Raw genomic sequence first — 60,522 nt, 5'->3', positions numbered from 1 at the left:
GGAGAACCTTCCTGGAGGGGTCAGGAACAAGGAAGGAAAAAAAAAGTACTAAACCAAGAGATCTGAGTCAGTCCTAATTGCTAACAGAAGATACTAAGGAATAAACAAACCCTGAATAAATTGCAGTATTAGGCAGATAAGGATAAAATAAGCATTCAAAAAAAATTTCTACTAATGTGTCTCTTGTCCCACTTGTTATGCTGCAATAACACTAAACTGAGTGCATCGCTGCACCTGAGAAGAATTTACTCATTTCTACTCTATGGTCATACACTGAATAATGATTGAGGTAAAGTAATACTGAATTATTTCATGCACTCTCTGCAGCATACTCTCCTCTTTCTATGCTTTCTAGAGTAGATGAAGTAGACGACTAGAAAAAGTAGTCTGGATATCTGTAATTAAAATTGCATAATAATTTCATGGAGAGGTCCAAATTAAGGGGTCTGAATTCTGTAAGCAAACCTAATTCTGGAATCTCTTAACTTTTTATTTGTTTTGCAATTATGCAAATGTCAAGTCAGATTTATGGAAAAAAGAAGTAAAATAGTGTAATTAAAAATATTCATGTCACAGTCTTGAGTGTTTACCGTGTAATTATTGAAAACATTGATTTTGTAAATAATTGGTAGACTGTCCATTTATTCTATGTTCTTATGCTAGAAACCCATACATTAAGTCTTAGCATACGAATGAAGAAATAACTCTTGGCTTTCAGTTAATGTAAGCAAATTTGAAACTAATAATGACAGCGGTTTTTTTTATAGCTTGTAGTGATAATAATATGGTCTGGTTTGAGTTTTATACTTAAATACCAGCAGGTCCATTAGGGCACCTTCCCTCAACAGCTGTTAGGAAGTTATCTTCCACACACCTCCAAGACTGCTCCCTCTCTGCTGTCATTTATTTCCAGCAGACCTCAGGGAAGCTGAAGTCCCCCCTAACAAGAACAAGGGCTAGTGATCATGAGACTTCTCCCAGATGCCTAAAGAGTATTTTATATGTCTCTTCTTCTTGGTTGGCTGGTTTATAACAGACTCATACCACGATATCTACCTTACTAGCCTTCTCCCTGACTTTGACCCATAAACACTCCACCCTATCATCGTCTTCGAGCTCCAGACAATCAAAACTCTACCTGACATACATGGACACCCCACAACTTCTCCTTCCTTACCTATGCCTTCTGAAGAGTTTGTAGCCATAGATCGCTGCGCTCCAGCCATGTGAAATGTCCCACCACGTTTCTGTGATAGCCACTGTACCATAGTTTTCCTGATACACAATGGCTTCCAGCTCCTCCTGTTTGTTTGCCATGCTGTATGCATTGATGCAGGTGCACTTCAGTTGGTCTAATTGTACTGCCACCTTTTTGCAGGGATAAGATCTAATTCCTACTTGACTGGTTTTAGGTGCTCCTAATCAGTAATAGCCCTTGTGTCTTTGCTGCCACATAGGCCTCTCTTCTCTACCTCTACCATTGATACAGCAGACCAAAAAAAAAACCTCACTAGCACACCCTCCTTCAAAAATCAGTGTGCTGCCCTTGGGCCTATTTCTGGCAATCCCAGTTTTGTACTTATGCCTCTCAAATCTAGTCTAAAGCTCTTGCCATGAGACCTGCTAGCTTCCACGGAAGGATGCTTTTTCTCCTTTGCGACAGGTGTATTCCAGCTCTTGCCGGCAGTCCTGTAAATCAACCCATGATTAAAGAACCTAAGGTTCTGCCAGTGGCACCATGCTTGTAGCCAGGCATTGATCTTCTGGCTCTTCCTGTTTATTTCCTCATCACGCCCTGCAGACAAAGTAGTAGAGTAGAACACTACTTTTGCTCCTGAACCCTTAAACAATTGTCACAAGGCCCTGAAAGTTTCTCTTCATTGCCCTTGGACTTCCCATTGTTATTTCATCAGTGCCTGCCTAAAAGATCAACAGTGAATAGTAATCTGAGGGCTGTACTAAGGAATGAGGCTTTTTTCTCCTTGCACTTATTAAACTCCCCCATCTTAGCTGTATGGACTAAGCTGCATGAACTTAAGTCAGATACGGAATCTTCATCAAACATTTCCCAAGAACACAACATGCTTCACGGAATCCTAGATACATTGCATGAACAACTTTTTCCCTGGGAGGTCTTCCTTTTCTATTCTGTGAAAACTCCCTTTGTTAAGTTTGGGGAAAACCAATCCCCTCGGTTTCCAAAATTCTTACCAGAAAATTCAAGCTTTGATTTTACAAGGAATCACAAGCCTTGTTAACTGTAACAGCCAGAGAAGAGTGAAGGTGAGTATTGGCTAGCAACAGAAAACAGCACATTTGGAAATAAATTCAGCTGTAGAGAACCTGCAGGTTACATGAATTGAGTGAAATGAATTGGAGGCCCTGGAGAAAAGAAAGAAATAAGGGGCATTCATAGAAAGCTGAAATAGGATTGGGAAGGTGAATTCAGAACCAGAGCAATGGTGAGAGGAAGAGAAGAGTGAGAAAATGGCTTTCCTTACTTCACTCCAGGGTAGGTTGACAAAAATGTACACTGAAGAACACTGAGGGTGAAGTTGGGGGGTGGGAAGTTCTGGTGGGAAAAGCAGGGGCATTCAGTACCAGACTGGCTTGGATACTTCAGGTATTAATAGAATTCAACAGAACTCAGGTTTTAACAGGTCAGAGAGACTGGCAGTTCTTTGGGGCTCCATCTCCTCAACTGGGTTGTCACCCAAGAAATATGCACTCACTTAACTCCAACAAAGTGTAGCCAGGTACCCCATGCACAGCTGTTAAGCTGCCATCCTTCCAGCAAGGCTCTCCTTTCTTGTTGGTGGATATATGGTACGTCTAACTACACAGCCATGGCAATGCTCAGCTCTCACAAGTAGTTAAGCCAATTTGCTCAACTTTAGGATTCGTATTTTTGTCAGGAAATTCTAATCAGAAAACTATTTTCTAGGGATTTAGTCAGCATATTTTCACTGGCATTCGTTTACACCCTTCACATAAAAAGTCACTACATTGTACTCAAAAGTTTGCAAATCAATCCTACGATGGAGCTGGTGCAGCTGGGTTAATTTTCTCAGCAAGAATGTGCTGTGGTTTGTCAAACAAATCCGGTCCATGGACTATCTCTTGCAGGCTTCTTTACCAGAGGCCCTTCAAATTTTGCCCATGATTGACTTGTGCAATGGATCAGTTGTTCCATCAGTCTCTATCCTGTTGTCCTTTTCTCAAAGGATCTTTTAAGGCCATGTGGCAGGAGGCAGACTGATCAGTATCTTCTTTATATTGCCATGTTAACACATAAGTAAGCTGCTAAGAGGAGCATTAACGTTTAGGAGGATAAGATAAAAGCCACTACTGCCTGCCTGATAGGTGCAAGAAGTTATCTTCTACCTTTGTTCCACAGAGAGGTCCAGGTACACAGCAACTTCTATATAAGGCCATGTTAATTGCTATGTCCAAAGGCCACTTGCTACAGAAAGATTAAGTAGTTCACTTAGGTAAGAAAGTAGCTACCTCACATATAATTCATGTAAATTACTGCAGACAGTGACATGGCTACCTCTCACAGCTTACAGCTGGAGCAAGTATGGTAATGAATCAACCTTGAACTAATTAGTGTAGGTTTACAGTTAGGTCTTGAGTCTTCACCAAACTTAGAATAATGAAGTTCTAGAGTAAACTGAAAATTACTCTTGACCAGGACTTGCCAGGTAAAATAAAACCCCTCTTAATTTTTTTCTACAATCTCTGTCACATAGCCTATGAACAAATAATATAACTTAAAAAAAAATTCTGCTGGTATATTTTAAGTGGGAATTATATTGATATAAATTAAAAGCCTAATCGTGAGCTTTAGAGTGTAAAATGAAGTATACAACTTCTACAATAGGTTTATGAAGATACTACAAATAGTTTAAAAAAACCCCAGAATTATTTTGTTCGGTCTAGAAACCATTACTTTTCAATCGGATAATAGCTATTTTTACTTTTTAATGCAAATTAACAATAATCATTAAATGTAATTATTTATCCCAAAGCAATTTTTAACTTGTTTTGAAAATAAATAAATAAATTTTTTAAAAAAGGAAAAAAAAAAGAAAAAAGATAGTTACCAATAAACTGGTAAACGAAGGGTTTGGAAAATCCATGCTATAAACATTATTTGTTTTAGTATTGGCCATATCCAAAGGAAGATCTTTCACTGACCCCATACAGTGTGAGAGGATGGGTGGACAAGAATGTGCTCCCCATTACTCAGTTGATCTCAGCTTCTATCTTACGAAGAATAACTGACTACAGAGAAAAATGAAAACTATTAGAAAACAAATAATGAATTTCGTGAACCTCCTTTCTGCACCTAGTATTGTCTCACACATAACTGTCTCTTAGCTACTGCTTTGGAGTGTTTCACAAATAAAAACTTCAGAGTAAGGGTTTGAAAACAAAGCTTAAATTTCAATAGGACCATATTGTTAAGAACAAGGAGGTAAAAGTCACAGCACTACATGTCTGTACCAACACAGCTCAGTAAACGAGCCATGATCAGGACCAGTGAATGACTCATACCATGGGTTGCCTACTTTAAGTCTTTACTACTCTTTAATAGAAGCAAGAGAATGTCTGCATTTCTGTAACAACTAGAGGACCTTATTTCAGCCATAGTACCTAAAAACAAGCCAGGATTTAATTAATTTGCTGTTCAAACAAAACTTTATCATGGAGAAACTTGTAATAAAATGTGTCATCAGGAATAAAAGCTGTATGAGGATGATCTCCTTTAGAGTATTCCATCTTGCCCATCTTCCTAAGTAATGGTGAGGTAATTTCCTACCAATAAAAGCTGCTGCCACTGAACACAACATGAAGAGTAACACTGGAGATTTAAACAGCTCCTTGAAAAGCACTGCTACTTGAAAAGCATTGCTACTTGAGTACTTCACTGGGACTTCACACTCTAAGTAGGAACCCTACACTTTCAGGGCTGTGAGGGTGACAACAGACAATCCATCTGTTGCTGACAAAACATCATACAGGGAAAAACACATCTGAGCTCCAAAAAGAAGGAAGACAGGTGTCATAGATATTCATCCTAGGTATGGAGCCTGTGCTCTAGATTGCCATGCTGTCCGTGTCTCCAAGGGCAGTTGGGGCACAATCCTTTTTAGGAGCATCATGTTTCTGCAGAAACTGACAGCCTTTTGTGGTTGGTGCTTGATTTCTCTGCAAGGCCTCTTTCTCAGCAACAGTGAAAAGCTCTCAGAAATCAGCTGAGTGCTGCTTAGGCACCAGGATGTCTGCACTGAAAATGAAAATGGGGGAAGTGGGGAAAACAATGATGCTGAGCCAGTAAATAATGATGCTAATACGGCAGCTGATGAACTAATGGTAACCAGTCAAATCATGCATTTCTCTGTTCTAAAACTCGTAGCAGAGATGCACTTTTTAATGTGCTTTCTCAGAGCAACCAACAATCTATTCTTTTTAGGTAGTACTGGGAATGGTAGACTAGAAATACATAAAGGGATTAAGGTGGAAATCTTATGGCTTCCATGCATGGCATAGGAAACATCTGAATTTTTATCAACATCCATACAAGTTCTCTTGAAGTCAGCAGAATTCTTACTTCTCAAAACCTCTTACAGACAGGCAGTGTTACCATCTGATGGATGCTTTGGAATTGGACACATTCCATCAAGACTTTTCATTACAAATGAACAAAAGGATCAAATCTGCACGCATGGAAAACGATTTACGAATGGCTTATTTGCAGAGAATATGGTATTCTCTTAAATAGCAGGATACACTGCAACAGTCACTCATAAGGAGTGGAGGCTAACCTCTATCATCAAACTTTATACCTAACACTTAATTGAAACCAGAAGGGAAAAATTTAAACTGTTGAAAATTTGGTTTGTAAAGATGCAAATATGACCAAGCAAAATTTAACACAGCCTAAGGAGGCTAGTTCCCAAAGATCCTAATCAGCACAGCAACCACATCAGTATTTTGTGCTACTTTTTGAGACCTGAGATAGCTTTGACAATAACAATGCAGACTAACCATGTCACATTGGACATGCTCAGCCACGGTACTGAAACGGTACTGATGGCGAACCAGGCTTAGTGGGACTGTTGTATGTATGGATCAGTGCACTATCCAAACAGTAAGAACCAGCTTCTTGGAGATGCTCCAACTTCTGGATTTACACCAGTGGAAGCAGAAAATGCATGGCACACCTTATTCAGACACCACTCCACTGCCTCCATCTCATCAATTTAAGTCAAAAGCAGAACAATTCAAACCCCTCCAGTATCCTGGGAAGGTGAAGAGTTAAGAAATAAAACAGTATTAAATTAACCAGTCCCAGCCTACATTAAACAAACTTAAAACTCAATGTGCATCAACTGTGCCTTCAGCGAGATCCCAACAGATACTTGGATTTTAGTTTTATACTAATGCTGCCATATAAACCTATTTAAATGGGGGAAAAAATGATCAAAATTACAAGAGTAGAGAAATTTTGGAGCAAGAGATATAGTTCCGACCACATGATGCCAGGCTTCTTCCCTTATTATCACATTGCATATTAAAATTTAGTACATTAATTGAGTTTAATTTTTTTAATGGGTAAACCTAAAGTAACTCTGCAGAGAACACAGCAGAAAACTACAAGAGCCCATGTATCCTTTTAGTTTAAATTTAATTTGTCAGATAGAAGTTATCTATGTACAATCAGTGTGCATTGTAACAATTCTGTCAATAAAGTCATTCAAATCTTCTAAAATATTAACTGGCTGCATAGCACATTTGACATTATTGCCCATGTCAAAGAGGGAACACAAATGGATTTACAACAAATTTTGGCTGATTTGGATTCTGGTGTTCAGACGACTTAACACTCATTTAAACCAATGCACCTGAAAAGCTTCCCAGAGCACAATTTTATCTGGATATCTCTTACCATTTCATTACAATCACATTGACAATTCATTAGGAAAATAAAGACAACTCACAAAGAAAAAACAAAACTAATATCCCCAAAATATAACTAAAGTATCCAATACAAAAGGAGCACTGAATGGAATAAAATGTTTCCTTTCCCCATTTGTACATTCTGAGCAGTGATTTCATCAAGGTGTTTTAATAAAACATGTAAGTACACTGATTTTGTTTCATACTTGTCATAAGAAGGCCTGAGTTGGTGGAGGAAGGAAAAGTCAAAAAAAGCCTGAGAGGGATAAAAGCTCATTTAATTAATTTACAATAATTTACAGCCATTTGTTTGTATTCTAGTTTGAGTGTGTGTTTGTGGCGTGTTTTTTTTCTTTTTTTTTTTTTTTTTTTTTTTAGTTATTTGTATGTTTTGTAAAAAGGCATTATAACTGATCACAAACAGGAGAAATCCTGGCCATTTTACAGTTAACAGGTACAGAATTTAAATATTCAAGCTTGTGATGAAAAGCGGCAAGGTGGTCGCAGTGTACAATGTAAACAAGTAGCTTTGGAAAGCGAACAAAGTCCTTGAGAGTTCTTTACTAAGAAACAAAGAAAATAAACTCCTTATTCCTTCCTGAAATGTGAGCACAGGTCAGTGTTTAAAAATGCATTTACAAACATAATTTAAAACATGTTCATCCCAAAATCACTTTGACATGAAGAGTTTTATAGTAAGATCCAGTCTGAAAGGGGCAGTGTTGAGGTCCCTGTAAAAGTAAACATCTTCCATTTCTTAAAAAAAAGTGCCACAGCATGTGCAGCACAGTGCAGCATAAACTTTAAATACAAAAATATTTTTCTTCTGTTGGAATAGACCTTGCATCCCAGAAAGAAGTAACAATACTGCTACTGATAGAATATCCAGTCCATATCTTTCAAGTCATGTAAGGCAATTACTGTGTTAGTTTACTGTATATGGCTAAAAGAAGGTCCCGAAAACATCAGTCTTTGTTATGTTTTCCGGCTACTCCACGTATGTTCAGGTGTACTTTTGTGATCTGATGAGTGTTCAAATGGAGATCTGTGTCCTAAGGGAGATCTTGAACCATAAGGAGACCTCTGATCTAATGGCGACCTTGGGCCACTACTTGAAGCTCTGTGGTCCATTTGCCAGTCTGAGTGGTACCTATAATCTCTCGAAGATTTATGGTGGCTGTACTCTGAAGTGGAACGGTGATCAGAATGTATCCTGTGGTCTGAATGAGAACGGTGATCAGAATGAGCTCGGCTGTCTTTCAAATTTCCTTCCAGGTTAGACCGGTGGTCTCTACTCCTGTAGTCATCTAACTTTCTATGTTTACTATCAGTGTAGTATCTAAAAAACAGAAGTTATTTGCGTTAGTGTTACTCAACATGTTAACAGCCACAATTATGTAAGATCAACAAAAGTGCATTAGAGAGGTACCACTGTTCCAGTTTGGCATTATTTAGAAAAAGATGTTTTGGTGCTTGCTACAAGCACACTACAAAAACAGGAAGGGAATTCAGAATTGACATTAAAACTCCTGAAGAAACTTGCCTGCTGTCTTGTTTGTAGTGATCCCAGTCTCTGTGATCTTTTCCATTGCTGAAAGATGAATAGGGCCTTTTCCTAGAGTCACTTTTCTTGTAAGTATCTCCTTGATGCTTATCTTTGTGATGATCGTGGTATTGTGACAAATATTTGTCACAAGAGTAACTGTCCCTGCTGCTGTCATCATGGTTTGTATTCTCCTTCAATCTTTCCACATCTGTTTAATGAAGCAGAGATTAAAAAGAAGTCTGTGTCTTCTTCGCCTAATTCAAACAGCACTTCTACCTATCAGATGTAAAGCAGTATGAGAGTGACATTATAATTTCACAGAAACAAGATCGAAATAGATGACAGACAAATGCACTAATGTGAGTGAAATGAAAAACACCAGAAGTACCTTGATGGGAAGCAAACTAGAATATAGATGTACAGGACTCAGAAACTGGATTTTTTAACCTCTTCATTCAGTCCATAAAGCTAAGTGTGATCCAAATGAGCAACGCTAGTGAAGCCATTTTAGACAAAGGCAGCACCTTCCTCTCTAAGAAGGGATGGCCTTTGCATGAGTAAGAGTTTTAAAGGTACATCTTACTAATGAAAGACTTACAGTGGCATTCCAAAAATACATTATGTTGGTTTTAAGCATTATGCAGCATGATAAAAATAAGTATTACTTAGAAGGCAGGTATGGAAGCACAGGAAAAAAGGGTGTTATTTTCAATAGTAAGAGATGCTGGCCCTTGTGATTCGTTGTAAACAGTTTTCAAGGAGTAACTCGCATTCTTATGCAGTAGTGACATTACAACAGCCATAAATAGGCACAGAACTTCCAAGGTTTTCAGTAGACCTCTCTCCCTCCCCCAAACTAAACACAAAACCCTCCCAAACCTCTTTCCAACATTTTAGAAATGTAATTAACTTGCTAATTAACTTGCTACTGAAACCAGCAAGTACCAGATTCAGCGTGCACTCTGATGGATCAGCAAACTAGCAAAGGTCTACTAATCAGCCTATCACTATGATATTTAGCAGTGTGGGAGACAGAGCTAGGAGACATGCAAAATGAAATAAACATGAGAACTATGATATCTAACACAAGAATATACTTAAGGTTGCTTACCTGGATTTCTAATTACATGTGTATTCACACTGCTGCCAATGTGCTGGTCATTGTGTTGCTAGAAGAGAGGTACAAAAATGCATTGCTAAATCTCAAAGTTCATCCAAATTTGTTAGAAAAATAAAGAGACTACTTTACTACAAATACAAACACCACTTGTAGTGTTTTTCTGTGACCCGTATAATCTTTTCCATCTAATAAAAGAGTTTTAACACTTAAAATATACATTTGTGTATTTAGAAGGGTCCGAAAATACTACCTGAGACTCTTGGCGTTTTTTGATTGCATGTTTATAAAGCTTGTGCAGCTTTCTGGCATCAAATTCTGTAAACTTAGAGACGAAAATCCACAGATTTCTGAGGAGTAAGAGAAGAGAAGTTGTAATTATTCTATACATTTGTTTTTCTTGTATAACTCCACAGAACATGAATTTATCTGAAATTATTTGAACACTGCCCAGCAAATATTACCTAGCTGTATCTCAAACATTGGAAATATTAATTCCTTTAACAGTTTGTCACTTTGTAATATTTATTGTAAGTACTTCACAGTACAAAATGCATGGGAATTTATACCAATAACAAATGTATTAATAAAATGATTTGTTAAACTGCTTAAAAATGTAGCTACCAGTTTGTCTTTGTCTTCTGATTTGCTTGAAATTTGAGTATTTAGCCGTAAATAAAAATTTAAGCAAGTAGAACACAAATAAAAATTATTCCAGTGCTCAAAAGAATGAAAGAACAAATTAAGTCTTTTGCTGTAAAATCCTGACAGCTTCTATAATCACAGAGTAGCTTTACTATACTTCTTATCAAAGACAGCTGAATTTTATTAATATAGAAATCAATTCTAGCATTATTATGAACAACAGCTCTAGTACAAGTTTTCATGTCAAGAAATGTAACATTTACCAACACTAAGACATGGATCTTTGTTCTGTATTTCTGATCACCTTAATATTTTGAGGTAAAACAATTAAAACCAATAGAAGCATTCTATACTAACAGAAGCTGTCAAGAAAACGGAACACTTAGACTTTTGTATAATGAAGTTCAGTATACAAACTGAAGTTTACATTCTAACAAAATTAATTCAAATTGCATTAAGAACAATTGAATAGAAAATGTTTACAAACAAACTTTTTTTTTTTAAATCATCACCTCATAAAGATGGAAACCCTTCATTTTTGTAATACGTCTGAGTATGTTATGATAGTCTTCTCAAACCATGGCTAGCATGTACTATAAATAACTTCAGAAAAAAGAATAAAGAATTCTGCAATTCTAAAGCATACAAAAGTAAAACAAAATTTTCGAATTCACTATTTTTAGCAGGAATCAAAACCAAACCAAACCCAAAAACCCCCAAACAACAGCAAACCGTCCCCCTTACTCCCTCCCTCCAAAACCCACCCACATGGTCAAAGTTAAAAAATTGTGACTTTCAAGGGTAAAAATGCTTTTCTAGTAAATACAGTCAAAGTAACAAGTTGCCTTTCCTTGGATTTCAGTTAAAATAAGCGAGGCAATTCCACCTATTGGAGAAAATGCCTCACTGTACAGTATGAAAAAGTGAATCTGTTCAAAGTCGGGACCACCTATAACCACCTTTTAATAGATTCCTATTTAAAACAACAGAAAGATACAAGAAAGGCAGAATAATAAAAGAAATAATTAAAAACTAATTTGCTTCAGGAAAAAAACACAGAAAATAACTTACTTTCTCCACTGTTTAATTTGTTCAGGATTTGTGTACTCCTTCAGACATTCGGTAATGTGATCCCCAATTTTGATTAGACATTGTCTAGTGTGTTCCAGCTGCTCTCTTTCAGAAAGGCCCTTCTCTGGCCGATCCAGCTGCTTCAATGCTGCTTTGACAGGCCTCATTCTTTCTTTACACTACAAAATTGAATTAATACATTTGGTTTTTCCCAAGGGAAAAAAATGGAACCAAACAAAAACTTCCAAAACACTCTTTATTGTGAAATATATATATACACACACACACACAAAGACAGTATTGTTACCAGCCAAATAAAATGCAAGACGTCCTTGCAGCTCTTAATGTTTTGTAGATTTCCTTTGAAAAAGTTGTATTTTAAAACCAGTTGGAAACTTACCCCTCTATGTAAGCGTTAGTATACAAAGCAAATATCAAAGTCTTAAAGCACTAATTTAACATAAGGGAGTTTCTGAGGAAATGGACATATTACAGCTGGATTTTACAATCATATAGAACAAGGCATACTTTTTAGCACCTTGGAAGCTATACAAACTCCATGTCAAAATTAAATATGAGTGTATGAGTGTTCAGTACCTTTCAAAGAGATATCTATCATATGTGCATTCTTGAATTTTCACACTTCATATTTTAATAGTAAGCCAAGACAAAGCCAGTTAGCATGATTTAAATTACAGACACTAGCTTAGGAATACTATCCGTCTACAATGGCACGGTAAACAGATGAAATGCATTGTCTCCTTGTACACAAAGTGACAAATTAGTTAAGCATGAGCTAATTTTGATTTGAAAATGCAGTTAATTAAGGACTTAGACTGCATCTGACGATGACATATGAATGGACATACACTCCAGAACAAAAAGAGTGGATGGATGAAAATGACCTAGAATTACTCCCTGTGCAAACAAAGGGAAGTCTGTAGATGAAAAAAAAAAATTGAGTAATGAAACAAATGTTTGCAATACAATGAAATAGAGCATCACAACTGCTATGGAAGCTTATAGGGACAACTCAGAAAAATCAGGGAAGTTGTTCCATTGCCAGCTCATGCCATTTACAAAGCTGAAGAACTGCATTACATATTGCTCTTCTAGAAGACAGCTTACAGAGTGCACTATTAAATATAAAAATCACCATAAAAATTAACTGTACATGCAAATTGTGTAGTTTTCTGTCCCTTAGTCACAAAAGCACATCCCTCTGAATCACTCAGGGCTCATCCTGGAAATCACAAGTGTGTTATTTGGAAGTTTTAAAATAAAACCATACAGGGGGGCAGCCACTGACACACTCATGACAGTCTTACTTCCCTGTCACAGCCAGCACTCACAACAGCCCTAATAAAACCACCTGGTAGAAACAAACTGTTCAAATCTGAATGACAAAATACCCATTGGATAGGAGCTGCTCCTTTCAGTGATACTGATAGTTTTCCAGAGGCCCCAGACGAACCTATAAATCTTTACATAAACTGTGTGTATGTGCCTTTTCTGCTCTAATATAATCTTAGTCCAAAGAACTGTTTAAATGAAATCCTTTGGGGTCAGAGACATTAGTCTAACAAGTGTTTTGATGGGTATTTGTTCCTTCCTGTGCCTACTATAAATTTAAGTCTGCAATAGTCCAGGAGGGAAGTTATGAAATCTAATGTATCTTGTTATCTTACAAAGAAGACATATGTGATGAGGCGAAGCCAGAGACTCCAGCAATTGCACTGCAGTTCATTCATGTCTGCTCTCCAAGAAGCAGGTTACTTAAGATAATTCTCCAGGATATAACTTTACAGTCTACATTAATACTAAATCTATTAAGCACACAGACCACTGGGTAAATTCTTACTATCCTGCACAAATACAGTAAACAACAAAATAAAATTGCTGGAATGAAGACCAAAATTACTTCTGTACATTGTCAATAACAGTCATTGATCTGAGACTTTACTACAAAGATCACCTGTACCAAATAACAGAATCAGGAACATCAGAAGTTGTCCTCATTTAATTACATATAACCACTAACTGATCAAAAAGGGACTTACCACACTAAAAGTTTTCTGGTCCAGTTCTTCAGATTCTTCTGATATAGGAACTGGCTCACTAGTAGCAGTAATATGAACTGGAGTATCCAACAACGGCATTTTTTTAGTTTTTTCTTTACTTTCAGATTTTATTTCATTTACCTAAGAACAAGGTATAAAAATATTTAAGTAAACTTTATTTTGGTTCTGGAATATCCTATATGACACTCTGCATAACAACTGTATTCTCTTCAATAATAAAAATAAAACTACACTGAGATTCAAGGACAGTACATTTTCCTTTCTCTGTGACATAGAAAAGGGAGAAGGAAAGGAATAAAAAAAAAATATTTCTTGCCCACACTTGTACTCCCAGTCAATGCAAGATATGCATCACTGCAGATGTAATTTCCCATTTCAAAAGCCTTCCTTCATGGTTTCCCACAGTTATTTAAAAAAAAAAAAAAAAAAAAAAAAATCAAACTATGTACAAAGCTTCAATGAAATGTCAACTAGATCCACAATACCGTTTAATCTCAAAATCACTCACATAAACCTAATGGCCTTTTCTAGTGCTATGTAAGATAAGTAAACCTAATTACCTTCTCTTCCTTTACTTCTTTTTCTTTCTGTGTGGATTCTTTTACTTTGTTTTCTCTCTTTTCTTTAATATCTTTTTCTTTTAATTCTTTCTTATCCTCTTTTTCTTTTTTCTCCCTTTTCAAATCCCTTTTATTTTCCTTTTCTTTTGTCTCTCTTTTTTCTTCAGCTTCTTTCTTTATGCCAATATCTGGCTCAGGCTTCTCTTCATTTTCTTTTTCTGCTTTAATTTTTTTATGTGGATGTTTCACTGAAACAATCTCATCCTGCAATATGTAAGCATATATGTCACATCAAACCGAGTTGCTATCTACACAAATTTCATAACTATCAGATTCAAACATACATTTTAGCTTTGCTTTTTCTTCCTTTTGGGGCATCAGATTAAACCACACTTTTTAGCTGTGCATATTTTTTCCTTTTTGGACATAAATTTAATGTCTAACATCTAATGTCTATCAACCAGAATAGAAAGAAAGATGAGAACTACTCACTCACTTCCTTGATGTGACAAAGTATTTATTTAGCAGTGGCAGTAGGTTGAGAAACTAAGAATTAAATTTGAATACTTTCCCTCTAAAAGGTAGCTAGGTTCTGAAGAGCTTAAAGACTACCAAGTCTTGCACAACTGAGCTGATTGGTCAGAACACAAGTGCTGAGGATGTTACAAGAACTCTGGTCTAGTTAGGTTTGTCCCAGTAACTTTTTACCAATCCCACATTAAACATTCACAGAAGGTAACAAGTCCAAACTTTGTTTTCCAGAGATCTTCTTCTTACTAGGCTTTAAAAAAATAATAAAAATCTTAGTTACAGGTTTTCCAATTTATTTGAAGGTGACAAAATATCACTACTATTGTTTTGTAACATTCACATGTAAGGTTTGAAATGGTGACTTGAATCTTTTCAGACACAGAAAAATACTATGTATGCCCTAAAAAAGCAGAATGCACAGCAGAAAAAAAAGATGAAGAATGCCTAATACAAAAATCCAAACAAGACATTTACAGGAGGTATCAAGTAATCAGCCCAAGCAGGACTTCACTATTTAGGTATTATGGAAACTTCCCTGGAAAAATCCAATGACATTAGCAGTTTCCTGCATGTTCTAGCAGCAGAATAGATAAGTTTTAAATATTGCTCAGTATGTAGCAGCTAAGTAAACTCTTTAGGTGACTGAAGCTCATTCATTTAAAGTCTAGTTTCCAAAAGAGCAACTGTTAGTTTGCATTCCAAAGTATTAAACTAAAGAATGTGTCTTATTAAATATGCAAAAAGTAGACTAGCTTGTAGGCAATTTCCCAAACCTGCAACAAGTCAGTCAGCTGACTGGCAGTTGGAGATGAGCTATGACACTCATTTTTTTAAGTAAGCTGAACATGTTAAATTGCTTCATTTTAGGATTTGGTTGCCCTAATTTACTGGAAATTGTGACAACACTATTTAGCCTTATATTTCTGATGAGTTATTGTATGCACAAACATAAGCCAGTCAAGCATTAATTTTTTTTTCCTACAACTTTGCATTTTATTATTCATAAAACAATTTAAACACATACAGAAATGCTTTAGTTAAAAATTACTATTTTTAACAGATGCATCATGTTTTTTTAAAAAACTGACTTGCCTTTAATTATGTATTTGCTGAAGTTTTTTTCTTTAGAATGAGTTGGTAATTACAATGGTTTGTAATAGTTTCAAACGATTATGTAAGACACTTCAATTTAGTTTATTTTAACCCAGGTAGGAAGTATTTTAATGATACAGAGTTGTACTGATTTATTTAAACTACTTTCAAATTCATTAAATAGCTGTTACAAGAGCCTAAAATTTACTTAAATTCTTATCTCTAGTGGTTTCTGCTGCATGATGTTAGAAATAAAAAGACCCCACAAAAGTGGAGGCCTAAAGGAACACATTCAAACTAACAGACCACAACGAGGTTAAATAGTTGATAAAATAATTGTTGGATAATGAAAACCACAACATATACAGAAGCTTTCACATGCAAGTCTTGAAATATAATGTATTCTGGATGCTCATTCTGAGCTTGGCGGGTTGCTTTTTTTTCTGAGAATGAATAAAAAAAAAATGTAACTGAACAATCACTATTGGTAGTTACAAGGCATTAGCCAGAAACATAAGTTTTACAACTGTGTTACATTAGGTTTGTATTTCTAGCAGATACAAAGCTGAATTCTTTAAAGAATGCCATAACTGAGCAATGCCATATGTAATGAGACCATGTTATTTTATAATATAATTTGGAGATCTACTCATAATTCCCCAGTTACTGGCTTGTCATTAAACTAAAATAGATACAGTGTTCCATGTGCTTCTAGTTACGCAACATTAACTGCAGGGGCCACAAGGATGACATTTTATTAAGTCAAGCAGAAGATAAAACAGAAATTGATACAAATAGGAAGAACTGATAGTCATCTTTACCATATGAAAGATATTTACCTTGTTATCCTCACCATCATCTTCATCAGATTTTTCTGAGGGCTGTGTTGAAGAATCACTTTTTATTTCTTCTTTTATTTTTGCAGCCTTTATCACCTTGTTCTTCTTAGTCCTTGCTTTCCTCCTCTTTGAATTGCCCTGCATGCAAATCGATCTCTTTAATATGTCAACTGACAAGCATTTTGCACCACAGTTGCAAAACCAGGTTTGTTTTTATATCAAATGGAGGGCTCATTTTATTTATTGTCACTAAGGGCCACCACTGGAAACAGACTAGTGCAACAGTAAAGAATACATACAGATAACAAAAGAGTAATATAATATGAACCTTCAGATTAGTTTCTTGAGTTAGGCTCGTGTGACATGATTAACAGTACAGAGTAATACCACACAAAGATGAAGAGCACAACTGAAATGGATCAGCTGACATATCCCAAAGCTTATTGTTTTATCTGACTAATGATAGATTTTACTTACTGCACCAGCAAGCCTTTGTGCTTCCTTCCTTGCAAGGTCTTTATTCAGTAACTTAATGAGGTAGTCTGCACGAGTCTGTAACTGCTTTGCCTGGGGTTTCTTATCTGGATCATCAGGCAAAATCTGAGGAGAACAATGGTAGTATTTATGAGAGCTATGAGTACCTAATACTAAGTTTGGAAGATGCTAATCTGGAGCACACAGAACAAGAAAAGTTGCATAAAAGAAGGTGGAAAAGAATCCACTTTGACTACACCTAGCAAATATGGCAGCATGCTTGAAGCAATGGACAATTTCTTCAATGTTTTTATTTCCCAATCATGTAGCCAATGCAGTCTTGGAAACTGCCTTGCAGTTTAAATCAAACTCAAGAAACCAGCCTCAGATTTCTGTTTCCACTCTCATAGTTTATGCAAGAAATTCTGAGCTCCTGTACCCATCATCCACAGAACTCTTGACTCTGACTCATCAATCTTGAAGATGTCAAAATATGAATGGGTGGTTTCAAAACACAGGTGAAGTAATGGTAAGGCGGGAGTAGAAATCATTACTGAACATACTTGAACACAACCCTGACTCCTAAAATCCCAAAACTGTAGGCTGTTGCTACAAAGTGTACCTCACCCTAGTCTTTGTTAATACCTGTTGCTCACTATTGCTAAGGAGCTATTGCACTGATTCTAGTACATCTATTCTCATGTTGTGATTTAAAGACAACATGAGAAGACATGAGAAAAAGAACATGAAAAACCTGAGGATTAGGCAAGGGTGGGGAAACCAAATAAAATCTCTAGAAAAGCCTCCCTTACTTCAAGACCACAAAACTTCAAGAACACAAAACGGACAAGTATCTGAAACAAAGGGAAATACCGAAAAGAAAAATTCAAATTACAGAGGTCCGCCTACATAGAAATTTGGCAACATAACTAGCTTCAAGAAAGCATACTTCACATATTACTAGGTTTTAAGTGTTGTGTATATCACAAGACAGGTACTAAGAAGTACAACTGACATACCACATCTCTGAAGTTTCAGTTATCGCAAAATAAGCTCTTTTCAGTAACTGTTTTTAAGTAGAATTATTGCCTAAACAAAAGGAGCCCTTGAAAAAATGTAAAGGACATACCTTCTGTGTCAAACTGAGATCAGGATCCATTTTTATCATTTCCCAGCTGCCATAACCATATTCATAGATGCCTATTAATAGATTGGAATCATCTTCCTTACCCCAGTCTATATCAAAATGAGCAGCCTTGGTATGGCATGGGATGACGTATCTAGCAGAAATACAAGAGAGATTTTACTTCTGAAGCTTATTGGTGAGGAAAAAGGGAACATACTAGAAGTGATGTAACTAGATTTATTTTCTCTGCTAATTAGCTGGTCTATTAGGATCAAGCTTATCAAGCCTAAAACATGAACAGATATCTGCCTGTAGTGATGAGCTATGCCACGGAATTGGCTAACCATGAATAAAAATGTCAATCACTGTCCAAGTGTAGCTGCTAACCAAGTGGACAATTCAGGGATGACGATACAGAAAGTGGCAAGCAAAAAAGTTCAGAGCAGAAAAAAAATCACTGCTAAGCTTTTGATAGTTGCATTTTTCTCAAGCAGAGATGACACATACAGCAGCTGCTCAGCAAGTGTGAACTCTAGTCCTGATTATTATTAGTAACAGAACACAGTCCCCAGTGAATACATCTGAGAAGATACAGATGGTACTGACTTTTAAGGCAAGGGAAAAAAGAACCAAGAACAGATGTGCAGCAAGTTACTGCTGCCAGTCCTTACAGGGAATAAAGGGATAATGCTATCACAGTGTGCTTTGAGTCAAAGTGGCCAGAAAATATCTAATAAAACTTGAAATTTTTTTATCCATTACTAATTCCTTAAAAAAACCAAAAAATAATTCAGTACCGTTTTCTTTCTTCTGGATCTGAAGGAATGGATTTGTGCAATGGTGCCAACTCTTCTTCATGAGAGATGACTAGCTTTGCATTCACTTGCACTCCTGAGATTCGGAATGTTGGGCCTTTAACTTTCCCAAGTCTACCTCCTTAAAATGAATGACAAAGCTATTACACAATACTTACATTTATGAATATTATGCCAAATAACGTAAAGAAAACAAAGTAAGATGGATGCAAAGGTACCAAATACATACCAAATTAATTTTTTTTTTAACTGACTGAAGCTCCAGAATCAAAAAGTCTTCCGGATAATAACAGATTATTTTTAAATTTCACCATAAAGCAACAATATACTGCATTCCCCAATGACAATTCACATACAGAAAGCACAGACCCCCCAGAATCAGCTTACTATAACCATTTTTAAAAAAATCACTCAGCACACCAATATTTTTGTTCATACTTTTCCCCAATGGAAGTACATTTTGTTATGATTACTGCACAAAAATTCAGAGTACTAGACATTTTGATTGCTTTAAGCCCACTGTACCTGCTCTTTCTTGTCCAGATGAATTGTCCTTTAAAGCTTTAATGCATCCATTATGTACAAGCTCTCCCAAACGTCTAAGATCTGTCTCCGATTTATCAACTAGCTCAGCATCTCTAGCTACAGCATCTAACCTGCAATAAAACAGATGCAGTTTTATAGTTCTGAAACTTCAGTAGCTGTGAAAAAATCTTTCAGTTTGAAAGTAAAGAAATGACCAGATCAGCTATCAGTCACCTGCACTTGCTATGCTGTATGCAATTTTGATCCAAGGGGAAAAAAAAAAAAAAAAATCCCATGATTCAGGTATCAGAGGACAATACAAGGATGGCAAAGGACCCTAACCCTAACGGGGAGTTAAAATACGTAACTTTGGAAAGAGAAAAAGATCATTATATATAACATGTTTATATAGACTATGAATATTTTAAAATGTAAATAAGGATGGGAAGCTTTCTTTAAATAGGGAAAAAATAAAAAAGCTTAAAAATAAGAAAAATAAGGAAAACATGAAACTAACTTGGCAGTCAGTGGACAAACTGATAAGATCTCAACAAGCTATCAAACAAAGTAACCGAATGGTTTTCCCCAATGAAGATTAGACGAGACAGCATCTGAACTATAAAGACAGAGCGTAAGTAGTCCTGCAAAATGAAAGGTTTGTTTTGTGGGTGTTTGCACACATACTACACATTAAAAAAGGAAAGATACTAAACTAAAGTCATGTTATATTAAAGGTAATCACTATTTTTCTCTTTAAGGTTTCTTGGTGTATTGTTCTGATTTTTATGAAAACAAGGCTCAAAGTTGCAACACAAATAATAATAACTTTTACCTTTCAAGAGGGCCACCAAATTTCTTGTAACTCTTGATAAACCTAGGAACAGTAAATAGTTTTGCCATTTAAATATATGCTTAACTAATTAAGTTGGTTACAATTATTACCCTTATTATAATGTAATATGGATAACGAGAAAAAAACCAAACCAAAACAAACAAACAAAAAAACCCAACAAAGAGTAGGGCAGCTTAGTATATCCAGATACCCAAATGTCAAGAGTTTTCTTGGTCTACAAACTGATGTAAGTAAGACAACAGAAAGTTAATTTATTTTAGAAAATGCTTTATTCAGTTGATAAGACAGAATGTTCAGCAGCTGGACATGCCTTATCATAAAAGTTTGATATGGATTTATAGTAAATAATGACTTCAGAAATTATGTTATGTCTTATATAGTAAAAGGAACAATCTGTAGCAGGTGAAGATTTTGAAAAACAAGACACAAAAAATCTCTCTGTAGGAATATGTAAGTGATGGGGAAAAATGGAGATTAAGTAGGATAGGAAGGAAATAAAGTAACTACATAAAACCATTAAAACAGCAAGAAATAAAATTTCCTTAATCAAGGCATCAAAATGCTAGTGCAAAAGCACACGAATAGCCTTGAAAAGAGCAACAATTTCTGTGTTGTTAGATGAAATAGAAAGGCAAAGGGGATCTTTAAAGTTATTCCTGTAACCAAAAATATGCTGAAAGTTTTACAGCATTTTTAAGAAGCATGGATACTTAAATTTCAGAAGCAAGGTAGCATTTCAGCAACCCAAAAGCTGTAACAAAACAATTCTTCTTCCTTTTACAAATATTTTAGCACCAAATATTGAAGGCACCTGCTGTAAAAGATTCAAACAGCATTTTTTTTTTTTAGTTTAAAAGAACCCCAAATACGTAACATTAATTCAGCACCAAGAACTTTAAAAAGAGAGCAGAATCCACTCAAAGTTTTCTAGTTATCACTAAAAAAAATTTTCACACTCTTTCAGCATGGAAGTTTTTAGGTAAAATGCTTGTTTGTTAAAATAAATGCTCCTCTGTTATAAAACTGTTAATCGGTGTCCTCATGGGTTGCAGGAATTAACACATTTAAAACAATCAAGGACCTTCTTCAAAATTTTATAATTTTACCCCTCATTAGAATGGGTTCAAATTGTCACTATGAGAGCTCACTACGTCAGTAACCCAAACTACACAAAGCAAAATATTAAATGCCTAGGAAAAAAAAAAGTATTACATTTAGGAAAAAGTGCGTTTAATGCGCTTTCAAGCTCTACTAAAATTTGAAAAACCTGTATTGTCCCTTTAAATATGCATGATCACTCCACATCTTACCGCCTGATCTCTGCGTCACTAAATCCTTTAATATTTTCTCGAGGAATAGTTCGTGGTCGTCCACGCTTTTTTGGCCGTTTTCTTTCTGAGATGGAATCACTATCAGATCCAGAGTACCTTCTGCTCCTACTGCGCCTCCCTTCACTTCCATTAAAGCTGATCTGGAATTTCAGAGTAAGTAACGCAAAGCTACGTGATTAACAAACTATTTATAAATAGTTTTACCTAGCTTCTAAAAAATGCATTCAGAAAACTAACATACAACCAAATTAAAGAACCCAACAACGACCTCCAACAAAGTAAATCAAGAGCATGATAGAAGTATAAGTGAGTCAGAACTAAGAGAAACCTGTTTTGCACAGTTTCTCATCCTTGGAAGCATGTATATTTCTTCAAGTTCTTTTTGTCTTTCCTCCTCTTCTATTCTTCGCCGCTGGACTTCTGGAATTATTTCTTCCCAATTTCTTGAGTTTCTTTCTGGTTCCAACTCAATATCATCCTCATCCATATTAGAAAAGTTGGCCACCTTGTATAACAGAATGAACGTATCTTCATCAAATCAAGAAATGACTTTATTTGAAAAAGACTGAGCATCTAAAATTCTAAGAAAACTAATTTTTAATGCATTTTATGGTATTTTTTTATGCATTTACATATACAAATATATGTGATATATAAGAATTTCATACATACAAAATGGTTCATGAAACAGTTTGTAAGTCAAGTATTTTGTTCATTTATGAAATGGACTCCATGCAACACAGGCTAAGATGAGAAAATATGAGAATCTTTTTCTTCATTTAGAAGTTGACTAAAACAGATGCATAACGAAACACTTCCCTTCTAAATGATTGGTTTAACTTCCCTCAACATAGGGCTAACAAAATTTGAATGCCTGAGTTAATTGCAGACTATAATAATACAAAACTAAACATTAATACATTGTGGAACTCAAAATATGTTGCAAATGAATTATCAGAAGGGGAGCTACTTAGTAATCTGCTAAGATAAACAAATACCTCACGCTCTACATTTTTTTTGCACTCAGATGATATGTTTAAACACTTAAAATATCTGGCATCCAAGTTTAGTTCAGGGCTAAAAGCTATTTCTAAAAATCAAAGAAATGCAAACTTTTTATTTTGCGTTTAGCAATGCCACACATGCTTATCAAGGGCAGTAAATAAAATATGAAACTATCTGGAATTCTAATTACTAGCTGATGAGCAAAATGTGTAATATATTTTTAAATGCTTACACTAATGGTAGGTAACCTGTAGAGATGAAAAGTCATTTTAGTAGAAAGGCACATAGAGTTGACTTACTAAGCCATTATTAAGAATGGAGATGGATAGGTGACAAAAGAAAAATACTATGTTTACAAAGGAGAGTGTAGTTATGGTAAGAAGGAAGAAACAGGACAATACCTTGAATTGTGAAAGCAATTCGTCTCCTACAGTTAACGGACCTGGCTCATTTTCCCGAGTTTCAGCCCTCTTCAAGATTTCATCTATATCCATTTCCTGAAGAAGAAATTGTTTCACTTTACAGTAAGATAATTCATACATATTTTCAGTTGTTAGTATCTATCTATCCAGTCCACAAATACTGTTTACCTGGGGCTCCTGTTCTTCCCCTTCAGGTTCTTTAAAAAGTTCCTCTGCACCAAACTTCAAAATTGCTGATAATTCCTCCTTATTAAAAGGTGTGGAGCTGAAATAAAGGATTTTTCAAGAAGATATCTTCATAACTGTAATCTTAATAACCTGAAAAAGTTCTCAGTGGTCATGAGTCATTTAAACTTTATTTTTACTGTTAAACTATATATTTTAAATATATATTTAATACACACATAACAATGTAAAAAGACAATATTCTTTACATCTTTACTTATTCAACCTTATTTTTCTTTTCATTAATCAAGTGAAATAACTCACATTTTTACTTAATTGTCAGATATACCTTAGGCTAAAATGGTATGGAAATGAACACAGATATACCTTGAAGGAGTAGAGCCTGTATGTAGTACAGTTTTCCCTGTAGTGTCCATTCTCTGAATTACTAAATGATCTAACACCATCTTTTTCTTGGCTCTTTCAAGAATATCTTCTTCTACTGATCCTTTTGTGACAAGCCGATAAATATTAACCTATACAATTAAAAAAAAAAAAAAGAAGAGAAATCTCAGTTTTCACTATGTATCTTCTGAATTTAATGACTGATTTGAGATATGAAATACTAGCTTAATTCCGTTGCCATAGACTTCACATAAGCATTAAAGAAACCAATTAAAAAAAAAACAAAACCCAGAGAGAAACTTTTAGATCTATCTCTTTTTTTAAACTTCAGTGACTTGGCACAAGTATTGTCACAGGTGAAACTGCTGATAATTCAAATGATTACTGTACGTATTCTCCGACAAAGAAACTTAAGGAAGGGGGATGTGCCTGAATCAGTTGTTTTCTAAAATGACACGATGCCAACGAACATCTGACAGACAAGCTCACAACTCTTCTCCCCTCTGCCATCCATATACTACAGCTGCCAATATTCTCTCCCCATATTTGGAGATTTAAAAAATCCTGAAGGTTAAATGAATATTACAAATGCTTTTGGACATATACAGCAGTTCCTCTTAAAAACACATGAAGATTGAACAATGTAGACAAAGAGTGGGTAGCTACCATAGGGAACCCATCCTCAAGGCGGAAGCTTAAACACGCATACCTGCTTCTTCTGTCCAATCCTATGTGCTCTGGCCTGTGCTTGCAAATCATTCTGTGGATTCCAATCAGAATCAAATATAACTACAGTGTCAGCAGATGCCAAGTTGATACCTAATCCTCCAGCTCTGGTAGACAGTAAGAAGCAGAAGTCCTGAAATAATTAAATAAGAAATAGTTTTATATACAATAGTCTTAGAAGAACCACTATGACACTTATTTACATTGTCTGTGGATCAGATTACAGAATCATACACTACCAATTCTTTAACTGTTCTATTTTTAAAGCTTCATTATATAAAGTTGTAGTGGTACAGTTCTGACACTTGAAGACTGCTTGAAAACTGATGCAATCCTCCCCTGCCCACACATCCTTTCCTAGATCATGAGCCAACCTAGGGAAAGTCAGATACACATTGCAAAAGGCAGCAGACCAGAACAGTTAAGTCTCCTTGGTGATATGTAGCGCCGCTCACTTCCTAGACTTGTGCTGCTCTCCCTATCACTTGGGAATTAATACCCTCCTGATAGCTCAGTACATCAGTATCTGGCTCTTGATAGTCTAGTACATCTGTACTTGGGCTGCAGGCAATAGGAGGGCAATATTAAACTTTGAAGGTCAGCAAGTTCTGGGTCTGCATAACTGTCAAAAAATAGCTGAAATTCCCCCCCCCACCGACAATAACCAGGCTAGCCCAGTCTGGAAGCAAATGAAGGCTGTATTTACAAGCAGAGTCTAAAATCTATGATGAAATGCAATGAATATGTACAAATATACAAAATTCACAACATTTACAAATATATACAATCAACAGAAAAGCACAACCGATCTCCCCTTGCTTCCCCCCAAGGGGACCCTCCCAAAGGGGCCTCTCTCTCTCCCAGGAGCTTCCCCCCCGACCTCCCTGGACAGAGAAGCAGAGTTAGTTAAGCAGAAAGTTGTTAACTTAGCTGCCAAGATCAGTACGTGTTATCTTCAGCCAGAAGAGAAGAAGAAACAGCAGCCAGACAGCCCAGCAACTGCCCCCACTGCCGAACGCAGAATGTGCAGAGTGCCCACTTTGTTTTGAGTAATAGTTCTTAAACATTTCTATCTATCCAATGGAAGTGTTTAGAACAATCAGTATTTTGCTTTCTTACACCCAATAGTGACTTATTTACATTCTTTCACTTTCTCTGTTCTGAACTTTGCAAGGAAAAATTAAAAAGACAGTTTCAAACCATCACAAAGGTGGACTAGAGCAGAGAAATAGTTGAAGAACGTCAATTATTTTGGACCCTATAGTGATCCCAAAGTGAAAGCACTTGATCACTGTGTCCAGTATCTTCCCTTAGCTGGGACCTCTCTCTAGTACAAAGTGCATGAAGAGGCCAGGAAAAACTCAGACTCCTCAAGACTCAGTTATCATCTGTTGAGAATGCTTAAGCATTTTGAGTGTTTGTACTGAACTTGAGAAGGAAATTTTAACTCTTTCATCAACTTCTCAACTACGTAACTATCAATTTTCCAACTCAGAAAAGAAAGAATCTATAACAGACACCTAAATAGTCACAAGTTGCTCACAAAGAACGGACAGAAATCAATTCTTCACTGTTTTTTCCAGCACAAGTAAGTGTGGCAACAAATGAAGATATTGATTACAGATTGTTGTTAACACAAGGCCATACAGAAGTTAGTTCTGTCTACTGCCAAAAGACGTTTTACATACTAACTCCTTGTCTCAGTTTAATGCTTTTGTAAACAGTTAAGTTCTACTAAGCAAGGAATCTTAGGTTAAATTTCTGCAGCATTTACAAAGCAATCAAAATTAGTTTGATAGAGTTTTAGAAAAAAAAAATTATCTACTGCCTTACTTTTCTCAGCCTTAATTTTCTGTGCAATGTTTTTTTATATTTCAGGGTTGAGGGGGGAAAACCTCCTTGGAGAAAAAAATACCATACCTCTGATCCTTCTGCATTGAAATGATCCAGTGCTTGTTTCCTCAATTCCCCTTTTATTGATCCATCAAGTCTCTAAAGAGATTGAATACTGTATTTAAAATCAGAGCAACTTAAATTCTCAACTGCCAAAACTGTTGTATGAAGGAAAAAAAGGGACTAATGTACATAATCTTTTAATTGGCCTGTTTTCTTTCACAATACTATTCAACATACAGAAACTGCCAGCGTTTCTTGAAAAATAACACATTTTCTTATAGCTTTTCTTATAGCTTTTCTTAAGCAAGTGTTTACATAAAGATTACATAATCACAAAATATTTGAGCTTGGAAGGAACTTCTGGAGATCATCCAGTCTAACTCCCCTACTCAGGTGAGGATAGCAAAAGCAGGTTGCCCTAAGGTCATGTCCAGGTGCCTTTTGAATGTTACAGAGGACGGAAGTTCATTAACCCCTGGAATATTTGTTCCCATACTCTTTTCAGAGTAAAGAAAAGGTTATTCTTATATTCAAGATCAAAGCTTCTTGTCTACTACTATCAAGATTCTTACCTGAAAAGGAAACTGACGATACTTCAGATACTCTGCTAGGATGTCGAGCATCCTCACCATCTGTGAGAAAATCAGAACTCTGTTGCCACGCTCTCGCAGACGAATCAGTAGCTTGTCAAGAAGAATTAGTTTCCCGCTGCTACGTATTAAATGCTACAAAACCCAAGAAGTATACATTACAAAGTAAGTTTAGACACTGCAGTGGCTAGATATTTGAGGTTTGCTTTTCCTTCTATTGCTGTAAAAAAGGAAAAAAAAAAAAAGACAACTCTAAAGTTTCAAAAGTGCATACAATATATAGTCTCTTTGAACTAAGAACAAATTCCAACCCATTAAATCCAGGTAGCCATAACACAACACTGCTGTATAAATATACCAGTATGCATTAACTGAGTATGAAAGTTCACTCCAATTTTAGTTTAGTTGATTCTACCTGAAATCAAACGGATTAGTAGTTTTACTAAATGACGTTTTTAAAGGAGATGCATTCAAGTCCCTCTCAAAGTCACATCTGAACATCTCAACAAAACATGAAGTAAAAGGGCTTAAACATTTATTCAGCTACAATGTAGACACAAGTTCTTTTCTGCCAAGTTAAGTAAAATTTGGTAACCAATAAAACACAAGAAAAAATAGAAATCTTTTACATTGGTATAAAGTACAGCAACAACAGTTTTCTTATCTGTTGTTGTGATTCTCAACTTTTTTGGTATAAATCTTAGTTTAAAAACCCGAAACAACAAACCACCTTTCTCAGTGGTGGTAATTGTTTTCACTTGTTACAATACCAAGATCAGACTGAGCTTTGGATACTTGTTACTTTCATTTCCTTTCACTTTCCCTTTGGTAGACATACGGAGAACAGTTATGTGATTACAAAAAAAAAAGGGTTAAAAGCATCCTATAGATCACTTCTGTGCAATCACAGAGTGCTGGTGTATCCTTGCCAGTCCCATACATTTCCACTCACATTACATTTACCTTCTTCATTTTACTTGTGTCTCAACTTTATTTTGCAGGAAAATACACTGTTTTAAACTATTTCCTTTTCATTTTGACTGTAATTAAAACCAGGAATATTTTATTTAGTGAATTATCTGTCAGTTAATCAGTTCCAACTAAGAAACAAAAAACCCCATTCACTTACCTCTAAAACCCAGGATGTTCATTTTCCCAAGAACCTGCTTTTTCTTAATAAACTTCAGTAAGCATTAACAAACTACCAGAGCATTACAAAATTGTGGGAATATTATAGATGTAAAATATATTAAGTTTTTTTATTAATTAAACAGTGACATTACCTGTAAGGCCTCCTGTTTATTATAGAATTCATTATCATCTGGTGGTTTAATGAGGTAGCAATGGTTACAACACTTCTTGAGTTCCATCATGATGTTCAAAAAGCCTGAGGTACTGCCTTTTGAACCCTTACTGAGGGCTTTATAATTCCTGGTTAAAATCCACCTATGACACAAGTTGTGTAATGTAAGTAATTTCTAACCATATGTGGGTGCAAGACAGATACAAGCTCTCAAAATATAAGCTAGTTTAAAAAAAAAAAAAAAAAGGCAGATCCCAAATAAATGTACAAACACACCAAAGAAAAGAAGCTACATGGATAGATGTTAGGCTAGTGGCATTCTTGAGCTCTTGCTTCATAGAATTCTGTGGGAAACACTAGAAGCCCTAAGCTCAAATTGCATGAGAAAAGCTATTATACTTCAGCATACACGTAGACACAGCATTAAATCAGCACAATTTAAAAAAAAAAAAAAGGTGCTGTTACTTGTAATATTGCTTCTGCAATGCACTCATTTCCATCCTCAAAATTTGCTCAACTTTAGCAGGTAAAGATTTTTCTACGTCCTTTTTTACTCTTCTCAGGAGAAATGGTTCAAGTTCTTTGTGAAGACTAGCATAACCATACTCTCTTCCTTTGCCATGCTCTTCCTCAAAATCTTCCCAGGAAGAAAACCTTCAACATAAGAGAGAAAGAGTACAACATAGTAGTGGACTAAGAATGGCATGAAAAAGCAAAATTCAAGAAGGGTAACACAAACATAGAACATATATACATATATGAGTATACACACATCTGGATTTCTTCCCAATACCTGTTGTTTAATTTACCTAATTTCTGAACTTTCATCTCAAGACATTCCAAATACTTTGCCTATATACAGAAGAAAGGAATTTTCCCAAAAACATTTACAGAATTAAATCAACTGAATTTTATCTTTCCCAGTGGAAAACTCTTTTTCTGTAAGGAAAAAAAAGGTTGCAGAAATTCCCTAATTACATTTACCAAGAGCACACTGAAAAAGCAGCTGCACAGCTGGAGGGTCTGCAAGAGAACTATACATACATAATGTGTATTTTGCAACTTGCTGAAGTGTAACTAGCATCTGTACTAAAAGACTAAGCTAACAGACTGTGATCAAATGAAAAATGGGTACTAAGCCATCACCTAAGCTTCTGAAGAAATGAGCATAATCCATAGCTCAAACTAAATACAGCTATGGACCTTGGTATCTATGACATGTCTGACAGGAATGTGCTCTCACACATGAACTCTTATTTCATCTTGTGCATAAAAAAAAAAAAATGTCAGTACAGTAAACTTACTGTACGTAAACTGCATGGGAAAAACAGCAAGTGGCTGAACTACAGGGTATTTGGCATCTTGGTGTAAATTTATTTTCATCAATAGTACTAACACAGGAAAGCTTCCATTCTGTTGCCCCAGAGTAAATCTTAATTCTTTCCTCTTAATTCAAGAGGATGTCCTTTTTCCAGGTTCTGATCGATCATTTTTGTGGACTGCTAAAACGGAAAAAGCTGATAACCTCTGCCAGGCATTACTTATCAGGAGCAGCACGAGAAAAATAAATGCATCTATTTTACACAGACTATTTAAATTGCCCTTCAGCATAATTCTCTACCTCTATTAAGTCTCAAATAACTACACTTAACGTTTGCTTTGGTCAAGTTTGTCAAAAAGAATTATGTAGAACTTTTCCTTACTTTTCTGGCATGATGAAGTGCAACAAAGACCAAAGCTCTTTGAGGGAGTTTTGCAGAGGGGTTCCAGTAATAAGAAGACGATGGTTAGACTTGAAGTCTATTAAAGTCTTGTACAGAAGAGAGTCGTCATTTTTTAAACGATGAGCTTCATCAACTCCTATGAATGCCCAATTCAGACCACCAAGAAACGACTTGAAGAAATGGGGAAGAAGGGGAATGTTATACAAACAAACACACTACAGAATTTTATAATCAAGCTATAAACATCATCATCTCTTAGTTTACTTTAATGTGATATGGACAGCTCTACACTTTTAGTACTAATTATGACTTTTATATTTGCTAGATTCACAATGAAAGGCTGCACAAATGCCTCCAGAAAGTACAAATTATGTTCAAAAGGGAAAAGGCGGCCAAAAGTCTGACCCACTTTAATCTTTACATGACAGAAAAAATATCACTGCTGACCTCTTCTGCCTGTAACGTGCAAACAAATAAAGTAAAAATTACTTGCTTCTTCACCAACTACAAAAATTTGCTCTTGAAAATGGGAGGTGATTATTACTGTAATGAGAATCCTCAGGCATATTAACAAAACAGAAAAAGGCTGAAAGCCTCACCACAGAATGTTAGGGGTTGGAAGGCACCTCAAAAGATCACACATACAAAATTTAGAATGCTTAAACCCCACCCCAAAAAAACCCAAACGATGGAGTGTCACTAATTTCAAAAGCTAAAGCTATTACGCTCTTCATAAATTTAATGTCCCACAAACCCAATACCTTCAGCTGTCTAAAGACAGTTCTATACTGCAGAGATTATATTTTATTTCTCTGAAGAACTGTTGATTACCTTATCCTTCAACAAAATTTCATATGTTGTTAGTAGTATGTTGAATTTTAATCGTTTGTTCTGTGGATGCATCCACTCATGAGTTCTTATCTATAAAAACAAACGGTAAAAAAAAAGGAAAAAGGTCTTGTTAACTGTGATTAATTTCTGAACTGCAGCAATATAAATGTTTAATGACATACAGTAATATGATCACAAAACAGAAGCACAATAACATATACAAAATAAATTCTAACCTCTCTAAGCATTCCAAGAGTATTTCATTTGAACTTCTGAATAAATACAAAAAAATTATTACGAAATTTACTTAAAAAAAAGTATTATTTTTTACTTTAATGGTAGAATTATTAACATTCAGAAAACACATTAAGAAAACAAATCAACCTTTCAGAAAACCATGACTGGCTTGCTTACATTTTCACTATATGCACCTAAGTAATAATCCTGCATTTGAAAACAGATTGTCTTCTGCAATAACACATTTTAATCTTGTTCACTATTAAGCAGGAAGGAAATCTTTCACAGACATTTATAAGCAGATCAAAATCTAAGCTTTCCATTTGCATCTTAAACACACAGCACTTTTGTGTTTGCTTAGTTTTAACCAAAATATTGCAGATTAGCAGAGGACAGGAATCTGAAGCAATTTTGTTTAGCTACCAGCCTTTCCAATGATACAAAGAAATACTCACCATATTTCTGCTAGTTACATCTCCTAAGTAAACTACAGCATTCATCTGAGGAGCCCAAGTTTGAATTTCTCGTTGCCAAGATGTCAAAGTAGAAAGTGGCACGACAAGCAAGAAAGGACCATACAATTGATGTTCATGAAACAGGTAGTTCAGAAAGGAAATTGTTTGTATTGTCTTACCAAGACCCATTTCATCGGCAAGAATACAGCTATTCCCTCTAAAAAGATAATAAAATAATAATTTAGGGTGGAGGTAGAGGGGGGGAGGGATTGGACAAAAAGAAATTATCTTTTGATCGTAAAATCCACTCATACAATTCTTCAAGATTTTGTAACCATGCATCTTGGTTTTCCATAAAAACAACTTCCACACACCCTCCTCAATGCTTGAATTAAATTAACAAAATTTACAAAACCCTTGAAACTACTACTTATGAGTCTAATTTAAAAAAATATAACACTAATGCTGACATTTCAGAAGAGTTTCCTGATTTCACTGCTTTAGGTTTGTTTCTTTTTTAAAAATATAACCTATTTCCATAGGAAATTAAAAGCACAGCAATAACAGAGCTTAGCTGTTTCATTTGGTTGGTTGGTTGGATTTTTTTGAGAATAACCATGGAACTATAAGCTTTGGTACTATTTAGATCAAGACCCCCACTATGAGTATATTCTATGAAATCCTCCACTGTTAAAAAAAAAAAAAACAAACAAACAAAGCTATACAACAACATACACCCAGAAAAATCAAAGCTTTACAAACACAATTTACAAACAGAAAAAATAATTTTGAAGTATACTTACTTGCACCATGAGTGAGCTAGCCAATTCAATCCATTTAATTGATAGTCTCTTAACTCTAAACTTTCATGTCCTCCAATGTAAGATGGCTGCTTCTTTAGTGCAACAAACCTTGGTCTCTGTTTTAGAACCTGTCAAAAGCAAATTTACCATCAGTTCTACTACTGACTGAAGTTACCAAAAACGTCTTCCTACAGAAAAAAAATCCCCTATAGAAAGGATTTCTCATCAATGAAAACCAGGCCATATAGAAACACTAAGCAATTTGCAAGTTGAAATTAGTTTGATTGCTTAGCTAATTTTCACAACAGGAGTGACATTAACTCATTCAAAGTTTACTTTTAAAATTAACTAAACAAGACTATCTTTGCATGTCAGCAGTAAAAGCTACTTTTAGTGGTATTTTCCGTATATATTACGATGTATCATTATTACTATTCAGAATACAGCTGTCAAAAAATACTTCATAATATGTATCTTTGGATTCACAGATTTCAATTTTCACCACCACAACTGATTTTCACCACCAGCAACTAAGCCCCGTTGCTTCCTTACTCTCCACCTCAGTAGGACAGCAGAAAATTGAAAGGGTGGAAGTCATAAAACACTCGTGAGTCAAAATAAAGTTTACTGGGTGAAGGAAAAGAAATCCAACCAACCAAAACAAAACCCACATACAAAAAAATTCAAGTGACAGAAGAAAGCAAGTCACACATTAATTCAGAAGCAGGTGATGACCAGCAAGTCTTCAAGCAACAGCCATCTCTGAATGTCCTGCTGAGCCCACCTGCTCTTATTGCAAGCATAACATTAAATGTCCCTTTGGTCAGCTGGAGTCAGCTGTATTGTCTGTGTTCCCTCCTATCCCTTTGCCCACCCCTAACTGTAGCAGGGCACTGCAAGAATCGAAAAAGCCCTGACACTTTGCAAGTATTGTTCAACAGCAGCCAAAACACTAATGGGTTATCAGTGTTACTGTCACAAATCTAAAAAACGGGTCATACATGCTGCTATGAAAAAAATTAACTCAATTCCAGTCACACCCAACAAAACTGACTATAAATCTACTGCAAATTACATACTCACCTTGCAGTCCTTAAAGGGAGTTGTCTTGGACTGATTTCTGCTAAAATACTCATCAATGCGAGCCTGAAACTTTTTGGCAATGAGAGCACCATCTTCCCAGCTACATTCTGAATAAGGCAGACCCTGCCACTTACAATAGTAGTCTGGATAACCAGCCGCTGATTTCTGATTTGAGTGAGCTGCAGAAATGCACCACAGATATCTGATCAGCATTTTACATTTGTATCGTATGAAAACACTTGTTTTCAGTAATAAGACAACATAGGCTAGCTTCATAGCATAGACAGTATGACAACATTGCTCTTTATCTGGAGTTTTGTTTTGGCTATTCCTATTTTAGATTTCTATTTCTAAATGCAACATAGAAGCAGTGAACACAGTTCTCAACACTGTTTTCTGCCTGCAAGTTTGTAACTTACCGATTATTCTTTCCACTATCTGATACTGTTTATGTAGATCATCTGTAAGTTCCTGCTGGCAGTTGTAATATTCCACATCCTCTGGAGAAGCATTTTTCAGCCTGTAACGAGAATTAACACTTACTACATTGTATAGTTCTAAAACTAAGAAAATTTGGCAACTCTTACATTACTCTGAAAGTAAGCTTCACAGCAATGTTGCAAAGAGTGCTTCTTCAAAAAGCAAACTTAGAAATTCTTGCTTCTGGCCTACATGTTAATGACTGAGAATGCTTATGAACTACAGCTACAGGTTGTACTAGTCATGCAGCTAATTCAGAATGCCAGTTCTCAAATTTAAGTAACATACTTCACAGGTTATTTTCACATCGCTGTATTCAGGGTTATTCTTACTCTATGAGAATCCATCAAGTTGCCAAAAATCCCACCATTATTAATTGATTATATTAAACATACTAGTAAAACCAAACACCAAAGGGTGACGTCAAAAATCTGAAGAAGTCCGTATGTTTTATTCTCAGGATGAACTTTGGGTTTTCACCAGAAAAACTGAATTAAGCTGAAATGGTTAATGAATCAAGAAAACTAATCTCTGCAATGACTGCTGTGGAACTCTGATCAAAGTATAATGACAAAGTTAGTAAAAGGTAGTATTTATAACTTTTTTTTTAAATTACTGATCTTGTTAAAAACTTCAATTACAACACACACACACAAATCAGGCTCAGAAAACTGTCCTTCAGTAATGTGTTAAGGAGACCTCAATTTTTCAAGTTTTTTCTTGCTGTTGCATAGATAACTTTTAATTATGCCCTCAAAAAGAAGCTGCAGGTCTCAGAAACACAACAGAACATCTACATTGTTACAAAATAAATATCATCAAAGTCTACATAAAAATACTCACCATCGTTTTGTTTCTTGATCCTTTTTCTTATAATTGTCCAGTTTCTTCATTCCTTTAACATTTTGTAACTTGAGTGTTTCCTCAGTTTCCCAAGTATTATGAATGTGTGACCAGCCTTTCCATTTGATCAGATACTGTATTTCCCCTGTCTCCTTTAACTTTTCAAACCCAGCATTGGGGTCACCATCTGCCTCAACTGCATAGATGGTGGTTGCAGCACCTGTGGCTGAGAAAGAAACCACATCATAAGCCTTAAGTAAGTGTAGTGTAGAAAGCAATCAATGATACTTTTAGTAAGCAAATACTTAATATTTACAGCTCTTGTATCACTATTCTTATTGAAACAAGCACAACAGATATGTTAAAAGAAATTCAAAACCGAAACCAAAACCACTTCTAACCTACTGTATCCTATCTTTTCTCATGAGAATTGTCTTTGCATTCCTTGTTTTTAAAGTCATCACCAGGGAACACTCCACTAACACTGTTGTGATGTCTTGTGTTATATTAGTCTCATGTCTGAGCACACAAAGGATGTCTGGCACTACACTTGGTCAGCCTTTAGGTACAAATGTCCCGCTACCAGGAATGGCATAAATCTATTTCTTCCTAAGAATATTTCACTATTTTTTCTGGCTTTATTATCTTACCTGGGAATTTTTTTAATTAAGTACAGTCTGTATCACAGATGAAGCATACTAACAGCAAGAAAGAGGCTCATTTCTGAGGACAGCCAGGTAAGGAAATGAACCCAACAAGCTGCAGGGGCCAGAAAAAGCCACAGAGAATGGCAACAGCAAAAGACAGCATAAGCAGCAACATCATGATTCTACGTTCAAGAGGAGACTAGATGAGGCACTTAGTGCCATGGTCTAGTTGACTGCTTAGGGCTGGGTGATCAGATGGACTGGATGATCTTGGGAGGTCTCTTCCAACCTGGTTGATTCTATGATTCTATGATCATCTGGTCAGGAAGAATATAAGAAGCTTAGTTCCAAAGGCTTTGACCACAGCAGTAACACTATGCACTGGAGCAGGATATGCTAAATTTGGAACAGCAGGGGAGAAGAAGGTAGAAATTTTAGAGTCTGGGTATAAGCACTGGAAAAGGGAGCTCTGAAGTGCAAGAAGCTCAAGATTTGGGGCTTTTTTGTCTGTGTTTGTTTTTATAATTAGAATCCTAGCTTGCAGACTCAAACATATAAGCTGAACTGCTAGATGTTGCATCCCATTATTGTGAAATAAGACACACATACCACTATTCACAAAACACTTCAGGAAGTTCACAGGCAAAGTGCTCCACTGAAACTTTTGATGTATTTTGTAGTCGTTCCACACACTGAGTATATTGAGACAATTTGTAAAACATTGCTAACACTGTCTGCAGCAAGCTGGGTTCAGGTCACTAGTCAGCTCTCCTCTCCAAGCCACTTTCTCCACTCCACTGTATATACTGATCAAGTATCACTAAACTGTACAAACAGTGGTGTTAACAATATGGTATGTATTTATGCAATACAGAGACACCTTCCACTTAATTTTTATTTTCTACTTAGGTATGTAATTCTTCTACATTTTACTTTGCAACACTTACTAGTGACTTAAAGAAACATCCGTATGAACATGAAAGACAAAACAAGGTGACTTTTTGGTAACTTTAAATTACTGCTGTTTACAAATCCCACAGGAAATCTACAGCTGAGAACATTTGCTGAGATTGCACAACAATGAACTCCAGGATCTTAAGAACATGGCTGAAAAAGAATATAATTAATAAATACCTCCTTTTCTGCCAACTCGGCTATCCATGAACTTCTCTATAGTTTCAAATTCATCTTCTTCAGTTTGAGGGACATCTTCTCCACAAACTTCCAGCAAATCGTCAGAATCTGTCTTGGTTTCTTCAGCTTCTTTGTAACTAATGTTGACTGTTGCCTGGCGACGAGATCCTCTCTTATCATAATCATCATCATCATCATCTTCTTCCTCATCCTCCGATGAATCAAGGTGCCTCTTTTTCAGTCCTGCACTTTTCTTCCCACTTTTTGGCTTAATTCTTTAAGACAGTAAAGGTATGAGACACAACAATGATGTTTCAAAAAAGACTATTTTTTAAATATTCTGTATTGCTTTCTGAATACATGCATCTAGTAAATGCTCAGTTACTCCACTTTCCATTGCAACAGGCAAGTAAAAGCATTCGCTAAGCCCCATTAAAATATTAACACCTTCACTTAAAATACATATTTTTTAGTAAGTATTGATACTTTCATTCATATGTACAGTAGTAGTAGTAAATTCTCAATTGCTTATTAGAAATAGTACCAGAGTATCCAAACGAATGACTTACCGGCTTGGAGGTTTCCGGCTTCTGACCTTGTTTTTTGGTTCATAGTCAGATTCACTCTCTTCACAACTGCTTTTCTCCCTGTCTTCCTCTGATTCAGAATCAGAACCAGTTCCTGATACTGATCCTGATCCTGACATTTGCCAGTCTTCACTGTACGTATTGAAAGACAAAGGAGTAACTTAGGTCGTGGGTTGTTTTTCTTTCCTTTTTTTTTTTTTTAAATCAAATATTCATTCACAGTGTACCTGCTGCAATTTCAACATTTTACAAGAACAACATTCTGGTAACAGTTATTTCAGCTGATGAGACAGAAAATTGTTGTCAACGAATAATTAAACGCCCATCAATGATAATTAAAAATGCCTGGTGGCTTTGAAGGGAGTTGAACTAAGTTTTGTATTATCAACAAGTAGACTTAAAACTAAAAGCAGAACAAAACCCCTGAATTTCTGTATAGATTTCCCCACAAAGAGTTAACCATGAAGTGTTAAGAAACCAAAGCACTTAACAAGTATAACTGAAAAGACACATTTTTATCAGAATTTAAAGATGCTCAAATCATGTAAATCCTATCATGTTGTATTCTGCAGTGTTCCAGTCTGCATCTGAGTGGCAATCCCAAACACAGAAATACAGGCTGGGCTGAGAATGGCTTGACAGCAGTCTTAAGGACAACTTGGCAGTGTCAGCTGATGCAAAGCTCAATGAGACAGCAATGTGATCTTGCAGCCCAGAAGACCAACCATACTGCAGGCTTCATCAAAAGCAGCATCAAGTTGAAGGATGTGATAGTGGTCAAGGAGGAAAAGGCTGAGGGACCCAAGACCTTCTTGCCTCAGTCTTCAGTAGCAAGAGCAGTTGTTTGCTAGATACCAAGCCCCGAGCTGGAAGATAGGAATGCGGAGCACAATGAAGCACCCACAGTCCAAGAGGAGATGGTTAGCGACCTGCTGCACCACTTACACATACATAAATCTACAGGGCTGGATGACATACACCCAAGGGTACTGAGGAAGCTGGCCCAAGTACTCATCAAGCCACTTTCCATCATTTACCAATAGGCCTAGCTAAGTGCAGAAGTCCCAACTGACTGGAGATTAGCAAATGTGACACTTATCTACAAGAAGAGTCAGAAGGAGGACCAAAGGAACTACAGACCTGTAGTCTGACCTCAGTGCCAGGTTATCTTGAGTGCCCACTATGCAGCACATGCAGGGCAAGCAGATGATCAGGCCCAAGTTAGCATGGATTCATAAAGGGTAAATCTTGCTTAATGAACTTGATGTTCTTCTACAACAAGGTGACCAGCTTAATGTATGAAGAAAAGGCTGTGGATGCTGTCTGCCTGGACTTTAGTAAAGCCTTTGACACCACCTCCCACAGCATCCTCTTGGAGAAACTGGCTGCTCATGGCTTGGATGAGGGGACAATTTGCTAGATTAAGAATTGGCTGGATGGCTGGGCTCAAAGACTGGTGGTGAATGAAGTTAAATCCAGTCAGCAGCCAGTCACAAGTGGTGTTCCCTAAGATTCAGTATAGGGGCCAGTTCTCTGTAACATCTTTATCAAGGGGATTGAGTTTGCAGATGATACTAAATTCGATGTGGGAGTGCTGATCTGTTTGAGGGTAGAAAGGCTCTGCAAAGAGATCTGGATAGGCTGGCTTGATGGGCCAAGGTCAGTTGTCTGACATTTAACAAAGCTAAGTGCTGGGACCTGCACTTTGGTCACAACAATTCTATGCAATGCTACAGGCTAGGTGCAGAGTGACTGGAAAGTTGTCCAGCACAAAAGCACCTGGGGCTGCTGGCTGACAGCTCTCTGAACATAAGTCATCAATGTGATCAGGTGGCCAAGAAAGCAAACAGCATCTTGGCCTGCATCAGGAACAGTGAAGCTGCACCTTGTTGCTGGAGTGTGCCCAGAAGGGCAGCAAAGGTTCTGGAAGACAAGTCTTAAGAGGTGTGGCTGAAGGAACTTGGATTGTTTAGTTTGGAAAAGAGGAGGCTGAAAGGGGCCTTTATTGCTCTCTATAACTCTCTGAAAGGAGTTTGTAGTGAGGTGGGAGTTGGTCTTTTCTCTCCGGTATCAGGCAACAGGACAAGATAAAATGGTCTGGAATTGTGGTAGGGGAGGTTTAGATTGGATATTGGGAAAAAATTCTTTACAGAAAACATGGTTGGGCATTGGAATAGGTTAACTTGAGAAGTGGTGGAGTTGCTGTCCCTGGAGGTGTTCAAGGGCAGTACGGACATGGCACTTTGGGACGTGATTTAATGGCCATGGTGATGTTAGGTTGAAGGTTGGACTTCATCTTAGAGGTCATTCCCAACCAGAACAATTCTATTACTTTGTGATTCTCCTCTTATACTCTGTTGAGACCCCACCTGGAGTACTGCATCTAATTCTGGGGTCCCCAAGACAAGAAGGACATGGAATTATAGAAGTGGGTCCAGAGGAGGACCACAAAGATGACCAGAGAACTGGAGCGCCTCCCCTATGGGGACAGGCTGCAAGAGTTAGGGATGTTCAGCCTGCAGAAGAAAAGGCTCCACAGAGACCTTATAGAAGTTGCCAATTTCTACAAGAATTCTTAGGGAGGGCCTTTAGCTGAAAACCAAATGGCAAGAAAGTGTTTTAAAAATAAAAGTACTGATGAATATTTTTAAACAATACTGCAGACTGTCTCAGAAATTCATATAATCTAGATATTCCTTTGAACATTTATTTTAAATATTCTAAAATGTTTACCAAAATTGGAAATACCAGATCAAGTTGAATTAAAAAGGGAATGTACGTATTTCTAGTGTGAAAAATGAAACACAACTGAGGAGTATGTTACTACGACAAAAAATTATGTGATATTAGTTATGAAAAGATCTCACTCTTTGTGTTTTTTCTTCTTGGTTTCACTGGATGAGTCATCTGCAGAATCTTCACTACTTGTCGAGTCCTGCAGGTGAAGAAAAAAACAAAAAACACACCAATTGATCATTACAAGAATTGAGGACTTCTAACATTAAAAAGTTAAATCAGCTCCCACTTTCAAACTGAAGTCATATTATTTATATTTTACACTCTTCAGCCCCCTTACTGTAGCTATTAATGCAGGAGATGAAGACTGCTATTTTTTATTTATCCATTTATGACCATATTGTGCCAGCAAAGATCAGGAGAATATCACAAAAAAACTTCACCTGTCTTTAAAAATAAGCATTGTGCCTATATAAAAATAGCCACAGTTTAAGATGCCCCAAGTTAATCAAGATGGTGGTTCTACCAAAATCCTAATAAAATCCTCTACCCTGAGGAAACTTCTTACCTTCCATATTCTTTCATATGTGAACAGCAGCTTAAGAAAAATTTTAGATTAGCATGATTCCTTTTTCTCTATGCTCAAGGGAAAAACAAGAACCCTCTTAAAACAAGATTTTCCTAAAACCAATCTCATTAGGATTAAGTTTAGATTAAGGTTTTATCCTGAAAAATACTTTTCAGAAAGACAGTACTTAACAGCAGCTGTAAAACAAAGTTTTAACAATAGGTGATTAAATTCTAGGTTTTAATGAGCTGCTAAACCAGACAAAAGCAGAAATTCAACCAAGTATGTGTGATTGCACTGCACAGCTTTTGTAATGAAGGAGAGTAAGTTGACTTTACAAATAAATTTTATCTCGTCACTAGCATCCTTAAAATACATCACTACTGCACAAAGTCAGCATTTCTTTAGCCCACAATTTAGGTTTTAAAACATATAGGATGCAGGTGTCATTCTTAAAATAAATTCTTTTGTAGTAGCTGTTTAAAAATTTGTAAAAATATAGTTTGCTATGCCACGCAGAGTTTTTGAAAAACACAGCAGCTACCTTTATTTAGAAATAAGCTAAAAAAAGTATTTTAGCATTTTTAACTGTCTTTACAGAACTCAAGAAGCCAAAAATACAATGCAAGTCAGTACTGTGTGGCTTGAAAATTTTGTCCGTGTATCACAGAATATCTACCTTAAAAACTATAAATAAATACTAGAATATTGGTACAACTCACTTGTAAAGTGTATTGGGTTTGGCTGAGCTGGAGTTCATTCTCCCCAGAGCATCCTTCTAGTGCTGTGCTGAGCATTGCAGTGCTGTAAGCTGGGTGTTGGTAACACACAACTGGTTTGGCTGCTGCCGAGCTGAGCACCAAGGCTATGCTTTTCCAACACTCCCTTGCCCCAACAGTACACTGAGGGGTGGGTAGGATCTTGGCAGGGGACACAGCCAGGCCAGCTAACCCAAACTGACCAAATGTGTATTCAATGCCATATGACCTCAGCTCAGACATATAAGCTAAATGAAAGAAGTAGTGTGGGGATATTCACTGATGGCATCTGTCCTCTGCAGCAACTTGTTATGCGTATTGAAGCCCTGTTTCCTGAGAGTGACAGACCATCATCTGTCTGATGTGAAGTAGAGATTAACACGTTTGTTTGCTTTTGCTTCCATGTGCTTTTGCTTTGGCTCTGCATTTTATTAAATTGCTTCTGTCTTGACTCCTGCACTTCTGTTACATTTTCCCTCTCCTGTGCATCTAAGAAGTGGAGTGATGGGGCAGCTTTGGTGGGCATCTGGCCCCCAGCAAGGGCCAGCACAAAAGAAATAACTAGAGATGTTTTTACTTCTTAAAAAATGAGAGTTTTTTGAATGTTACCGTTACAGACTAAAACCAGACTTTCATGCACACTTACAGAATATAACTTGTATAAGTTGTAACGTAATTTCTTTATAATGAAGACAGCAAGACAAGCATGATTTAATTTAAAAAAAAATAGTAAGACTATGCTATTCACCTCTTCTGAACCACTGCCTGATGAGGCCGCCTTCTGTTGCTGTTGCTTCCTGAGCACTGCTGACTTTTGCACAGCAAGTATACTTGGATTAGACTTCCAAAACTGAACAGAAATAGAGATGCAAGTCAGTTATACTAGAAGTCTCCAGTTTAACATATACTTACTTTCCTCAAGTCGCATCATTACTAAGAATGACTTCATTTTATTGACTGCAAAAAAAGATTCACTATAAAAGTCTGGCATACCCTACCAATAGCAGATAGCTTTTTTTAATACAAAGATTTCTGCAGAATGCAATGTTATAGCAATTGTGAGGACAATTGCTACAACACATTTAATAGGTGTGCAGGTATTGCTAAGGTAAACCGTTCTGACATGAATTTTAACATTCTTTCAAACCACTTAGCTTATATGGTTTTGTTTCATGAAATAATATGGAAGTACATGAACAAAAATGCAACAGAAAACTCTAAAGTCTAATTGTGGTAGCTAATATATGACTACCTTTCATAAATATGGACTACCACTCAAATCCATGTAACAGGAGAGTGCAGGTAATTTGAAAGACTTCTAAACATCACCTTTTTCCCAAATTAAGCTGACTTGATGAAGAAAGCCAACTATATGTAAGTTTGGCATTTTTATGCAATCATTTATTGATACAAAGAAACAGTGTAAAAACAGAATTTCAGAAAATCAGCATTTTCATATCATTTTGTCTTCCGTAACTTCTAGTGAATTAGTGTGTGCTTCTGCATGATGAGATTTAGGTAAGCACTTAACTAAAAATATTAACAAATGTGAGAATTTCAACTGTCAATTCAAGTACTTATTCTTGAGAAACCCAGCCCAATGTTTAAAACAACTATGCACATGCATTCACTAACCCAATGAAGTTAAAATCTAATTAAAACCACTTCATTGCCATTTTTTTCTAAATGCAACCTGCTTTTGAAACTAACTGCACATTAGCATTTTTAAATAATATTTCCCCACACAAAAAGTTCATTTATTATGTTACATTTACCTCAGATCCATCAACTTTTGGTGGTTTAGCTTGAATTTGTTTCTTCTCTCTGGAAGTGTCAGACTCCGATTCTGATTGAGTGCCTGACTCTGAACCAGAGTCAGAGTCACTGCTGCCTGACTGGCTACTGCTTCCATCACTACTGCTTCCAGAGCTTGAACCAGATCCAGAACCTGATGCTGATCCAGAATCATCATCTGATTGGCTGCAATGAGAAGTTAGTAAGGTATTGTAACAAATGCCAAGGTAACAGGATTAAAAGACGACAAGTTGCCTTAGCTTCACCTGTAAGTTAAGTTAGACCAGCAAAATGGGTAGCACACAAAGGGACACAATTAAGTAAGTTAAAAATAAACACAAAACAAGAATTCAGTGTAATGAGACACTCTTTGTGAAGCCTGAAATGCAAGATTAAAATAGAACATTCAAAGTAATATGGAGGAGTCAATCAAGAGAAACAAGTAGTATGATTTTTACCCACACACACTTTCCTACCCCACCAAAACCCTTATTTTGCTCTATCAAACCCTTTTTATATATGGATATAGGTACATAGAGATACAGATGTATGTGTATATATATACACACACGGATATGTTTGTGCATGTATATACATACATCTCTTGATAGTTAACTCTACTCCACAAAACCTGTCAAATTAAAGTATAAAAGGTCTTTTAAATCATTAATAATCTATTTATTTTCTGTTAAAATGAAAGCAGCAAAATTTGCCATGTAGACAACTTTTAGTCTTTCACTGATGGTATCATCTGCGCTAGGACATATTTCTTTACATACATGTGAATTGGCAGATTATTCAACCTGTATATTGATTTTACACCAGATTTAATAGATAGCCAAAACATGCAATAATTGAATATTCATTTTACAACCAAAAATTTAGAAACATTTGGTTTTCTACAACTTCATGAAGCAACGCAATTAAAGCTTTTAATAAGAGTAATACTACCATATTTCAAAGACAATAGGAGAAAAAAAAAAAGTATTGGAATTACAAGACCACAGAGAAAATAATTTCAACTTATGTACACACTGGCTGTAGAAACTTAAAAACCAGATTCTGAAGCCAGAATCAAAAATGGTAACACCAAAAGCCAGTACCAAAACCTCTGTCAGCATGATTCACCTGACAGGCAGTCAAAGGTGGGAAGGGACAGAGTCTGAATGTATCATCCTCTGCTCTAGAACACACCTAACTGACATTTTAAAATAGGGGGGAAAAAAAAAGAGGAAACCCAACACTAATGCCAAACCTTTTTCTTTATGTGAAGAGACCAGCTACCATTTAAGGGCTCTGTAAGTAATACTAACCTGCTAACAGCTGTGGATCAATATTCAGACAAAACAGACTTCTTACCCTGCCAACTAGCTCTCAAAGCTGGAGTCTGGGAATGAATTCCCATTAGGCTTATGAGAAGGACGAGCAAAGTAAGACCCTGCTTGTCATGATACATTGGCGTGATTTCAGCAAGGGCAGACTAATACAATTCAACTGCATATCAACCAACAGTAACCTCTGAGAAGAGTGAAAATCTTAAGTTAATATTCAACCATGTTACTAATAAATGCAAGACTAAAACCAAACTTGCAGGTAGAATTTAAAAGAGAACTAAAGGAAAATACAAGAAAGAAGAAAGAAAAATGACAGTGTTCATTGGAATTGATTTAGGGATGTCCTAGTGACACTGTGTAAGAAGGACAATGCAGGATCACTGTCATAGACTAAAAGCTAACTGGTATGTAGAAGAGAGAAAAGCAGAAAAATAATATTTAGAGGCTGTAGTGTTAGTAACATCTTACTAAAATTTCTTATCTAACAGATATAAATCAGAAAATGGGAGAACATAAACTGAGTAGCAGAAATTAATTTTAAAATTAGAGAAACAGCAAGGATTTGCCAGAATATTTATCAAATTAGAGGATGCTATGGCCATGCTCAAAAAAACCTTCAAAATTAACTAGTAAAAAGCAGTACAGGAATTTGAGCAGACAAGACTGATCTGCACTAGAGAGAGCTTACTTGAACTCTAATAAACCAAGCTAATACAGATGTGCGAAACCAGAGTTTCTGCCTGCATGCTTACTCCCTCATATGCATTACATACAGAGCTACCAAACATGGAAAAAATAGTAAGATTATTTGATATGAGTTCATTTCTACCGAATTGTGAGGAACTTTCTCATTCGCTTGTCACAGGCTCAATAACTGATAGGCTCTAAGAACTACCAACACATTTATTTCACCATGTGCTTCATAGGGTGTTTCAACCTGAGCTTCAGCAGAACACTGACTTGGAAGAATGACAGTTACAGTCTACAAAGACAGTTAAAACACTCAGAAATCTACAATACTTGTTTGCAAAGGAGGTAGAAATGAGGTAATACACAAAGAAGTTCTGCATAAACATATGTGATAAAACCACACTGCAATAGTGAGCAGAACGGCATGATATGTAACACCCATAAATGCCCAGTAGTTAAAACAGTCCATATAACAAAGGACTTCCCTCTGAGAAATTTAAAGGATTTGAACCAACAGTAACAGGGAATCGCAGGCAAACACACACCATACACTAATAATTTCAGGTAAAGTACTCAGTTTCCAGCACAAAAAATACTTTGAAAATGAGGCATAAAATTTTTATCACTTTATCTTTTTAGCATTTAGGTCACTGCAATCAAAAGGAAGACTTATGCCAAGGCCAAAATCCCATACACTTCTTCAGCAAAACTGTGTCCTTGCTTTTTCTGTACTTTAAAAATAACCCCAAACAACCAATTCCCAAAACACTAGCACTTCTAACAACCTTCTTTCACACTAATACAACCTTCTTTAACACTAATACACTGTAATTTCAGGTTATGATACTGATTTTATTTTTTTTTTAAAAGAAAACTTGGGTACTAATTCCAAGTGATTTTACACTAACACAGGTGTGCTTGTGAGAAGGCTGAAGAAAAGGAACTTTGTTCAGGCATTCCTTCTATCAAAGCCACTGCTTCTGCTCTCACTGAACTTTCTTCTTCTTAAACTAGAAAGAAAAAAAGAAAAACAAAATAAAAAGAAAAAAAGATAAATAAAAAAGGAAAACAAAAAAAGAGAAAATGAAAGAAAAAAAAACCCAGGAAATAAAAGAAAAAGGATAAAACCTCATTCCCTACCCTAACTAGCTGGTAATGGCAGCAGTTAAAGGGAAATCTTTTTGCATCAACTCAAAAAAAACATCCTCTACTTCCTAACAGGACTTATTTGTTAACTATCTGTAAAGGTAAGTATCTACAAGGCAGACAGAAGGAAATAATGTATTTGATAAATAACTTTTTTTTCCTCTCCTGGGAAACAGTTTTAGAACATCATCATACTGGACTACTAACTTGCCAACTACTGATATAAAACTTCTGACACAAAAGAGCAGCTTTTTTTCTAAATAATACTTTTAAGAAAGCAGCAGTGAAGTAAGAACATAGACCAAGCTAACATTTTTCAAGAAAACCACCAGAATATGCAAAGCCTTGCTTGGGACAAAGGATTAAAGAGAATAAAGAACTACCTTTCCCTTCATAACAAATGGAAAAGTAAAACATTTCCATGGCATTTTCTAGCCATGTCTGTTCAGCAATGGCTGTAACAAAGAAAAAGGAGTACTAAAAGTTAAGTCTTACTGAAAAACTGCTGTAGCAGTTCCAGCTTCTACTCGGCACAGATAGTTCCAGTTTGCTAGACCATATCAACTCAACATCCAGAGACTTATCCTTTCTAGCACTTTGCTTCTGTAGATGTCCCATTACCGGGACATTATTGTACTTGGTTTTTCATTTTTGTTTCACATGTTGAGTCAACACAAAATTTAACAAGTCATTGTTTTTCTTGTCCCACCACCAGGACTGTCACCTTTAGCTCAGAACTTACACTTCAAAGCTAGCCTCCCAGTTGAAGAAACACAATGCATACTTCTATTAACTGCAGTGAGGAATGCCTAGGATTTAATTAAAGGCTTTAACATTATCTAAGGATACAATCTTCTAGCTGTGGTCCTTACCCTAAGGTGTACAGGAAAGTGAAACAGCTGCCCCCTGCTCTCTTAGCCCTCACCAGACTTCATTGTTATGACAAGGCGGCACTGGTCTCCAAATAGGGTTGCACACACCCAGGAATTATGCAAGACAACCCATGCGGGTATATGAAGAAAATACTAGAACTTCTAGGTAGAATCTATTTTTAATCTAAAAACAAACCAACCAACCCACAAACCCTAGCAACACAACCAAACCAAACAACAGAAAAAAATGACAATGACCAAAAAAAAAAAGCTACACAAACTCCAGGAAAACAAAGAACCCACACAAACAAACAAACCAACCACTAAATAAATCCACAAAACACCCCCCAAACCAAAACCAAGCCACAATTCAGCTTTACAAATATCTAATGTATGAATTGACACTAGCATTGTCACTTATGTTCGAGAATCCCGTGTTGCATAGCAGGTAAGGCATCCTGACCTATGTAACAAGTTCCAAGTCACACTATTTGCTAGATTGTTTCAATGACAAAATATACAACTACTTTTCTTTGTGAGCCACTGAAAGAAACAGGTATTGGAGAATATATTTTCACAAAATTAATTATTTATTTAAAAAAGAAAATTTTTGACGGAAAAATTGTGCAACTGCAACCACTGATGAAGTGGCTGCTTTGACTGACATAAACTACAGGGTAGAGTAGGGGTGATTGATGCAGCACCACACAGGAAATTCATCCACTGCATTGACCGTAGGCAAACTACTGCAGCAAAGAACCTGGAGCCAGGAGCATAATAGGGTTAATGTCATGAAAACAAGATTGTTGGATAGTAAAATTTTTACAATACCTTGTAATGAGATGAAGAGTGACCATAAAACCCCATTGTACCAGGAGAGGTTCACTGCTCAAAAGCACTGTTGACCTTGAAGATTAGCTTTTGATGGGGTCTGGGAGTTGTGGGAGGGATTTTTGTTTTGGTTTTATTTTTTCAAAAAGGGAGGTGTTCCAGATTTGCTGACCCTTTCTGAGGTCATCAGTAGTATGCTACCTAGCAGGTATTTTAAAAATATAAACACACTTAATGCATTCCTTCCAGGTGACATTTTAACAACAAGGAAGCAAAGAACTGCTTTTCAAAAAAACTCATGCTGTGGAGAAAGCATTTTGCAAACCAATGTTTGGAAAGGTCTCCATCATTATTTGATATTATTGACAAAAGCAATGCGTGTCACTGTTGAAAGCTTTCATAGCTCTAAACTTATAAAAACCTAGTGACAGAAATTTCTGGCCTGCTTAAAAATCTTCCAAAAATGTCAGTGGGTTTGGGACCCATTTATTAAAAAACAAAAAATACAACTCCTTCTGATTAATTTGCAAGAAGTAATTGACACCAGGACAGGTAAAATTTAATCATTTTAAGAAAAATCTCTGCATAATTAGTTAATAGGATTGAAAAAAAAAGTATCACTATTTAGTAAGCACAATCAATTATGCATATCTTGCATTTGGATCCACGTATCTTTGTGAGGTATCTTTCTCAGCTGGCCAGCCATTAAAACCAAGTACTAAACTAGGCTTGAAACCATACCTTCAAGATGTTAAACCAACGTTTAATAAGTAACAATATTAATTTTTTTAAATAGTGTAAAAATGTTTTTTGCCACTAACATAGTTACATTTTTTTACATATAATTTCATCTTTATCTCATCCTTCAAAAATTTCTGTTTCTTGGGTACGTTTTGTAATATAGGTATTAGTAAACAGTGCATATATATAATTTATAAATTACCTATACACGTATCAGAGGTCAGGTGTTTGCTCAAACAATTTTTTATTCATATACGCATGCAAACAATAATTTTTGAAACCACTGGACTAAGGGATAAAAAAAATAACATAATGGAGAAAAGCTTTCCTTTCTCCCCAACCCAGACACATTAAGCAATCCATGGCTCTAAATCTATAATTCTTTTCACAGGACTACCTATGACTCTCTTCCACACAAGCAGTAACTCAGATTAAATCTCAGTATGCTAGATGCTAACCCTAAGAGTAAAGATGGAGTTATGTAACAAAAGATACACAGGCACATGCATTCAACAAGCAAATTTACATCTGTAATCACCTCACAGTGAAGGAATAACTCAGGAATAAGACACTTCAAAAGTTTTCCTTTAACTGCAACTCTTTCTTTTCCGAGTTTTATCAATTTTCACACATTTTGAATAGTCCAGGCAGCAGTATGAAAATGCTCTGTCCTCACCAATATGTATTCACCTGTTGATGAGGGTTCTACAATTCTGACATTGGTAGTGCTGCCCTCTGCAATCCCCACACACACATTCCACACTGCATCATGACATATTGCAAGTCACTTTTCCAAGAACTTAAACTGCTATATAGTGTAATACCTTCTCCCCTTTCCCACAGAGCATGGCATTGCTGACACAACTGAGAAAAATGGCAACAGCAACAATTAAACTGCAACACCTACCAGCATCACCAGAAATTTAAAAAGCTAATTTTTCCAGAATTTTTAAAATGTAATTGCTTGAGTTTTTGGAAGTTCATAGGGGAGAAATAAAAACCCCAAAGAGGTACACAAGCTTTCTTGATCTGCTGAAATAGATACCCTTAAGAGACAGCTGTTAACAAGGCAAAACCAATTTTAATCAGCTTGAGAGAAGTTTACAACTTTTTCAGAGCTTAAAGACAAGTAATCTTTTATTTTAACAACTTGTATCATCAGAATTCCAGAAGTGGTTTACTGTTGGGGCATTCGCGACATTGTACGATGTAGATGGGGAAGCATGTGTAAACAGTGTGGCTATGTTAACCAATCGGCTTCCTGGAAGGGGCGCGTGCAGTATGCGTGGACAAGACGGCGTAGCCAATAGAAGGACGCATGCTCGCGGCATGAAGGCGGAGCAGAAAAGTTTGGTCTATATAAGCAACTACCGATGGTTCAATAAAGTTGGATTTGAACTTGCATCACATTGATGTGTCGTTCTTCCCGCTCGCCTGTATGGCCCGCGGCAGTTTACCCTCCTTTAAGTTGAAAATGAGATAAGAAGAAAACATTTTTCTATAAATAATCAATGTAAGCTACTACTGAAAACCAAGTAATAAGTGAGAACATGTCACACTGTACTAAACTTGACTTTTAAATAGTTGCTGTATTACAGGCCACCCTATCTGACAACAATATTGTTTGTTTAAAGAAACAGAACCTAAGTTCTGTAAATAAGGATGTCATAATGCAAATTCAGAGAGGCAAGAGCTGTGAAGTAGCCATAACAACTTTGGTCACTTTCTTTTCTACCCTTCCCAAAGGAGTTCTTTAATTTTTCCTGCATTTTTATGGGGCACAGAAAAGACCTCTGAGATCATTGAGTCCAACCACCAGCCGAAGACCACCATGGCCATTAAACCATGTCCTGAAGTGCAACGACCACAAGCTTCTTAACAAATGCAGGGGTGGTGTCTCCACCACCTCCTTGGGCAGCCTACTATAATGCTTGAAATTGGCTAATTTCTTGGGAGGAGAAACCAACCCCCACTTCATTACAACTGTCTTTCAAGAAGCTGTAGAGAGTAATGAGGTCTCCCGTCAGCCCCTTCTTCTCCAGACTAAAGAGTGCCAGTTCCCTCAGCTGTTCTTCTTAAGACTTGTTCCCCAGAACAGCTTTGCTGCTAGAACAGGTATTTGCCAGTCAGGCTAAAGATTGGGACACAGATAAACTCCGTAGGAGTTTCAAAGCCAGAGTAGAGACCATATACACAATTAAAGCTGTATCACAAATTTCTCATTTCTTTTTTCACTTCGAAAAGTTTCTAGACAAGAAACACTTGTGTTTTGATACACATTTTATCTGAATTTTTCCAAAAAGAAGTGAAAAGATGCTTTTAACTTGGATTGGGACACCTCATTTTTCACTATGCTTAATTCTACAACAGATCATTTCCAATAAATTAGACTAACAGAAGTTAAGAGCTTGCTTTATCCACTAGCTGTTCATACTAAGTTCTGGAGTTTCCCCTTTACCATTCACGTACTTTGTTGATCTGAGAGTTCTGTTCGCTAACTTGAGTATGTATCTTCATATGTATTAGATATATGCTCTCTTGTTATATACACACATTTTTATTAATATTATGTATTAAATTTCTACCAGAAAGAAGCCAGCACATGGGACAAATCCTGCTAATATGGTTCGGGAATTTCCGATTTTTAACTCCATTAGATTTCTTGGAAGTGAGAACCTAAGGTTGTGGCTTTCAATCATTTTTAAAAATCTCCTACAGAAGGTATGAATTTATACAGTAAATTGAAGCCTGTTGACAAAGCAGACCTTATTTAACTATCTTTTGCAGTCCACAGACTACTCAATCCATAAAGTAAATTAAACCCATTGAAATGACTATTGTATATTAACAGCTTTCAAGTGCATAAAGAACAGCGAAAGTTCCTTGTGTACAGAGCTGCTTTCTAGCTTACTGCAAAAATGGAAGTACAGTACCAGCCAGATACTATCCAGTTTGGTGGCAGAGCCCTTTTTGCCTATAGAGAAAGTTTTCTCAAGTCTTCTATACCTTGTTGTTCAGGAAACACAGGGAGAGTAAAGAGATGGGAAATCAGATTCCTATTCAATAAGCACCAATGCTTCACTTCTGCAGTCCCTGCTCTACCTGGAGCTTATCTTGTAGTTCAGGTATAACTGCTCTTCCTTGCTGATTAAACTTTCATTATCACACAGAAATCAGAACATCAAGCAAGCAAGACTAGGTAAGAGAGCAGTGCTAATGCTCGTCTACAATTTCTATCATGTTTGGTTTAGTACTGAATTTACAGCTTCAGAGATTAGTGAAACAGGCAAGGAAAGTGCACAGTATGGCTAGTAATTCAACTGTGAAAATATAAGGGGTACACTTTTGCACCTGTAGCAAAACAGAACTTGAGACTCAACACCTGCAGCAAGGGAAAGTTTCCTGCTCATCTAACAGATGAATAGATGCAATGCTGGAAAGGAGTGCAGGCCCACGGCAATTTTGACAATCCTTTCACACACTTCAGAAAAATCACCTTCACAGCCAATCAAAAGAACATCCACAATTCCTTACCACAATGCTAACCAGTGCATAAAATTGAAGTTTTATGCTAAGTCCCCTTTCCAGTCCACCTACTGCTGAGAGTTCTACAGGCTTTCCACAACTTTAACAAGTTATAGTGTTTCCAAAAAACCAGTACAGTGCAGCATCCATGAGGCCATTTTTTAAAACTAGCCCCAACCCACTGCTTCTCTTGAGCTTTCTTAAGTAATGACGGTGCCTTGCTACATTCCCTTGTTATAAAGACTGTCAACTCCAGAACGACAGCTGTGGAAATTTATACCATATAAAGTGAAGTGAATGGCTTTATTATATCTGTAACGTGAACAAAAATGTTAAAATACTTCTTGTGGTTATCACAAAAGCCACTATTTAGATAATCACTGCATTTGCCTTCATCTCTACCAGTTCTTGAGGGTTTGTTCTCAGCTGTTTCCCTTTATTCCCAGCTGCAATTCTCATGTGCTTTCTTCACTCATTCCACCTCCCTACCTAGCATTCTCAATGGAACAGAGAACTGTAAGTATAGTACTGATCTCTACTTCCATTCTGTAAAAATCACATTTCCAGATTTGAAGTCTAAACATAGCTAACTGTAGCTTGGGAAATACTGTTATCTCCCTGCAGTTGCAGCTGTCTAAGGCAATACCCATCCAAGTAAAAACCATCTAAGTTCTGGATACTTAGAAAAAAAAGACCCAACAGCCTGAATGACAGGGGCAAGTCATACAAAGATATCCTGTGTCACACTCCTTTTGCAATGATTATTTTAATAATTGGAGCTAGGCTAGACAGAAGGTTGCATCTTTTAAAACTGACAGCTTTCATCTTTCATTAAAAAAAGCTTCCCAATAATACATATCAAACGTGAAAATAAGTTTTCCAAGACCTGCCTCTGAATTAGGCTATAGGCGTAATGACTGATACAAGTCTAGGTTTTTTACAAGTCTAGAACTTTTTCTGAAGCTCTTAAGTCATGCTCAGCAAGGCATTTAAGATAGAGAAGAAAGTCTCACTTCACAGGAAAGCAACAAGTTTTGAGTACAACACATCCACCTGATATTTGACGGAGCTGCTGGGAACCTTACAATGTTAGGCTGGTTTAGCAATATGAATTGCTACAGCTTTTAAAGAACTGTAATATACTGGTACTCATTGGCAGTCACAGTTCAATAAAAATTAGTTTTCCCACTCATCTTTAGCAAGCTGTCTTGTTTCGAGGTGTAAGAAAATTAGGGAAAATCTGATGTTACGTGTGAATTGAGTTCAAACTTGAAGTCTTATAGTTAGAGGTCTTACAGAGTAGCCTTGTTCACACTATTACAAGGCTTTTCTACAGTAACTAGGAATATTTTTCCCTTTACTAGACAACATTCTAGATTGATTTGTTAACTGCAACAGTATCAACTTTACCGGAAGCAGAAATCTTCGAAAATTATTATTTTAGAGCTCACAAATTATTTGTAAGATTGAAAGCTTACTGTATTTCTAGGACATTCCTTTGATTTAACAGGAAGCCTGACATTAAAATACACAAAAGTTAAAGTTTCTTTAGTGTTACACTTCATAGATTTCCTTGTGATGTGCACCTCAATTCAGCTCAACAACTCTCTCTTCCCCTTCTTCCCACACTATTATACACTTAGTGGTCAGCAAGCACTGACTGATCAGCTAGCAATTACCTTCTTCTTGCATTTCTTCACTTGAGGCAATAATTTAGATCTCTCTACCCAATTGGGAGTTTCTTAACGTCTGTAGAACACAGGTTTGTTTATGACCCTCTGACTGACAGAATTAGCTAACTCTGGTTCAACAGGCTGTCATCAGGAAGACAGGCAGAAAGAAAAACGGGTAAACTAACCACAACCACAGATTACAGTGAGTAGACTAATTGGTCACAACCACCTCTAGAAGACAAGAATATAACAACTTTTTTATTTGCCACTTTACTTTGAATTCTTAACCCTTCAACATTCATTGCATTTCCAGCTTTTGAAATCTAAATCTTCTAGTGTGGAAGTGACTTTTTGACCTGGTCTAGAGAGAAAACTTAATCCCACACCTACAAATTGACTATTATCCTGCATGGATGCATGGAAATTTTCATCAGGCTCTTCCGCACAAGTTTACATTCTGCACATGTCAGAAGACTAGCATTCAGTATTAGGGGACTTGGGAGGAGAGGGAGAATTAAAAAAGCATGAGGAAAACTGTACTTTCACTTCAGAAAACAAAGTTAACACTTTCAGTTATGCTGCTCTGAGAGTATGCTATACTCTTTATAAAAAAAATAAGATGAAGAACCCATTGTTCCCCCTTTAAAGACAGTCAAACTAGGAGTTTTGTACAACATGTATTATTATGCATGCGTGCCTTGCACTTTATAGACAGTAACTGTATTTTAACTTTTTAATCCAATGTTTCAGCTTTTGACAATGGAAACTTTTTTCTCCTTCAGAAGAGTAATACCATTCCGTTGGGATGCTGACACTGTTTTAACACTATTTAAGTTTTATTATGTAAGATGTGTACAAGATCCATTATAATTATTAGTTGAAGCAATGTGAATGAAAGAAACAGATTAAACACCCATAAGAAAGCAGATCCAGTCCTCCCAAACTGTGGTTTTCTTATTAACCAATAAGCTTTGGCAGAGTTCAAATATAAACCAGTTTTAGTAAATGAAATGGGAAAACACACACCCAAGAAAAACCAAAATGTGAAAGTGCTTACCTTGACTCTCCACTACTGTTTCTTACGCTTTCTTCATCACTATGCCCATTCATTGTAGATACTAAGAAGTTTGAGTGATAAATACAAGTCCACTCTGTTTACAAGGTGGATATCAACAATCTACTTCGTGGTATTCTGTACTTTTTCCACGTGATGTATTTTCTCTAGTATTCTTTACGGGTATTCGAGATGTCTCCCAAAATACCTAAAATAGTAAAGGAAAACATTGACACAATTTGAAAGCATGTTTGCAACTAAAAAGGTACCAAAAATAATTGGCACTGAAAGAGGGCAACATATTTGATGGCAGGTTTTTAACTGAAAAATAGCTTTTTCTATGTTACCTGTTCTTGACTGATCATTTTATCACCATTTTCTTGACTGGAAAAAAAATAAAATCTTTCCTGATGAAAACCAGAAAAAAGTCTTCTCAAGAGAAAGATAGGTCTTTTATAGTTACACTCTGAAAACAAATTAAAATAAAATTGAAAGAACTGAAAGAAACACACAAATGCATGACAGGAAAGACCTGTCTAGCTTTTTGTTCAACTGTAGTTGGGTCCCAGCATACAGGCTGTTATGTTTCTTAATGCAAGTGTTCACTGATGGTGCTATACAGATGGCAATTTCTGCTGAAGCACTTGTTGAAGAACAGGGAATTCCATGGAAATTATATTCTCTTTAGCACTGCAGGGTGAGAAAAAAGTAGTGCATGTCTTCACTACTCCTTGTGGCTTAACTTTTGCCATGGTACTGACTTCAGGACAAAGCAGACCTACATTTGAAAGAAAAACTGTCTACCTGAACACATTGGCAAAAATCACTAAGATCTGCTTAGTAAAATGTGTTTAATGCAGAAAACATAGACGGATTTCTAGATATACACGTAATGCCAGCTGTTGGCTGAAGCAAGAAGTCCAGTTTAAAACAAGGGTCTCCACTAAATCAACCAGCAAAATCCCACAGATGAACGATCATTACTTTATGTACAAAAGCATCTTAAATCAGATCATTGCAGTTCATGAGTTTAAGCTCACAGTAAATGGACTGCAAGTATAACTCACTGACGAGTTAAAGAGCAGCGCCTCTCACAGATTTAGTGGTGTGAAAGCGATTAGGGGCTCATTTGCTGGCTCCAGGCCCCGAGGTACTGTCGTCCAGTAATGCAACAGACCAACCCAAAGCTCATTGGGTGGTGGGAAGTCTCGCTGAGGGCTGGGAAAAGCCCGGCGCTCAGGCATCATCTCAGACACCCACGCCACTCCGGCCAGCAAACAAAGGCGATGAAGGAGCGCAAAGGAATGGGAAGGAGCTCTGCAACCACACAGCAGCCGCGAAACGAGGTCGGGGACCCCGCGGCGGCGGAGGCGGCGAGCGAAGGGGCCACCAAGGCCCGGCCGCGATGCCGCGCTCAACTGCGCCCGGCAGTAGGCACCTCGCAACTTACCCTTCCACGCAGACAAACACACCCTCAACCCCGGTAAATACCTTTCACGGCGGCGAAGATTTCTCCCTGCTCTGCAGCGACCCTTCCCCGAGCTCTGGCCGCCCGCTCGCGCCGCTTCCCACAGCCGCTCTCCCTCTACCCGCCCCAAGGGTGCTCCCGCAGGAGCTCAGGCCAGTGCTGCCTACTGCCCCTGGAGACAGCTCTCCGCTAACGGCGCGGCCTGCACAGGCGCCGCTCCCGGCCAAGGCTTCCTGGCAGCGTCTCCAAGGCCGCCGCTGTCGTTCATTTTCGTTTCGCCCGGCGCCCCCCATGGCCAGAGAAAAGCCACAGCCGCTCTCCCGCCTCCCTGGCGGCGCAACTTCGGCTGCCCGCCTCGGCCCTTACAGCTCCCTCCCTCAGCAGAAACATCGAGGGGGCCGAAGAACTCACCTCCGCGCCAGGCAACCAGTTCTCCTGGTCGACAGCGGGCCGCGCTCCCCGGGCCCCGAGCCCGGAGCCCCATCTCCTAAGCATTAGGCGCCCCTCCCCCCGCTTCCATCTTCGGAAGCCGCACAACTCCTAGCCGGTGAAAAGGAGAGGAGCCATGGCGGGCCTCTACCTACCTGCGTGCGCCCAGCCCACCCAGGCCTTCCCAGGGCTGCCCCAGCCCGAGTCTGCGATACGCCCCACAGGGAGGTTCGCGCCGCAGCTCAGGGTCGGGGGCTGCTCCCGCGGCAGGGCCTGGGCCGTCGCTCTTCCCGCTGGCTCTTCGCAGCCCCGCGCTTTAGGGTCGCTCGTCGCCTGGAACAATGGGGCTCCAAATTTGGTAGGGAGGAGCACAGGTAGACTCAGAGTCGACGCTGCGGCGCTTTCCTCCGCCACCGCTTAAGTCCTTCCGACCGCCGCCATCACGCTGCCACTCCGCTCAGCCTCCCCCTCCCTCGGTCGGATGGAAACCCCGGGCGTGATGTCAGCTCTGCGCCCTGGGAGCGACCGGGAGGAGGAGGAGGAGCCACGGCCGGGTGTGTCGGTGTGAGCTGAAATTCCGCCCCCCCCCCCAAGTAACCGGGCTAGCCCAGTCTGGAAGCAAATGAAGGCTGTATTTACAAGCAGAGTCTAAAATCTATGATGAAATGCAATGAATATGTACAAATATACAAAATTCACAACATTTACAAATATATACAATCAACAGAAAAGCACAACCGATCTCCCTTTGCTTCCCCCCAGGGGGACCCTCCCAAAGGGGCCTCTCTCTTTCCCAGGACCTCCCTGGACAGAGAAGCAGAGTTAGTTAAGCAGAAAGTTGTTGACTTAGCTGCCAAGGTCAGTACGTGTTATCATCAGCCAGAAGAGAAGAAGAAACAGCAGCCAGACAGCCCAGCAACTGCCCCCACTGCAGAACGCAGAATGTGCAGAGTGCCCCACTTTGTTTTGGGTAATAGTTCTTAAACATTTCTATCTATCCAATGGAAGTGTTTAGAACAATCAGTATTTTGCTTTCTTACACCCAATAGTGACTTATTTATACTCTTTCGCTTTCTCTGTTCTGAACTTTGCAAGGAAAAATTAAAAAGACCATTTCAAACCATCACATTCCACCCCTTCTAAACAATTCCATTGGCTGCTGCTATCATTTATCTAATCTAAAATAATATCTACAACAATAGGTGAATAAAGACCATAGTCCATTCCGGCTATCTCAGATGTAGGTGATTCAAAAGAGTCAAATCACAGGAAAACCAGCAAACAGCTTGTTTTCTCGCAGATGGAGCGAAGGAAGGAATAGGGACTCTCAGGTGACTCAGGGCTCTCAGGGTTTGTGCACCATAGACCTCATGGACTCTCCTCTTGGGCGCGATGCTGTATCTGCGCAACACTCTGAATTTAACCTCTCTCAGCCAAAGTTAGACTTCTTTGTGGAATACACTGAATTTCACCATTTTCTTGCATTAACCAATAGGTGTGACCAGGACCTTCAGCAAAAACCACCCCTCGGACAGGTTTGGCCTCTCCTGAAGGAGAAAATACCTAAACAGTTTTGCCTAACAGATTCTTTTCTCCGATAATAGGAACTCTATCACCTTCTTCCTTTCACAACAAATCTGATTGGGCAGGTCCAGCTCGATTCACTGAACCTCTACTATTCACCAACCACGTTGCTTGTGCTAAATGTTTCTCCCAGTTTTTCAAAGATCCACCCCCCATGGCTTTGAGAGTGGTTTTCAGCAAACCGTTGTAGCGTTCGATCTTCCCTGAAGCTGGTGCATTGTAGGGAATGTGGAATATCCACTTGATGCCGTGCTCTTTGGCCCAGTTTTTTACAAGATTGTTCTTGAAATGAGTTCCATTGTCTGACTCAATCCTCTCTGGAGTTCCGTGTCTCCACAGGATTTGTCTTTCCAGACCAAGAATGGTGTTACGTGCAGTTGCATGAGGAACTGGATAAATTTCCAGCCATCCAGTGCTTGCCTCTACCATAGTCAGCACATACTGCTTACCAGATCGAGAACGAGGTAGAGTGATGTAGTCAATCTGCCAGGCTTCACCACACTTGTACTTGGACCATCGGTCACCGTACCACAAGGACTTGATCCGCTTTGCCTGCTCAATAGCAGCACAAATGTCACAGTCATGGATGACTTGTGTGAGAGCATCCATGGAAATGTCAATGGATCTGTCACGAGCCCATCGGTAGGTTGCATCTCTGCCTTGATGTCCTGATGAGTCATGGGCCCACTGAGCTAAGAACAGCTCACCTCGGTGTTTCCAGTCAAGATCAGGATCAGGATCAGAGTTTGTGTCCACCTGGGAAACTCTTGCAGCTAGATCTGCCTGATGGTTGTGTTGTTGTTCCTCAGTAGCTTTGCTCTTAGGAATGTGAGCATTGATGTGTCTCACTTTCACTGGGATTCTCTCAATATGAGCAGCAATGTCTTGCCACAGATCTGCAGCCCAGATTGGCTTTCCTTTCCTCTGCCACCCATTCTTCTTCCAGTGTTTCAGCCAACCCCACAAGGCATTGGCTACCATCCATGAGTCAGTGTAGGGATAAAGCTTTGGCCATCTCTCATGTTGAGCTACATTAAGAGCTAGCTGGACAGCTTTTACCTCTGCAAATTGACTGGATTTTCCTTCTCCATCTCTCTCTTCTGCAACTCTGCGCGTTGGACTCCACACTGCAGATTTCCATCTCCGCTTGTTCCCAAACAGATGACAGGAACCGTCTGTGAACAAAGCATATCTCTTTTCATCATCAGACAGATCACTGTAAGGAGGAGCTTCCTCAGCATGAGTTACTCTCTCCTCTGGAGGTTTAGCACAGCTTGTGCCTTCTGGCCAGTTTGTGATCACATCCACCAGACCAGGCCTTTCGAGATTTCCCATTCGAGCTCTCTGTGTTATCAGAGCCATCCACTTAGACCAGGTAGCATCTGTTGCATGATGTGGTGAAGAACTTTTGCCTTTGAACATCCAATTCAGAACTGGCAATCTAGGAGCTAGAAGAAGTTGTAACTCAGTTCTGATCACTTCAGAAGCAGCTTTCACTCCTTCATAAGCAGCTAAAATCTCTTTCTCTGTTGGAGTGTAGTTTGCCTCTGAGCCTTTGTAGCCACAACCCCAGAAACCAAGAGGACGTCCTCGTGCTCACCTGGAGCTCTTTGCCATAAGCACCAGGTTGGACCATTGTCACTCGCAGCTGTGTACAGAATGTTCTTAATGTCTGGACCAGTTCGGACAGGTCCCAGACCCATTGCTTGGACTACCTCTCGCTTGATCTGGTCAAAGGCTGCTTGTTGCTCAGGACCCCATTGGAAACTGTTTCTCTTTTGAGTCACATCATATAGAGGTTTCACAATCTGACTGTATCCAGGAATGTGCAGTCTCCAAAATCCCACTATGCCTAAGAAACGTAGAGTTTCTTTCTTGTTGATGGGATTTGCCATGGTGGAGACTCTGTTTATCACATCCATTGGGATGTGACGGCGACCATCTTGCCACCGCACTCCCAGAAACTGGATTTCTCTGGCAGGTCCTTTCACCTTGTCTCGCTTGATAGTGAAACCAGCTTGCAAGAGAATGTCAATGATTTTGTTACCTTTCTCGAAGACTTCTTCAGCAGTCTCACCCCAGATGATGATGCCATCGATGAACTGAATGTGTTCTGGAGCTCCACCTTTCTCCAAAGCATCATGGATCACTGCACGGCAGATGGTTGAACTGTGAATCCACCCCTGGGGCAAACGATTGAACGTGTACTGAATGCCTCTCCAGGTGAAGGCAAACTGAGGCCTGCATTCCTCTGCTATGGGAATAGAGAAGAAAGCATTAGCAATGTCTATGGTAGCATACCATTTGGCCTGCTTGGATTCCAGCTCATATTGGAGTTCCATCATGTCTGGTACAGCTGCACTCATGGGTGGAGTTACTTCATTCAAGGCACGGAAATCAGCTGTCAGACG

The 60,522-nt window shown here is 37.5% G+C and overlaps 1 protein-coding gene across 1 annotated transcript; it reads right to left on the bottom strand.

Annotated features, from left to right (window-relative positions):
• Window positions 1-7,758: 7,758 nt before the first annotated feature.
• CHD1 (chromodomain helicase DNA binding protein 1) lies at window positions 7,759-49,709 on the bottom strand. The gene is made up of 37 exons (XM_054397602.1): window positions 49,560-49,709; window positions 45,779-45,798; window positions 42,746-42,950; window positions 41,719-41,820; window positions 39,776-39,843; window positions 36,891-37,040; window positions 36,322-36,596; window positions 34,541-34,766; window positions 33,637-33,737; window positions 33,218-33,396; window positions 32,135-32,262; window positions 31,332-31,548; window positions 30,640-30,729; window positions 29,788-29,978; window positions 28,550-28,738; window positions 28,065-28,227; window positions 26,764-26,916; window positions 26,216-26,287; window positions 24,279-24,428; window positions 23,552-23,700; window positions 23,168-23,264; window positions 22,979-23,074; window positions 21,901-22,077; window positions 21,552-21,712; window positions 20,221-20,262; window positions 19,389-19,519; window positions 18,846-18,984; window positions 18,052-18,202; window positions 16,926-17,048; window positions 16,449-16,586; window positions 13,987-14,250; window positions 13,406-13,546; window positions 11,346-11,524; window positions 9,883-9,979; window positions 9,624-9,681; window positions 8,510-8,720; window positions 7,759-8,305 (listed from the first exon to the last, which is right to left on the bottom strand). The coding sequence occupies exons 1-37, from the start codon at window positions 49,707-49,709 to the stop codon at window positions 7,942-7,944; spliced, it is 5,547 nt and encodes a 1,848-aa protein (XP_054253577.1). The 3' UTR covers window positions 7,759-7,941.
• Window positions 49,710-60,522: the final 10,813 nt, after the last annotated feature.

This window comes from Indicator indicator, chromosome Z (assembly GCF_027791375.1).
Source record: "Indicator indicator isolate 239-I01 chromosome Z, UM_Iind_1.1, whole genome shotgun sequence".
Taxonomy (NCBI): domain Eukaryota; kingdom Metazoa; phylum Chordata; class Aves; order Piciformes; family Indicatoridae; genus Indicator; species Indicator indicator.
Note: the sequence above shows the minus strand (reverse complement) of the source record. Positions and strands in the feature narration are given on the sequence as shown.

Coding starts and splice junctions, on each gene's coding strand:
- CHD1 (XM_054397602.1), bottom strand. CDS start 49,709: ATGCCGCGAGCATGCGTCCTTCTATTGGCTACGCCGTCTTGTCCACGC. Junction 16,587..16,925: donor CACAAAGGCTTGCTGGTGCA/GTAAGTAAAATC, acceptor ATTTGCATGCAG/GGCAATTCAAAGAGGAGGAA. Junction 8,721..9,623: donor ACATGTAATTAGAAATCCAG/GTAAGCAACCTT, acceptor TTCATTAAACAG/ATGTGGAAAGATTGAAGGAG.